This window comes from Molothrus aeneus, chromosome 7 (genome assembly GCF_037042795.1).
Source record: "Molothrus aeneus isolate 106 chromosome 7, BPBGC_Maene_1.0, whole genome shotgun sequence".
NCBI lineage: Eukaryota > Metazoa > Chordata > Aves > Passeriformes > Icteridae > Molothrus > Molothrus aeneus.
The window spans coordinates 17,148,256-17,210,000 of NC_089652.1; the positions used below are offsets into that span (position 1 = coordinate 17,148,256).

At 37.4% G+C, this 61,745-nt stretch overlaps 1 protein-coding gene across 3 annotated transcripts; it reads left to right on the forward strand.

Annotated features, from left to right (window-relative positions):
* Positions 1-6,400: 6,400 nt before the first annotated feature.
* On the forward strand, positions 6,401-60,736 carry LNPK (lunapark, ER junction formation factor). 3 transcript variants are annotated; one of them, XM_066553358.1, is made up of 14 exons: positions 6,401-6,492; positions 10,289-10,370; positions 11,611-11,655; positions 12,832-13,019; positions 16,322-16,380; positions 19,607-19,647; positions 25,739-25,819; positions 25,906-25,957; positions 32,997-33,215; positions 38,753-38,858; positions 39,564-39,634; positions 40,931-41,101; positions 48,489-48,748; positions 55,123-60,736. In XM_066553358.1, exons 2-13 carry the CDS (start codon positions 10,344-10,346, stop codon positions 48,683-48,685), a joined length of 1,257 nt encoding a protein of 418 aa, XP_066409455.1. In that variant the 5' UTR covers positions 6,401-6,492; positions 10,289-10,343; the 3' UTR covers positions 48,686-48,748; positions 55,123-60,736. The 3 variants fall into 3 exon arrangements, with proteins under 3 accessions (XP_066409455.1, XP_066409458.1, XP_066409456.1); XM_066553361.1 differs by having other exon boundaries at positions 11,614-11,655; XM_066553359.1 differs by lacking the exon at positions 55,123-60,736 and having other exon boundaries at positions 48,489-49,449.
* Positions 60,737-61,745: the final 1,009 nt, after the last annotated feature.

A 61,745-nucleotide genomic window follows, 5' to 3' on the forward strand; every position in this document is an offset into this window, starting at 1 on the left:
ACTGTGATTTTATTTCTTTTATAATCTCTGTAGAGCTTGCCATTACTTTTACATGTCTGTGTCTGGCATTATGCACCTTTGAAATTGTGCCAGAAATATTTATTGTCCTATTTCTGGCATTCTGGGACTCTTGGTTCCGTTTGGTTTCCAACCAGAACAAGGCTTATTAGCAGATCCAGTTCTTCATACTTTACTGAAAACAATTTTATATGTAAATTTAATACTTCATTAAAGTAAGCTCTTGTAACAATCAGGAGTATGTATGAAATGCATTCAATGTAGGTAATGTTCTATCTACCATTTGAGCAGTTATCAAAAGCAAAATATATGTACTAATTAGAACTTTCCTTCTCATTGCCTGTCTCCTCCAGCTTGACTAATAAGAAAGCATTAAAATGCAGTCAGGTTGAGCAGAAATGGGACACCCTCCTGCACTTGTCTGTGCTCTGCACACACAGGCAGTGCCTGGAAGGAAGGCTTGCTGCAGTAACAACAGCACATTCTCATTCACCCCTTGAATCACACTCACTTGGTTCCAAATTCCATTATTCTTAATCAAGTAAAAATCCTGCTAAGGTCAACAGAAGTTTCATTCAAATTACTTCATAATTTGGCCCTCATTTTGTTGGGGTAGTTTCAACTTTGTCCAGTAGGCACAACCATATTAAAAAGGCTTTTAGAAAGTATTCTTTATTCCATTTAGCTTCAAGGAAATAGCTGTTAATAAAATTTAAGGATGTACTTACGTGTTTATTAAATGGGAGGAATCTTGTTGGATCAGAACTCTAATCTGCTGAAAGAGCAAACTTCTCCAGGAAGCAAAAATGTAACTGACTTAGGTATTATACAGCTCAAATACTTTTAGTGAGAATAATCACACTTTTATTTGGAGACTAGGTAATTTTTTTTTTTACAGAACATTGAGTTATTGTTTATATAGTCATTTTTATAACTATAAATATAAATTACTCATTATAGCCATTAAGGGTCAGAAGCTTGAAATCATGCCTATCACAGAAGGGGATAGTTATATATACATGTATATATAACAACTGCTTCTAAAATTTCATACATGATCTGAAGCATGACATCTCAAACAGAGGCAAAACCATCTTTCTGCTTCTCTTATGACAATTTCACACTAGGCTTCTTCTTTTTAAGATCATGAGATCTTAATGGCAGAACATATTCATCTCAGTATTTTATGAGAAATCACTTGCCTTATTCCTTGTGCCACAAAAATAATCCAAAGTTTAACCATGTTCCTAAACATATTGTCAGAGATGTATAGTCCTCAAATTAAGAAGAGCCTCTCATTTCTACTTCATACTTGACTGCCTTCCAAGTATATAACAGGTGTAAGACCAGTTATATACCAGTTATCAACCAAGAGGTGTAAGACACAAAATATAATTAATTATTTAAATCCTTTTAAATGTTTACATTTGTGACAGAGAAATAATCAGTAAAATAACCATAGAAATAATAACTAACAATTGTAATAATAACGAACTACATAGTTATTAAATGTTATGTAACAATACCAACAGTAACAACAACAGTAACAGTTGCCATGACAATAACAAAAGTAGTAGTAGTAATAGCAATTTTATTAACCAAGAGCAGAGATCTTAATCACAACAAGAATACTTTATGGAGTGGAAAAGTTGATCTTGGCTTTTTCTGATGACTGTATGCAACTGCTAGGAGATTTTTATATGAGCCTTTCACTTGATATTACACCTTTTGACCTGATGGATTATATACTTCTTTTTGAGGTAATAATTTTCTGGCAAGAGTCACAAGCAAAGGACTTAAGGAAAGTAATGGAGCATCCAAATGCCTTACGTGATGAAATACCAAAAGGCTCAGGGAACTGGAGGCAACTGTAAGAATACAGACATCCGAGTACTCCAAATACTACAGTTGGATCAGAACATCAAAAGAAGCATATGCTATTACATATGAGAAATTAAATCAAAACTTGGATATCTTTCCCAGTACCATTGTTGTAGAACATATTTTTAAAGCACATCTTGTCAAAATATGTCACTGAAGTCACCCCACCTTAGGAGTGCCACCTTTTTTGTATGCTCTGAAATTATTTGAATGTCAAAAATGAAGCACAATGTATTTGGTTCATCCAATTTTAACCTTTCTTGCAGCTACCAATTTATATTGGCCTTCAGGCCTCAACTCCTTCCAGCTCAGCAATTCTTTCTCCTAGGGCTCTATCTGTAATATAAGCAATTTTCTCTCACTCTTTTCACAGTCCCAGTCCTAACTGGAACGTGTAACAAAACAAGACAAGAAAATAGTTTGGAGTCATCATAATCAGTCACATCACTTAAGAGCTAATTAGAGGCTTTTTTTACTACAGATATGCCCACACGAAATTAATGAATTGCATACGTATTTCCTTGCATTGATAAAAAATAATTTCTTCCTATATTGCTTTTCCAAATATATTATAAATAAAATATACATAAACATAATTACATTTTCCCCAAAGCTGAATTACATAGAGCATTCAAAAATGTGTGTCAGTTACTATGTGTGTGTCATTTATGAAATACCAGCAAGCACCCCTTCTGTTCAAGATGCAGAGGAAACAGATCAAGAATGGTGGTCTCCATTGTTGACCACATTAAATTTTGGTGCCCACTAACACCAGTGGCTGTGGTACCTCCCACTGAGGATGGCATGTCAGGATGCTGCAGCCACCCAAACCCGGCACCACCTTTATTCCACCAGTGGTGGCAGAGTGGCTTTGCAGGTGGAGAGCAGAGTTGAGGAGAGCCTGGATTATGTCCCTAACAGCCTGGGCTTGTGTCCCTAACAGCTGGGGCTTGCTTTAATCACAGAGGTGCCCACTGGGCAGGCTGCACCTCAGGCCTGGAGTGAAGGTGTTCCCTTGAGGAGTCGCCTGTGGTGCACAGCAGTGAGCCCAGAATGGCCAAGGCACTCCAGGTAACTGGGTACCCCAGTTTCAGCCTGAGCAATGCAATGTACAGCAGCACCTAATTCCCAAAAACTGGGATGTGAAAGAAATGGTGAGATGGCACAGAGTACAGCCACAGTGTGGGTAGTGAAGCTTGTGATCTTTAGGCTGTATACATACCATCTGCTGCAATCCACTTGCAATGTAAACAAAGGTTCTGTTTCCCCATCTAAAATTCCCCAGCATCCACATGGCCTCACCAGCCAGAGAAGACCAAAAGGGTCTGTTTTAAATTAAAAACCTCAAGTAAACACAATTTGGCAACACTAAGTTCCTCTTAACCAGATAGTATTTTCCAAATGATGTACAGACCCATACACTTATTTAGAAAAATAAATTGGACTACTAGGCTACATATATTGATAAAATATAGGAATGTTACAAATGTTACCATGGGAAAACTCTTCTCAATAGCTGTGTTGGGGTGAGAGACCAAAACATTTTAAACTAAGCTTATTGTTTGATTTTTAAAATAAGTTGATTGTTCGCTGTTCTGCATATAGAGGGACTGAAAGTGCTAAATGCTGCCTATGATGCTGGGGAAAATTCTGAAGATGTACTCTGCTGCTAAAGTGGTTATACAAAGTCAGGTTAAACACTAATCCCACTGATAATGAAGGATTTTGAAGGGAGTCTATTTAAGAGTTTTAAATACTCTGTAGGGGGCAGTTTTGAACCAGATTAATGAAAATTTTAAGCTGGCTGATTCAAAATTATGTTTTTATACTCAGTTTTATTATCCTCAGCAGCTATATGGGCATAATTTCTTTTTTTTTAGGTAGATTTTGGTGCTTAAGCAAACAGAGAGCTGCATGCTATTGTATAACATCACCCAGCTGAGAGCCTTATCTGTATGTTAGGTTCAGTAATGGTGGCTAACAATGCTTTTTTTAAACTACCAGTTACAGAGATCCATAACTGAATAGCAATGATTAGAACTTCATGGCAGAGGCCTGCCTGAAAGCCAGCTCTGAAGAAGGCCCCAAGGACAGGAGTAGAGTTTGCAATCTCCTTTACAATTCTGGTTCAGCCTTGAACTAGGAATCAATTTTGTTGTGACTTGAAAGTATTTATGATATTTCTGGAAAAAAGAAGAAAGCAAAAAAAAATGCAGCAGATTCTTGGAGACACTAGTATTGTCTGCAGCATTTCCAAATGCCTTTAAACATAATATCTTCATTATTTGCATTTATTTTAAGTGGATATGATGCTAGACCATGGAAAAATAGGTTAGCACACTTCAATGTGTTAGCTTAAAATTAAGATTTAAATCAGCATCTCTCCAGCAACATATCACTTTGAAGAATCAAAGTCAGAAGTGGACTATTGATCTGAAACAAAAAAGAAAGATATCCTCTCAGCAAAGTGATAGTCATTGTTACAAGGATTTAAATAGAAGTGGCTCTAGAGTGCAACCTGAAGAGTAGGAGAGGCTCAGTCATTGAGTCTTTTTTCCACTGGAAAGGAAGGAACAGTCCAGGCCTCAATGAGAAAAATGAAGTTGTATATGTAGGTGAGCTCTGTAATCAATAGCAGAGTATTTCCAGTAGAGTCATTGGCTCCCCATTGATCCCCACTATTTTGATTTACTTGAGTGAAGTGTCTTGAAGCCAATTCTAAACCATGATTCACAGCCAAAGTTGTTACTTATCTGATACTGTAATCATGTGAGCAGCAAGATTCACACTGAACACTGGTGGGAATTAAAGGGATCACCTTGGCAATGTCCAGACTAGGAATGAATGCTTGCAGATGATCAGACTCAGCAGCTCTACCACTTAAAGCTTGAAGCTGATTGTGTTGCCGGACAGCTGGTGGGATATCTTTTCTGTCCTTTCCTGGCCTAAAAGTTTTTCCTATTCTTTTTAGTTCATGTACAGGCTGGGATGAAGCAATTTTCTTCACAGTAGCCCATATTTTGCTGTGTTTTGTATTCTGTGACTAGAAGAGCACAGCAATATTTTGGCCTTGGCTGAACAGGACTTGCACAGCATTGTGCCTTTACCTTTTCTCATTCTCTGCTCCCTTAGAGAGTAGGCTGGGAGTAGGCAACAATTTTGGGAGGGGAAACAGCCAGGACAGCACACCCAAACTTGCCAAGAGGATATTCCATACCACAGAATATCATTCTCAGCAATAAAACTGGGATTGCAGAATAAGAAGGTGGGAGGGGGGTTTGTCTTCCAGATTCATCAATTGCTGGAAGACTTGCTGGGCATCAGTCTGCTTGTGGGGGGTGGTTAGTTATTTCCCTTGCATCACTTTTTCTCCCCTTTCATTCACTTACTAAAAATTACTTTCATTCACTTTCCTTTAACCCAACCCATGAGCTGTCTGACTTTTCCCAGTCATCTTCCAGAGGGGGAAGGAGTATGAGGTTTACCTCCTGACCAGGGTCAACCTACCAGAGCTGGGAAAACCCCAACATTTATAGGCTGTATTATGATGCACTGTTACAATACAAGAATTTCAACAATGCAGAGTCAGCTGAAGATATACAGCTTTTGCATAGGAGTTTTTACTACAAAGCACTTTGGAAGGACTTTCTTTCACATTTATGTGCATGCACCTGTGTTAGTGTAGTGGTAAAACTTCTGAAGAGGGCATGTCAGAAACACAGTGCAAACAGAGCAAGTATTTATTCACTGTTCCTGTGTCCTGTCGGCATGAAGCAAGGGATGGGCGCCAGCGATATAAGAAAGCTGATGGAAGTACAGCACCAAGGGAGAGGAGATTGTGATTACAGTAATGGGATTTAAAGACATTCAGAGTTCAGCTTTTCTCCCAAGACACATGCCGACTGGAAGAAAGGGCTCGTTGAGAGCAGCCCTGTGCTGTGACCCTCAGGGACTCTGCCCGCAGAGCACACCCGCAGCACGGTGGCTCTTTGTCAGCACTGCCTCCTTGGCTGAGCACCGGCGTCGGGAGGCCTGCAAACCTCCACATGACAGCTTGGCCCTCACACTCCTCCGGTTTTGCCTTAAAACACCTTTATTTTCTGTAACAGAGATCAGCGAGAGCCGCAGGAAGACGGTGAGCGCCTTCCGACACCGCCCGCCTGAACTTGGCTGGGCAGAGCCGCCCGGGACACCGCCCGGGACACCGCCCGGGCCGGGCCACGAAGCGCGGCAGGAGCGGCGCATCGTCATGTCACGGCCCGGTCGGGTACCATCCGGTACGGTCCGGAGCGGCACGGCCGGGTAAAATACGGCACTGTACGGCCGGGTAAAATACGGCACTGTACGGCCGGGTCCGGTACTGTACGGAACGGAGCGGGAAGCGGAGCGCAGGAGCACCGCCCAGCAGCGCCGCCCGCCCCGAGCGCGGCCCGGCCCGGCCCGGCCCCGCCCCGCTCCAGCGCGCCCCGCGGCAGCGAGGCGCTGATTGGCTGCCGCGGCCGCGCGGGGCCTGGTGGGAGCAGCGCCCGGGCGCCGCGCTCCTCCTGCGGCGGCGTTGGTGGCGGGCGGGATGCGCGGCCCGGCCCGCGGCAGGTACGCGATGGCGGGGGCTGCGCGGCCCGGCCCCGAGCGGCTCCGCGGTGGGACAGGGGCGCGGGGTGGTGGGTGAGGGGCGCCCGGCGCTCCCCATAGGAGAGCTCAGGTACCGGCCCCGGGGCACGAAGCGGAGCAGGGCGGCAGGTGCCCCTTCCCTCTCTCCCTCTCGCTCCGGGCAGCGGGGCGGGGCGGGCCGCGGTGCAGCCTCGGAGGGGGAAGCCCCTTGGCTGCGGGAAGGGCGGCGGGCGCCTGGGCGGAAGCGGGGAGCCGTGCGGCTGTGGCGGGCCGGGGAGCCGGGGGCTCCGCTGACCTCTGGCAGCGGCCTCCGGGGAGCCGGGGGCTCCGCTGACCTCTGGCAGCGGCCTCCCGGCCCGCCGGGCCCGCGCCGGCCGCCCCTCGCGCAGCCCGCTGGGGTTGGGTTTCAAAAAAGAGCGCCCGACCCACCCACTTCTCGCTCCGGCGCTGTGCAGTCTGTGTGGGAGCTAATTTGCGTTTTTAATTAAGGCTCTGCAAAGGATAGGACTTTTGGGGGATGCTTCCAGACGGAAACAGCCGAAAATGAAGTTTGAATGGAAAAAAGTTTAGTATTTTGTTGTAACTGAGGCGTTCTAGGACAGGCTAGCAGTAGGTGGTGGGTGATGCTCCTGGTTTGGTTTTGCTTGTTTCCTTGTCCGCGGCGCTCAGCTGGAGAAACTTTTTATGGTCCCAGTGGAAGTTTCTGAGGTCAGTAAATTTTGAGCAAACTGTGAGCAGAACTAGAGATTCAATTTAAATTATAGAATTTGTTTTCTTTGTGGTGGTAAATATCTACAAAAACTTACAGAAATTGGAATGATTAAGTCTGCACAAAATACCTATTTGAAAAGCATTGCCCATTCCTTAAGGGGAGAGGTCTGTATGACTATGCAAGGCCTTGATTACAAATTTCCAACTTCCTTTTTTTTCTTGTAGTATGTCTTCTCTTGATGTTATTCAGTCTTGAATTTTAGCATGTCAGTTATTAAAATTTACTTGGGAGACCGAGTTTTTGGAGAACTTTTAACCTGTAAAACATTAACAAGCCTGAAGAAATTTGAGACTGACTTGATAAAAGTGTAATGAGATCATGAAGCTATTTTCTCCACCTGGGTGGATGGGCGTGGATGTCTTAGTGGATTTTTGCCTCATTCAAAGGAGAAGCTTTTTCTGCTCTGGTCTCTTAGTCTGGCACTTCTGCTTTTTAATAAATAACTTAAATGTTTTGGGAGTAGAGGACCTGCTATAAATATTTTTTGAGAGAGTCAGGTAATAAAATTGATAGTAGTGTTTTTTTAAGCTTCTCTGTTCAGTGTTTTTAATGCTTCTTTTGTCAGTTTTAAGCCTAGGACATGTTGCAGTTATCTTACTTGTGTATTGCATCAGTGATAAAGTGTGTGGAAATAAGTCCAACTACTCTACTGCTTAGTCAGTGAAATGCACAGCTCTGTGCTACAGTGCAGTCTTCAGAAGGGAAAAGTCTTATGCAATAATTTGTTGTTTGGAGCATGGGAAGGAAGTAACTTGTAGATGATCTCTTGCCATGAAGAGTAGGATAGATATTAGTGGTAGTGGAGTGGCAGGTGAGGAGGAATGAGGAGAGCTTGAAGCAATCAAAGACAAATTGAAGACAATTAGTGTTGTCATGTCAGGAAGAAGAGAGGGGAAGAAGGAAAACATCTGAGGCACTCCATAGTAATCATAGAAAATTTTCCACCTCCTCACTGAGGATTCAGTGACTAAACTGTAAATGTGAATCTTGTGGCCCTAATCTCTAATACCTCTTTGGGGAAGGATTTTGGTAGTATTGCAGGCTTGCAGAGCAGCATCTGTGAAGCCTGTCATCATCACAGCTCCTGTCAAATCAGATGCATAGTGACACTTGTCGAACCTGTTTCTCTTCCAAGCTTACCAGATATTTAAAAAAGCCTTCTGTAGCAATAGCACTGTGAATGTGTTACTGCTATAAGTCAGAGTCACCAGTAGCCCGTGGATAATTTGTTCCCAAAAGATCCTCTAACACTTCCAGTGGAGAGGTTCTCAAACTATGTTTTGAAGGAAAATGGCACACACGAAGGCCATGTGAGCATCTCTGTGTCTCTCTGTGTCCACAACTGAGAGCCACCATTGCTCCTAAGGGCAGTGGCAATGCTAGGGAAACAAGCTAGATTTGGGAGCTTTGTGCTGGCTTTACAGGCTTCTCAATTGGCTATTTGACACAGTATCTTCATTGCAAAACAATGTAAAAGCTATCTGTGTCTGTAGAAATATCTGGGAAGAAAGTGTAGGCTCAGATCTACTGCAATACCCATCATGCAAAGGGTCTGCAGTGTCTGCAGTCACGGTTGTGTAAAATTCTTGGTGCTAGATTGTGTGTTTAAAAAAAAAAAAGGACTGCTGTTTTACTGAGATGAGTTGCTGCAGTAGTGATTATTTTGAGAATTTGTTAAGAGTCCAAGGGGTAATTGCTTTTTCTATATCTCAGCCTTTGGTGCTACTCATTTGGCAGCAGCAGAGCTAATTTGCCCATCTGTTCTAGCTTCATTCTCGTGGCATTTCTGATACGGATTTCCTTATCTTTAAGGGTTGGTTTCTGAAACTAGTAGGGCCTATAGTTCTGAAGTCCTTGGCTTTCTTGGAAGGTGGGGAGGTTACCAGACTACAGCAGTGTTTATGCTAGTGAGCAGTGCATATCCTGTACATATTAAATTGCTCTAGAGGCCTCAGACAATTTGAGAACAAATTTGGATTGAAATGTATCTTTCCATTTTTGACCAAAGGAAACTTAATAAGCGAGATAATGATCACTTATATTTCTGTCTAGCTAGATCACTGCTTTGTTTTAATAAGTGTTAGTGTTTCACTCCAGAATGAAAAAGGTTCGAGTCCTGGTTGGGATTGAGCATTAGTTTACTGTCAGGGTTGTTTTGAACTGGTTACTTTTTTGTTAAATAGGTAAAAACCTTGTATATTAAATGGATGGAGAGAAAGTCTGCCATCCTAAGGTTCAATTGATTCAACTATCTTTGAATGGGAAGTTGCTACAATTTTGTTTCTGGAGCTTAGACCCAGATCATCAAATTAGTGTTGTTCATTGGTTCCAGGCTTGTGTAGGGTGAGGTGAGCCTCTCTTGCCCCTTTGGAATTGTTTTAGAGTCATTTGATGTGCTGATGACTGGGTTGTGAGTTGTGCAGGGAAGACCTGTCAATGTAGTGCTTTAGTACAGCAAATGAAATCTTTGAAACTGGTTCTTTGAACTTAAAACTGAGCACACAGCATATTCTTGTTGGTGAGGGCATGAAAAAGAAATAGATTTATTTGAGAAATTTTCTCATGAACAGGATGAGATGTTAACAGGGTGTTAATGTTGAATGCCTAGAGTTGCAACTAAAAAGGAATACTGAGTTGTGTTTAGGGGCAGCAGAGGAAATAACTGGAAATCAGTATCTTAAAATAATTGTGCTCAATACTAAGTTTTTAAAATTGTTTTTCTGTTGGAGTATTTTGGTGGCTCTTTTTGCGGTTCATTTGTGCCTGTATTTTTGAGAACTAGTTAAGTATTTCCAAAATAAAAATAACTTTGGCCACATCTGAGCTGATCAACTGACTTACAGGGTGGCTTGTGAATCAGAAAACTGAATGTAAAGATAGCACATAGGTAGATAGCTAGACAATGGCTTTAGACAATATTTTGATTTCTTAAAATGTTGGAATGAATTTGAGAATCTTTGATTATGTTGCTAGATTACTCCTAAGTGCTTAATGCTTTATTTCTAGCTGTGAATTCTTGTAGAAGATTGATAGCTCTGCCAACATTGGTCCACAATAGAAGATGGGTGGATTAATTTCAAGATGGAGGGTAAGTAACATTGTGTAACAATGTAATAACCTTTAGTCCAGAAGATGGGAGTATCTAGGACATGTTGACTATTAATGCTGAATGCTAGTGCTGAACTTTTCCTGTATGTCATTAAAAGTCCAGTAGTGAGAGATATCATGACCAAAAGTATTTTTTACTAAATCACTTAAGCTGTGAAACTCTGCTGTTGTCCTTCATTTCCTTTGCAGTACCAGTCTGGCACTGGCTTGATTAACTTAAAAAAATACAGTTTTAACTCTTTCTGTAAATCTAAATACTTTTGTTGTGCATCATTGGGATAGAAACTGCAGCATCTGTGACTTGACAGGTTGGTGACCTAGATAAAAATGGGTATGTGCAGAAACATTTCTGGCTGTTTTAACAAATGGTTTGGTAGTGGCTTACTCCTGTACAAGTCTGTCTTCCTATCTGCTTTTATTGGTTGTTGAGTGGTGTACTGATTTTATGAGGAAGAAGAGGCATGAGGTTTTTGACTACTCTCCTGGCAGGTGTGAGTTGCTTGAGTCTAGGTTTTCCTTTGCTTATTAGCAACTGACAGCAGTCTTCCCTACAAAACTCCATTAAAGGTGAAACTTCAGGTGGAGTGTCAGTTTTGTGTAATAGAAACTTACTTTCAGGGTGATGCAATGTGAGCTATGGCTTTTCAATTTGTAGTGTGAAGGGTGGAGAAAGATTGTGGCTTGATAATTCTCAGAAATTAGGAAAGATTCCTAGAAGGTGGATTTCCAGGTGCTCCTATAGGGAATTTTACTGGTGATGACAGCCCTTATTTGCAGGTGCTTTTGATTTATTTACACCATGTGTCCTTATATGGAATGAATAGTAGTAAAAAGCTGGAGTACTCAGATTAGGGCTTCCTCTCTATATTCTCTGTGTTTTGCCTATTTCTGCCACTCATCAATTCTGTTCTTGTTTTGCTTTCCACCTACACATTCATTATTGCTGTAGAAGCATTATAGATTTTCATTTTTTGTGATGTAGGAGAGGAGCTTTCAGGTTAGAGTAATGCCAACTGTAAAAGAGTGATTTTCTATTTGTCCTTTCTATTTGTCACACTAAAGTAGGAAAACTTCTTACCTTTATATAAAGTAGATAATTTATGAATTTATTAATGTATTATGAGTACGTCTTTTTGTTAGGAAACTGTTAATGTACAGTAATCCACAAAATACTGAGTTTTTTGAAGTGAGATTAATATCTTTGTTCTTTCCCTTGTAAGCAGGCAAAGCCTTCCACTGTAGAAGTATTAGAGAAAATAGATAAGGTATGTGTTTGCTTTTTAGTGTTTTGTTTGATTTTTTTTTTTGTTTAGAAATATGTGTCCTTTTTGCTGGCCATGTATTTCTCTCACATTAGGTAAAATGCTCTCAAGAAATTTTAAATTATTTTGGTAATTATTCCAGTAGTAGAGATTCTGCACATCAGAGAAATTGTTATAATTTTTCCCGTTAGTGTTTACTCATTTAAAAAATACCAATACTGTATAATAGATAGTGAGAAGCTGCAGGGCAAGTATTTATTTAGAGAGCCTGAAATGGGAATGAATATGAAGCTGCCTTGATTACACAATTCAGTTATAACTAATTGTAAAAGTCCCATGTAAAGGAAAATGTCACTAATGCCAAGTTCCATTCATCGGGTTGATGAGAAAAGCTTCAATGTATGGTTTTATGTATAGCAGTTGCAACGGTAGTGGTAGTAAGGTCAGGGGCAGAATAACTGGATAGGTTGTTCAGTAATCAATTGTGATTTTTCACCAGCATTTGTGACAGATGTCTGTACTCTGTGGGGAAATTAACTGTTTTGAAATATACTGTTGATATTTTTGTTTTCCTTTTAATGAAGCTGTGAGTACTTCTGTTGTCACTTGAAATACAGTCAGAATGGTTAACATAGCAGAGCATTGCTCCATCACTTATTAATATACCATCATACAGATGTTCATGATTTCACTCTTTATGTGAGGAAAGTACTGAAAGGAAAACAAGTAGAATGGTGGAGAGGTTGCAGCAATTTGCCATGTTAGTAGAAAAGTGTCAGAGACATTTAACATTCCACAGGTACCTGATGAAAGCTTTAGAATGCTGAGTATGTTTAGTAGTGACTTATGTGATAGTAAAGACTGCCATGCATAAGATACTGGTATTTTTCACTTCTCCCAAATATACTAATGCATTACAAATGTGAAAAAGTGCTGATTTTTAACTTTTCTTAGCAATTGCTAGTAAGGTGCAAGTGGCCCATATCATAGCCTTATTATTATGGAGTATTTATGCTATGAAAGTTATCTATGGGCAAATATTGTAATTTATCAAAGAGCTGCTTGACTTTTCTAATCAAGTATCAGACTGATAGGGCTGATTTTAGCAAACATTTAAAGGCAGCTTAGTAAAACCTCTTACTAATTGCACTAATAAGGCTGAACCCTGTTTATTTGCAGGAAATACAGACATTAGAAGAATTTAGAGAAAAAAATCAGAGGCTACAGAAACTATGGGTTGGAAGGCTTCTTCTCTACTCTTCAGTTCTTTACCTTATTACTTGCTTAATTGTGTATTTGTGGTGTCTTCCTGATGAATGGACAGCAAGGCTGACAATGACACTTCCATTTTTTGCATTTCCATTGATGTAAGTAAATATGCCTTTTTTGTTTTCTAACTGCTGTCTCTTTGATAAAAGGAGATGGAAAATACATCTCAGCAGGGGTTTGGGTTTGCTTTGACAATCCTTGAGATGTCATAACTTGCTGAATTTTTTCTTCTAAAATAGATTCAAGTAGGTAGGCAGACACTTTCTTTGAGGGGAATGTCTGTCATGGGTCTGGGTTAGTATAGAACTAGGTCTTATCATCAAAAGATAATAGCATCTAAAGTTACTTGGCTTATCAAAATTATGCTGGGGCTAGAGAGCTGTGTCTGAACAGCTGTAAGGTAATGTAGTATATGCACAAGGGTTTTATTTTTACTCTGTTTCTTGGGTTTTATTTTTATTGCGATCTGAGAAGTAACATTACTATACAGAAATAACCAAAGGTATGTCATCTACATGTAAAATGTAGTGTATAAACCTGGGAAAAATACAAGAATGAATGGAGAAACTTACTTTATGTGTTAGGTGACTTTTAACACAGAATGGACTTGAAAAGTTGTCAACCTAAGTGTGTTGAAAACTACTTTTACATAATTAGCTGTTTTTCTGGAAAATCACTGACTGTTTTCTTCAACAAGAAAATATACAGACGTCATTGTATGTGAACTGGAGAAAGTATTGCTACATATTTGTTCCACTGAGCTGATTGGCTGCTTCTCCTGATGAGTGGCTTTTGTTGTCTAAGAAATCCACTTTTCTAAAAGTAACAAAAAGGGCTCCCACCTCACTGAAACAGCTGCTTTGGAGCCTCCCCTTCCTCCAGACCATCAGGGAGGTGAGAGCAGCCTACTGAGCATCTTCCCTAACGATGGGGAGCACAGTGCATTTACTAATTTGCTGAAATGGTCATAAGTACTTCCATTTTTACAGCACCTTTGTATGAAGGCTTGGTTTGTACATGCCCTAGCTTTAGACTTGAGAGGCAAAGTCAGAGTAAATATTTGAGACTTTGCAAGTTTGATGAGCATAATGTAACACATGGAAAACCCCCAAGGTAAAAATGGTGTTTGTATGTCTTACTGCATTATTTGTAATATACTGTTATATTGCTGTTGTGTACTCCTGTGGAGAAAATACATGGGCTGCAGGATCTTGACTGGAAAGGATTAATATAGAAATTAGAGCTCAAATTAATCTTTGGCAGCAATATGAATTAATTTTGTTCTTAAGGACAAGCATTTTTAAGTCTTTGTTGTTAGTGTGTGAGGCTTGTTCATGCTGATAGGAAAGGCTTGTAAAAGAGGAAGTATTACCAGCCCCCTTTCACATAGGTGTGTTAGAATTATTGTAGAAATGAAAGCTTTTATTATTGAAGATGATGGCTTCTTGTGCTGTGGTTTGAATTTACATGTTGGACTTTTATTCTATAGTTTGTCCAGTTCTGCTTATTTTTCTCAAGATGGCTCTCTGTAAAATTCTGATTTAGATGTCAGCTTACTAGCACTTAGAATCAGTCTTTTGTTCTCTTATGACTTGCAACTGTTTATCAGATTTTTTTTTTTCCCTTAAGCTATTCCCCTTCAGCTTTTTTTGGCAGATATGAATGGCAAGCAGCTGCCAGCTTGTCTTTGTTCTCGGTCAAGAGGTGACTCCATGCTGAATGCCTGGTGCCACCCAGTAATAGCTCTAGAGATTTTTCAGACCTAATCAAACTGGAGTATGTCTGCCTTTTCCAGCTTGCAGTCAGTCACCAACTTATTTCTGCCTTAGGTCAGTCCCTCAGGGTCTCAGCGAGTTACTGATGTTGGCAGAGCAAGTTAAGTTTTAGGAATAGAACTTCATTAATTTTAAATGTGTACTGAAAATACCCAAAAAGTTGAAGAAATACATTAGCATTTTAGAAGGGTGCTCTTCTTGAACTGATTTTTATTTGAATTAGTTTTAATTTGCATGTTCTGATTTTCAAAGAAATATATTTTCTTTTTTTGTAAAATTGGCTGAAATGATCTGCTATTAAACTCAGATATCGGATTTTTTACAGAGAAAATGCTTTTTTATTTCATGATGTGTCGCTTACTTCATATTTAGAATACAGCTTTAGGTAGAAGACTGTTAAGCATACATTTAAAAAGAAATAATGCTTTTGCCCTTGTAACAAGGTATTTAAGGCAATTTAAATCCTCTAAACATTTATTTCTTCTGGTACTTTAGAAAGACACATTTTGTGTTGTGTAAGTGGATAAATCCACCTGTATCATTAGATCAGTTATTATAGCACACTTTTGAACATGGAGTACTTAAACTTCTTTGTTTCTCTTACCTTGGATAGGCTGCTCTCAGATTCCAGGTGCCTCATCCAACTTGCCTGACTTGGGCTGTGTTGTTAATACTTGAAGACGTTTGTAACTGGGCAACTATTGGATAAATACAGAAGATGTTATGAATTAAGTCATTATGAAAACTCTTAAAGCCTTTTGCCTGCTTTCTTATCATACTTTTAGCTAGATAACTTTTCTAGGCTTTAAGATTGTTGTTTTTTTCTTGTTTTTTCTTAAATTGAACATTGCTAATTTAGGCTCTATTATGTAATTGTCATTAGGAGGGTTTTGGATGCTTGGAGTGGCTTGGTGTATGAGGTTTGCCACTTGGCTTAGACTGAATAACTTACCAGGAAAAGTGTCAGCTTAATATTAGAAGCAATTCTAAGCTTTTAAACAAATGAAGTCCTGATTGCAAAGAGACCTTTCAAATGTAAAATGGTCATAGATCAGTTTAACTTCATCTTGACATAAACTGCTCCAGCTAAGTCAGCTGAAACCCTACAGAAACTGAGTAGACTGGGGTTTCTCTAATATCACCAAGACTCAGGTCAGTTAATTCTGCTTGGGAGAGCATTTGTACAATAGCTCTATCACATGGTTTTCATTGGTATTAGAATTCTTCTCACAAATCTCTTGGGCCTTAATTTTGGGTCTGAACTGGTAAGTTTCTTTTTTTGGATAAAATACATTATTAATCTATCAAATAAGAAGTGATGACTAAGTAATTTTCAGCTGAACATTTTTTAGCAAGTGATGATATTGCTGCTGCTGCCTTAGTATTTCTGCCTTAAGTAACAGTTAATTTCAATTGAAAAGATGCTTTTATTTAGAGCAATATTGATAGCTTGTTGACAAGGTGCTAATTTATTTTTTACTTTTTTATATGAATAGTGTTTGAAGGTTTCTGTCTGTTGTATTTGTGAAATAAATCTCATCTGCTAAATGTTGTTTGCTAAATGACTTCAGAAATGGTTACTGTAATATATTTTAATTAATATAATTCTTTTTTTTTTCCTAAAGAATCTGGTGTATAAGAACTCTGCTCATTTTTTTCTTTTCCAAACGGACAGAAAGAAATAGTAAGTACTTTTTTCTTGTGTTTTATTTATTTATTTTTAAATATGCAGCTAGTTGAGGCTGATGCTTGCTTGATGTGATGATGTAAATGCTTTTGATAATTTGGCTTCCAGGAGGACAAGAGTAGCCTTTTAGTTGATACTGAAATTAGTAGTATTAGCTAAACTTTTTTCTACCACATAGTTCATGAAAGAGCAGGAAGCAAACTGCTTAATCTTTCACTTCACTTATAAAATGGTGCTAACTTTCTCCTGTCTTTGCATGTGTCAAATGTGTAATGGAATAAAATATGATGTAAAAGTAGGATCAAGGGGAAAGGAGTATAAACAGCAGTAGTAGTAGTTCCCTTGATACTTGCATCTCACAAGTATTCCAGCAGTCATCTGTTATCCTTATGCAAAAGGGAAGAGATTTATAGCAGATGAGTCTAATTTATTTGTCAGGATATCTTTTTCTCCCAAGTTCTCCAAAGCATACTTATGTTTTCCTGAGTGGGGAAGGTATAAGTGGGTGTTTTTCTGCTTTTTTGAGAGCTAAGGAAAATTGGAAGTCGTGTAACAAAACCGAGAAGTAATGGAGGTTTTCAAATATATATAAAAAGTTGTTAAATTTTGCATTAGAATGAATCTGCATGCTATTTAAAAACAGCATCTGTGGCACTTGTCTGCAGTAGTTAGAATTCATTTGAGACTTTCCTTGAAAGCAGTCCAGCCTGTAACAATATCTCATGGTGATGTGAGCAATAATACAGGCAAACCTCAGTGTTGCACTGTGTTTTATGACTTGCAGAGCAGCATGATGTATTTAATTTGTGACAGCTTACAAGTTAAACATCACTTTTAGAATTTTTCTTAAACCGAATGTTTGCATTTGATATGCAAGCGCAGAACATACATTTTTATGTAGAAATAAAATTGTCTGTATATTCTGTGGTGCTGTGTGATTCATTTCTAAGGTGAAATGAATGATTTGCATTTCATGGCTGAATAAGAAAAAAATATATTTTTCTACTTTGCTTAAATGTCTTTGTTGCTGTTTTGAGCATACAGGCAAGTCTGGTGCTTTTGTTGAACCTGTGTTTAAAGGGTTTAGTAGATGATAGAACATGCCAAAAGGGATTATTCCTGTGTGGTTCCAGAGACTGGATGAAAATGAAGTGTTTTACCTCAGAGATAAAAGTCCTATATTTGAAAAGAAAAATCGAATGTAGGATTGAAGCAGTAAAGCAGGAGAAAGCATAGCTGAGAGAGCATACTATCAACCAAGTTGTTCAAAACCAAATTTTTATTCTGCGATAAGTTAGTATAACATACTGAGACACTGGAGGTGGTTATTTGATACAATAAAGCTCTGTGCTGGATAATCAGTATACACCAGATTTGGGAATGATGCTGTGAATGAAGAAATTTTGTAGCTAGACTCCAGGGAAAGTGATGCAGAGAGACGATGGAGTTTCAGTTTTTAGGACTGGTCAGGCAAACAACTGTTAAAGATTTAGGCTGATCTGTCCCAAAGCTGGAGAAAATAAATGAGGTATATTGCAGGTTTTCACTTCTCTAGTATGAATTATTTTTTTTCCTGTAGGTTTAATTAAGATGAGATAGGTTGGTTTCTTGAGAGTGCTTTGCAGTAATTGCCATTTGGCCGTGTTTAAGGGGCAGGTGTTTCTTGAGGTTCTTCTTGAATACAGGAGGTGAAGTGATCAGAAAGAAACACCCACACTTGAAACTGATGGCATTGCTTTGTGGAAGGCTGTGCTTGAAGATGTTCTAGGCATTTCTGTACCAAAAGCACTTGCAGTTTCTTGAGTAACCATTGATAGCTGGCTGTACTCTGCTGCTTATTTGGTTTCATGATACCACACTGCATTGCAATACATTATTTTTTAAGCTAATAATCTGTGTGGGGCAACATGTGAGGTTGTGTTCTATTACAAATGTAACATTTGGTGAAAAGAGGTACCTTAGTAATTTGCAGATGCACACTTTCTGGAATTGTCCATCTTCTGTGGTCCATCCCAGGATTAAATATTGTCTTTTTCCATGTCCTATAAACAAATGGGGATGGTTATAGTTACCCTTTTATTGTATAAATAATAACCTTTCAAATATGTGCATGCCAGTTTTAGTATTTTGCACATTTAATGAAGAGGTATATTTGATCAAAATGGATTTCTACATTCTGGAAAAGTTCAAGTAATTATTTTTTTCCCTTAATTTTAAGTTACAGTATTCCTGAAGTAACTTTGAATGGTATGGAATGAGTATTTATAAATAGTAAAAATATAAAAAAAAGTGTGTTTAGTTTGGTTGGGTTTGTGTCTTGTAGTTTTGTGAACCTTTTTCTGTCTTTAAAAATGGGTAAGAATAGGTATATTTTTACAGCAAGCTGCCAGTGTTCAGTAGAGCTGAGAAAGGGTAAAAAGTTGTACAGTTTATTGTTAAAATCTCTTGCTGTGAACAGAGGTAGTAGGCAGCTAATTTGTTGAGAGAGTATCTTCTGCATTAGGTGATGGTTTATTACAGTGAGTTTTCTGTGAGTGTCAAGCTCCAAACATTGACTTTCAGGAAAATCCCACATGGATTTGGCCTTTCTTCTTTCTCTTCCTCTTATAGAGGTTAGCTGTTGTGCCTACCTGTTTCAGCAGTCTCTTAACATTTAGTAGAAAAATGACCTTCTGGTAGCTGTTCTTACAAAACTAGGGCTTTGCTGTAGTCTGAGAATATAGAAAGGAAGAAATAGATTGAGCTTTGACGCTTGGAATTGACCTGGCATTTGAAACTAGCATGTGTTAAGAGGTTTATGTGAAATACTGAAGCCAGTAAATCTGGTACTCAGATATGCTAATTCTTAGACCTCAAGCTTTTCTCTGTGTTTTGAGTCATGAGATTAAATGTATTTGGTCCATTGTTGTACCAGTTTTAATGTAGGTCAAAGCAGGGCACTGGCTAGAATTGGTTTGCTTAATGAGGAAATGGTACATAAAATTTTTTAATAGTTATAACTGTAAAGTGATAACAGTGGGCTATAATTTATAAGCAGTTTCAGCATTTTAAGTGATTTATTTTCACATAAGAACTCTAGTTATTTTGTACCAAGTTTACTGATGTTCAGAGTTGGTACTGGTCAATGCATAATTTTTCCTGATATCTCAAGGTGAAATCAATGTTTGGAGTGTGCTGAAATTAATTTATATTTGAAAACTAATGTATAATGTCTTTCTTTTAGATGATGCACTGGAAGATTTAAAATCCCAAAAGAAAAAAATAGTAAGTAAAACTCCAAGAAAAAATGGCTACTCTGGTTCACTACAAATGGTGTATGCCAGATATTTGCACCAAACTTGATCAACAGTTAATCTCAGTAAGAAAAATTTAGGATGGACAAGATTGCAAGTCTTGGATGACTTGCCCTCTTTGTGAAATTTGTGGCACTGAAAGCTGTTTCCTCTCTGTTTATTGCTCCATAAGGAAGCTTGTTGAGAGAGGAAGTTGTTTTCTTACATGTTTGGCTTCACCTGCCTTGGAAGGCAAAACTTCAAAACAGCCACAACCCAAACACTCTCTGCTCCCCAACCCTACCTTGCCAAAGCAATTCCTCCTCCCTCCAGAAATGCCAAAAATTCTATTATGAGGCTTTGTTATTAATGAGTTTCCCAAAGTGTTCACCTCATACCTTCTGGATTTTGCCATGGTAGCTAAATTAATAAAAAAACCAGAACAAAGGTACCAAAAATGAGTTGGGTGAGTCTGGTATTATGTAATGATCTATGTTTTATCACTTTTAAAATGTAGATGTAAAAAAGATAACCTGTAACCTAATTATGACATTAACCTTTGGTAAAGAGGATTTGCTGATATTTAAATGGAAGTGTTCTTTGCTTGTAGTGGTGCTACAAAGGGGTTTGAGAGACTTAAATTTTCTAGGGAGGAAAGACATGGGCATGACAACAATGTTAAGTTTATGAAAACTGCTTAACTGAAATCTGTTTATATTCCCAATTAACATAGTCATTTGGTAGCCTTAAAGGAAAAGTTCTTGAAGCAGAAAAACCACAGTGGAGAACAAAAGAGTTTTTGGCATCTTAAATGTAAAGTCTTCATTTCAGTTTAAGTTTAGTTTTTTGTAATCGTGAAAATCTTTTTTTATAGAACAACTAGTAATACTGAATGTTTATGTGTGAGAAGCAATTAGGACAAAAGCCATTGAATAAAAGATTAGTCAGGAAAAACCTAAATGTATATTTTGCATGTGCAAAACCTCGAAACAACATACTGTAGAAGAACCAGGATGAAACACTGCACAATACAAAAATGAAACAACTGCATAAATACTTCACAGACAAGAAGGAAATTGTAGTGTAACCATGGAGAATTTAAGTCTGGAAGTATAAATTGGCATGAGTATATATGCAAGTCAAGCTTTAATCATTAAAGACAAACTTCTAAATAGGATGAGTGAATCTGAGTTCTGGGAAGTCCAATAATGTGTAAGTCAGCTATTTTTTAGAGTCTGTGATTATCACATGATCTTGTGGGTGCCTTGCTCCTAGCAAGGAACCAGAAACAGAGGACTTCTGCAGCCTCTTGAATCAGTACAGTGTTGGTATTTTTTACTCAGAAGGTGGACTCAGGAGCTTCATCATAATTTAAGATATTCAATTAAGCATTAAAATTAGATAATTATACATGAAATAGAACATGTTGAAATGAGCTGGAAGGGGATGCACGTAAGAAGACAGAATATAATTAGTGTTTTAGATAAAAACACTGAATCAATTGCATTCTGTAAAATTTCATTTTGGTAATACTCAGATTTTATTTTGTTTTGTTTGATTAACTTTCTTAGGAGTGTCTTTGGCTAATTTTTACTAAAACAAAAATCAAGTGAAATAATGGGGAGAGAGAGGATTCTTTTTTCTTGTTGAATTATGTTTTGTTGGTGAGTTTGCAAATAGGATTAGTTACTAAGAAATTTACATTGTGGTTCTCAAAGTATTTAGGATAAGTAAATTATGTGTTTCCTGTTTATTTCTAATGCAAATTGTTGTCTAGGCACTGAGCCTGCTGCAACATCTGTGCTTTTTCACTTTGTTGCAGCTTAGCTACCTAATTGCTGGATAAATCTTACATTGAAGACAATTGTCCTTTTGAAAAATGTTACAGTAGACTTGTGTTTTACAGTTATGTGGCCCACCTTTTCCCTGCAGATATTACTTGTGTGCTGAAAGGAGATAAGGTGGTTACAGGGCTTACCTGTAAATGGTGTAAGCTCCTTATCTGCTATAATGCCCTGGTGTATTTGCAGGGACTGCTCAGTAGAAATTAATTTCTGTCTAACTTATCTTCTGGCTTTGGTGACATAGTCATATGTATTCTCATGTGGGTAAAATACTTGATAAATACAGATACTTCATCTGGAAATTGCCATTAGTATTGTCTATCCTGTACTTTGACTCAAAGTTTGTGTAATACTTACTTCTCACAGAACTGACTATGCTGTTTTTTTCCTAGTGAATACTTTAAAGCTTGTTCAGTTATTAACTTGGGGTAGGGATGAAGTTAATCAGCTGTAATTAAGGCACTACTTCAAGATACAACTTTGTTTCCCTCCTTGATCATAAGGAGGGATGCTGTGGTTGTGTTCGTGACTGTTTGGCTGTGATTTTGGCCTCAGAGTTTCTCAGTTAATGAGGATGTCAGCCCTTAAGCCTGAGCATGGGTAGATGAGCAAGTTCAGAGGGTTAAGCATATTAAAGCAAGGGCACAGGACATGTATTAAGCTGATATAACTGGGAATTAGTGGGGAGTTTACCTGGAACAGCAGTCTTAAAGATGGGATAATTCTTAGCCCGAGGACAAAGTTGTGAAGCTAGTATAATAATTTCCATGCTAATTTTAGAATTAAACTTTGCTGAAGCTTGCTCAGCTACTCTGAATACTAGGCTAAGTGTAATATTAGACTTTGACAGACTTCCAAGCCATTTCAGGTAAGAGTTTAGAAATTGCATCTGTTAATCTAGGAAAAAATACCCAGCTATTCTGATTTCAAGGGTGTCTTGGAGTTATGTTAGTAATGGGAAGAATTGCAGCATATAAGTTCTGTTACTCAGATTAATTACTCTTTAATCAACTTTGTCTTCAGCCTTCTAGGTGTAGACAACCATTGATATTTTGATAACTTTAGTATGTGATAAAAGCTCTGCTAGGAGTTGGTTCTTGTATAAGCCCAGTTTTGTCTAACTGGTAAATTCTCGAGTACGGAAAATATGCAACTGGAAACTCAAAATACAGTTTAAAATCGTGTTTACTGACAAAGGGGTCAGTTACCATGGTGGTTTTAATGTTGGCATGGATCTGTTCAGAGAATATTTAATTACTGTGACTTAAATGATTACTGTGACTTTAATGAAACTTTTGCTACATGTACTGGTATATTTTAAATGGTAGACTGAATGATTTTCATGGCTTTGTGTGAATATTAAGAAAGACCTTTTCGTAGTTGGAGGTAAATAATTCTCAATTTATGAACTCACATAGTAATATGGTGAATAAGAGTGGTTAGTGCTAGTACTCAAGTCTTTGGTTACTTCTTGCCTTTACAAGAAGCTAAAAATACGTTACTCATACTATTCAATTTAAGCAGCTGATGTCATTCCCACAGGAATTCTGTTTGGTTGCCTGTTGGGAATGAGTTCATCCATACAATTGTTCATAGGAAGAGAACGTGGTACCATGCTTCTTTAGTAATATCTGATTAATTCCATGAAAAAATCATGCTTAGGCTGTTACTATCTTTCTTAGAGAGTTCACTCGTGATTTGAGTTGCTCAGCATTATAATTTCATTGATAAGGATAGACTATGAGTTAGCCCTTGGCAGAAAGTAGAAAATGATTTTGTAGGAGAAGTTTTGGATCACAGAGAAGACTTTATTATGGAAAAAGAGTAAGGTGTTGAGCAATTTGCTGTGTTAGTGCTCGGCATCAAGTTAACCATTCCAAGATTATGCTTCAGGATGGTGAATGTTCCAGAAGTCAGTGTCTTGGTTTGTGTTCTTAAATGAGCTTCCTGTGTTGGCACAAAAGCCAGTTTTTTCTGCTATGCAAGCACAGAAGTAGTATTTAAATTTTACACAAGCTCTTACTTTCTTCTGGTACTTACACTGATTTGCTCACAGTAAGAAAACTTGGTCCTTTTTGATTCTTTATTTGGTATTGTCAGCCAAATTTCAATTTACTTTAGAAAAGTATACTCTATAAGTGAAAGCATGAGAAATGTGAATATGCCTGTAGAAATCCTGACAATTTCTATATATTTTCAATAAATTTGTAAAGAGTCAGTTATGATACTGAATTCTTGTTCAAATTTAGCTTTACTAGAATTTTAAAGCTATATATGAATTTCAAAATATGAAGAGTAACTAGTTGAATTATCCAAAAACAATGTAATGTGGGGGATAACTTCAACATCTGAATCTTGTGGTGAGAATTGAATTGTGTTTCAAAATAATGTTACTATTTTTGCAAAACTTATGTATCCACAAATAGCTACTATACTATCTAATACTCCTGTGGCAAGAAGTGCTTTAGATAAAGAAAGTGTCAAGTGATGGTGGAGCATTCTCCTTTTTCTCTCCCCTAAAGGTCACTTTGTCCTGCAGAAAGTTATTACTCATTTTTCTTTTTGGCTATACAGAGAATAGCATACATTTTATGTTCATTGATGTGAGGTGAATTGGGTTTTTAAAATTTTGATTTGGCAGACAAATACTAGCACTGACTGTTAAAGCTTCCCCATTTTGCAGCTTCACCTCACTAGCCTTACCCCTTTGTATAAAAGTCTGTCTTACAGTTTTTACTTCTATAAGCAATAAATACTTTGTTTTTCCTATTAGGTCATTAATTCTGCTCTTATTGCACTGTGTGGCATTTGTTTTACGAAGTTAGTGGGTTAACTCCAAAGTGCTGCTGAAATACAAGTCTAGGAAATTGATTTTCACTTCCTTCTTCACTCCCTTTTGTTTCAACAGAGCTTAATTAACAGCCTGGATAGTATTCCTTGCCTCAAACTTCAAGAAATGTGTGGAGGAGTGAGTGTTAAATGAATACACAGTAGCCATTAAATGGAGTGAATTTTTATTTAGCTTCTCAGGTCTATTTGTAATCCTGAGGTCTGTCTAAATGCAAAACTCCTGCACAGTCTGTGTATGCACAATGGCTGAAACTTTTAGTTTCTCACTAGCTAAATAATGGCATAAAATTCATGTTAACCTGCACAATTTGTTATTTTAGCAGTGATAAATGAGTTTGAGAGAATTTAATTTTTTGACCACTGACCTTTTCAGTTTTGCAGTTTATGCCAACAGCAAACTTCAGAACAAATAAAGTCTCCACTTTTAGCTGAACATGGCCATTAGTCAGCATATCTAGGAAGAAAGGTCTGCTTAAGATACTGTAAAATGTATTATAATTTCTATCCATGTTAGGTATTTGTCATAACTTCAGCTATCTCAGTTTCATAGTTAAGCTGCTTCTGATGTTGGCTGTTAACCACTAAAATGATACTTTACTAGTGATTACTTTTTTTAATTAAGCCCATGTATTAGCTATAAAGCCACTTGAGTGCATTGTAAATAAAACGCTGTAATAATGAAGTGCTTTAATTGCATTCCCTAAAGTATGCATAGTTCTCAGTAAATTTTTTTATTTAAATTCTTAACGTGTTCCTTTTTTCTGAAAAGCAGTTTGAATTGCTGTAAAGATGTAGATGCAGCCTTTAAAGTCATTTGAGCAAATTCCATGGCTGTTCTCTAGTTAGTGAGTTTTCACAGCATTTGCAGCAAGCTAATTGCTTCTGCTAATAAATAATCTAAAATCGATGCTGACAGCAGTTAATTGGCACAGGGACTTTATTCTGTAAAGCACTTGGCTAACGACCTTCCTTAAATTAATAGCATTAAGTGCTATGAGGAAATAAATCTAAGGAATTGCCTGTCATTTGCTTGTCATGTCTAATAACTTCCAATAATGATGGCTGATAGATTTTTGCACATTCCATTATTGAAGTTGGTGCTTGTAATTATTCTCCTCATTATATGTAAACAATTAGCAATATTTGGTGTTTCCTTGCAATAAAGCTGTTAAGTACAAGTAGTCCATTAGAGTTTGGAAACTATTTTTGAAAGCAGAATTTATTTTCCATTGAATACAGCAAATCCTCAGGTATCTGAAAATGCTACTGGTTCATGGATGAGCTTTGCCTTTTGGTAACATTGATTAGATGCTTGTAAATGGGAGGTTATGGTGGGGGGAAATACTTTGAAAAATTATCTATTGATGTGTGGAACCTTTCTGGTTTTAGCTTGAGGAAGTAATGGAAAAGGAAACCTACAAGAATGCCAAACTAATCCTTGAAAGGTTTGATCCAGAATCAAGTGCAAAGGTGAGTCTTGTTATTGATACTGATGTAATATGAAAGGTACTGTGGAGCTGAGCATTCAGATAATGTTATTTATCATTAATTGGCAGGAGACTGAACTACCATCTGCTGCAACATCTGCAACCCCAAGACCTGGACAAGGTAATAGCCCTGTAAAATGGGTGCTCTTTAGCATAGATACTCATCTTTCACAGCAATTTCTAGTCTAGAAGTCTGTCTATGATAAAATTTGTAGATCAATTGACCTTTATTTAGGGTTAATAGACTGTTCATTAGGCTATGCCCATTACTGTTCTGTATTTTTCAGGCAAGGGATCTATTACTAAAGCCTGATGTTCTAGACAGCAGGATGTTTAATGCTGCTTGATGTTAAAGCTAAGAGAAAATTAACTTCTTGTGGCATACTTGCAACTTTTCTAGAATACTAAGGTGTGTTCAACTCCTATGTAATGTTCATTGACTTAGCTTTTCAATTGTGTTTCTATTTATGGCTAGTTAGACCTTTCCTGATGCAGTGCTTAAGCTACATCTATTTGGTTGCCAGAGAGGAATAAGAAGCTGGTGCATAATTCAACTACTTTCTGGTTGCAAAGAATGGACAGTTCTTTGCTTGTTTACATTGTTCCATTTAAAGGTGCCATTGAATAAAATAAAATAGAAAAACTTGAATGTGTTTCAAGGAAGCCTTGTTTCTAGGTTGCCCACACAAGTTTGTCACACATAGTAGAATGCTTACATTAAAAATGTGGTATTTTTGCAAACATTTATGCAGACAGACAACTGTTAATTTTTGTTAAGGTTGAGTGTAGTATGCTGTAGTTAAACTGAAAATGCTTGTATGAGCACAGTATAAGGGCTGCCTGGTACTCTAATATTGAGGATTGTACTCACGCTTTAAGACCAATCTTTGTCATTAACTTGCTGTTATAACCTGAAAGGGCTGATGCTCAAAATAAACTGCAGAATGTGATATGCATAGTTTTTCATAAAATACAGATTGCTTTAGAATTTAGTATTAGAATTGTCAACTTTGTGTTTAACTCTTGTGGGTTACCAAAATTCTATTTTTCCCATTTTTCACTCAAAGTACTTGTTTGGTTCAGTGCAGAGCACCTGGATTTACCAACAAAGGTGTTTATAAGCTGCATCATCAAATCCTCTGTTTTGTTCTTCTTGCTTAGCTTCAAATTGCCATGAAAATATTTTAAAACTATCCTTACTTGTTGACATTGACAGTGAACAGCTGCAGTGCAGTACCTCAATAGTGAAGCTTTAATCTCTTCTGTTGTCTTAGACACAACAGTTTTTTTCAAGTTTGCTCAAGTTACCTGTCTTTCCCATGCTCCATTTCTGCAGCATTCATAGTTTTGTTCAGGCTGAAGGGCCATTCTGACACCCTGTTCCTTTCTCTCCCTTGATACAGCTCGTGGGTGGTTGCCAAGAGTTTTCTACTATACCTGTAATGTGTAGATAGTCTGTTTTTGGCTCTTTTTAAATTCTGTAAAAATTCATCCTTCTTGAGCTATGTTAGAAATCACTCCAGTAGTCCAGTAGTAGAGTGACAGATCTGTTTGCAGAATGCAAGTAACATTGACCAGGGGATGAAACTGCCTGGAAATGCGTTTCTATATAGAAATCTACAGATAATTAGCTGTAAATTAAACAGTGATCAGTCTTTAGTCACTCTGGCTTTATGAAGAGATAGCAGCACCAGTTTTGAAACTCCTTAGGAGGTACATGACTGATCTCTTCCCCTCTACCCAGGCTGTGTAAAGAGCAGTGGTGAGAAGTGAGTTGGTCAGTGTCTGTTAATTAGTCTTGTGCATGTTTGGCTTTCCAAAGTGTAGTGCCCCTGCTTTTGATCCAGTCAGACAAAAGCAGATCAGCTGGATCCAGCCTATACTGTGTTGTGTTGATTGTGTCTTGACTGTTAATAAAGGGCTGGGAGGGAGAGGTTCTGGGAGAATTAGGGTTGTTTCTGAGAGCCAGTCACTGTAGACTGTGGTCTAGGTCAATAGGTGTGGTATGAACAGATATGTGAAAAACAGTTGTGCCTGAGGAGTTTGCCCGCACTATCTGTGCTTAGAACTTTTTATTTAGAGCTAGCTCTAAATTAGTCTCATGGGCTTGGTGGAAGAAATCTTTTAGTACAGTTTCATTTGCAAAGAGTGCTCTCTGGGACTGTCATGGTATGAACCAATAACCTCTAAGTGGGGACACAACTGAGAAAATGTACAATTCTCTTTCAAACAGATTGAACTTTTTGGGGTGCATGGACATTCTTGCTTGATCCTGAATAGAAGTGTAGTTTAACTTTGAAAGGATTTTGGAAAATAAATTTTGTAAATTGTCATGGCTTATGGTTGGATTTTATGATCTTAAAGGTCTTTTCCAACCTAAGTGATTCTATGAGTCAATGTAAATTTGTTCATATGCAGCACAATTTTATTTTAATTTGTCTGATCTGTTCTCTAACACATTGAATTTGGAATTGGTGCAGCTTTTTATCCCCATTTAAATAGTTAGTCAGACTATTGTAGTTTGGAGGTGTGTTATAGTTCAAGAGGGACAAGCTGTGCTTGCCTTTGGCTTGTGAAATTATGGAGACTTAATTTCCAAATAAAGTTTACTTACCAGATAATTCTTCTTATATGCAGTAATTATTTCAGTTTTTAGCTATCAAAAAAACCTACTAGCTTATTGCTGTTCACACTAAATATCTGCCAAAAATGAATATTAGTTTCTGTTCTGTGCTGTATATAACTTACTGTAACTAGATGACACCTTTATGTGGTTGTGGCATAATTTGGTGTATGTAGTACGTGGTAGAATTAGAGTGGTTTGGAATAATAAAATACCTGTTAGTAAGTTAATATTAAAGCTTCTCTGATCTTCTCTTTGCATGCTTTGGACACAAGCTAGCCAAGCAGCAGAGCTCATTTTCTTGAGCTCTGTAATAGAGTCTTTTTGAAAAGATGATAAACAGTAACTGATACATAATCAAGTTGGACAATGTTGTATATGAGGCAGCTGATGAAAGGTTAGTTTGTTTGTATGGTTTTTACTTACTGGTTGAAATGAGTAAGCTTGCACATCATACTAATTGGTCCAAAGGTTTAACCAGTGTTGCATAATAGTTGATTCTCCAGAAAACAGCTGGTAGCAGCCCAATTTTCCTGTGTGTTTAGCTCTTCTTGCAGTTTCTGTGATTTTGACATGCACTGCTGAAATAAGTAATGGTATTTTAACAGATTATTTTGGTTGATCTTGTGTTTGGTATAAAAAACATCACAAAATCCAGAAGGAAAGGAATTTGAAAATTTAAATGCAATTGTATCTGTTCAGTAATGTTTTTTGAGGGGTACAGTTAATGAATATATAGTTTAGTACTTTGGCCATAGAGAAAAATAGGGTAAGTATATATTTTCAGTGAAATATTTATCAGCAATATGCTGTTGTTGGTACCTGCTCTTTTCATTTTAATATGACTGTTAGCAGGGGTGTATTGTAAATGAGATCACTCTGTGACCTGAATTAAAAATAATGCAATAAAAGATGGTTGCAGGCTGTGGGGTGGATATAGGCATGAAGAGGAATGAAGAAAATGCTTGGCTGGTCTTCAGTACTAAAGCCAACAAGTTATGTAAACTGTATATTGACCTGCAGTGTAGTGTAGCTCTATGAAAATAATGTATTATTCTCTACAAAAATCAGTGTTTTGAAGGGAGGAAAAAATAAAATAGTTATGCTTGTAAACATGAAACATGTCACTGCCTCACCACTGCAGTAGTGTAATAGTGTTTAAGAGCTCATACTGAATCATGAGTTGAGTAGATACCTCTTAAGTAATGTGTCTGCTTATGTCTGAAGTGTCCAATGCTGGTAACTGCAGAATTGGAAATGTAGTGTGTTTGGAGAATAACAGTTCTATTTTTAAGCTGTTCATCTGTCTTCATGCCACTGACTTTTGGATACACAAATATCATTACTGAAGAAAATCCTTGGAAAATGTCAAAACTTCATTAAAACTACATCAGCAGTAGCTGTAAATTGTGTTAGTGTTGAGGTCAGTGAACATGTTTCTTAGCTAAGTTGTGCAACTTGGAATTATGGAAATCTGGAACTTTGCAGAAGGCTCATTTTTAATACCTTGCATGTTAAGGCAATTTGAGAAGTATATAGATCATATTCAGTAACTTCAGAAGAATATTAGGGCTGTTATTATGGACGTGCAGAGCAGGAATTAGGGAAGTTCATGGGTAAAGGGTCTGTATGTGATACTAAAATGATGAGACAGGGCTGTACTCTCCTTGTCCATGACAATGCATTTATGGAGCCTGGGGATGGTATAAGGAATGTAAGCATCAGAAATTCAGGTTTGTGTGTTGTCACTGAATGACATCTACAGCCAATCTATGAAAGGCAGTACTGGAATGAATGGGCTGTTGGTTGTGCCAAGAAGAGCATTTCTCACTTTCTCATAATGCAGATTCTGGTGACTTCTCTTGGGGAGCAGCAGAGGGTTGGCAAGTTCTCTTAAGTATGAATCACAGAATAAAATGAAAGCCAAGTGAACTTCTAAGTGAAGGGGGAAAAAGGCATTGTAAATAACCCAATATTTTGTGGAAACTAGCAATGAGTCTTGCATTCTTAACTCTGTAATGAAACTAAAACTACTGAAGCATATCTCTCTAATACTTACTGTAAAGTACTGGTTCAGCATCTTTATAGGAACAAAAATATGGGGAAAGAGTCATTAAAGTAGCAGTATCTTTTTAATTGAAAGTAGTTTAAAGAAGGCTTGCCAAAAATGACCCTTCAGAAGGAACAGGCAAAAGGGGCAAAGCTCTTGCAGGTGGCATGGAAATTGCTTAGAAATAATGTATTATGGGCTCAGAATAAATGTGAATATAGCCATGACCTATTGAAACAGACTCAGTACTCTTAAACAATTAATATGCTTAAACCACATGATCTAGAAAGACAGCCTCCAAAATGTAAAAGTAACATCCATATGTAGAATTTACAGTAATGGTCTTGGACATTTTTCTATGTGAAACAATAATAAAGAGGGTTTTATAATGAAAAAAGAATGGACTAAGATATCTTTACAGATGTTTAAAATGGTCTTGGAACAAGTGGAATTAGGCTTTATATTTATCACTTATTTTTTGTACATATGTGGACCTGAGAAGACTTGAGAAATCACATACCTTTTAGCTTAAATTTTGAAACTAACACATGACTGGAAACTATAATGCAAACTTGGGTTTTAATAATGGGTTTTGGTCAATATTTTGTATTTGGAGATGGGCCATGGCTGTTGGTCAGATGGCATAGAGAGAATGCAGTTATCCTAGTGTAGTAAAACTTGAAAGGTTACTGCTTATGGCTCTCACAAAAAGATCTTGAAGACATGTGAATGGGGAGGTTCATCATAAATGAATTCTTACTTCATATAAAACTCTCAGTACAGGAGCAGTTTTCAAACCAGAAGCAAGTCACTAAGGAAGTGCTGATGGAATTTTTGCAGCTACCTTACCAATTAATCCCAGTTGCCAGATTCTGAACAGCTGAAATAGTGAGGGGGCAAACATACTTGTTAAAATCAAGTTAAAATCCAGAACCTTCAGACTCATTGACTGATGTAATTTGGCCGATGAAGTGGTGTGAAGTAATGCAGCCATGCACATGATGTGGCAGGGGAGAAGTAGGGCTTTGTTCTGCCTTGTAGGAAACTTAACTAGATGGATTTTAAGTATATTTAAGATTTTAAGTTTAAGTTTTAAACTTGTAGTTTTTAAAGTAGTGATTCCAAAGAATTTTTAATTCTTTCTTCTGTTGTGTATTAATCCTCTTTATATGTAGAGATAAGTAGGCAAGAGGATAACCTATGTATGTAGCAATTTCCATGGCACTGGATTGGCTGTATTCTCACAGAACTGTTACATTTGACCTAGTCCTTCAGTGATAGCAGCTCTTTCTTAGCAGGTGCCAGCTAACTTAGCATGCTCACCTCCTCCAGCCACAGCAGGAGCGTAGCCTGCTGGTATTGTATTTTGGGGACAGGGATCGTGCCTTTAGACTCAGCACACCCATCTTCCAGTGGCTGGTTGCCAGTGGACCTGTAAACTTGCCTGCTAAGCATTTAAACTCTTCCAGCCTGACACAAAGTCAGCAGATAAAATCTCTCTAATCTTGAGACTCGTGGAAGTGATTTTAAAGTCCAAATTCCATTTGTTGTGGAAGAAGACATGCAAGCTGATTCAAATTGACATGGTGCTATACACTAACTCTGTAGGGTATTACAGCCTTAGCTGTGGGTGTTATTGGGGTGTCCTGGTAGAGACTAAGCTGCTACTTGTCAACCATGTAAATAACAGCAGATCTAAAGCAATGGTTACATTTCTGTTTGATTGGTTGCAATAGTGTGTGAACCTCAGGCTTGCATGACTATTGCAGCATTCAAACCATGGTATGTTACTCTGGTGATATTTGGCTTCATGTAAGAACAACTGAGGAAATATATTAAGTTTTTCATGATTGTGATTTAATAGTAGTGGTGTGAGAAGAGGTAAAAGCAGGGTCATATTCTGGCAGAGCCCATTCTTGCTTTATGAGAATCCATGCAGCTGGTTTGATAATGGAGTTGCTGAAACAGGTCAGTGAAACTGTATCACCTGAATGAAGCATTTCCTTTTCTTCTGGTTTTAGAATTGTTTCCTTTATCCAATCTGATTTTTTTTTTTTCATAACTCTGGGCATGTAACCTGAGCATATCAGATAGTGAATGAATAGTTTTGGTCCCATAGAAAGCTAAATACTTGAAAGCATTTTTAAGCCACGGAGTAAAAAGTGGTCAATTCTATACATTGTGGTTTGAGTCTAGCTGTTTCTATGTCCAATGTTCCATCTTAGCAGATACTTTGTGATTCTGTTCTCTAATTTCTTCTAGAAGAATTTTGCCTGAAGTATTTAACAGTTATGATATTTGAAATATAATATTCTATCTGGTATTTACTTCTATGAGCTGAATGCTCAGCTGATGATGTTTAGTTTTAGACCTTCCTGGTTTTGTTTGATTTGGTAATTTGCTAATTGGTATAACAATATTAATGCACTTTTACTAATATCTTGCTTATGCTAGATATTAAATTCATTATGTACATATTCTTGTCAGAAATTCGTCAGAGGACTGCAGCTCAAAGAAATGCTTCTACACCCCCACCTGCAACTCCTAAACAAGGCTCTCCAAAGTCCCCTGTTCCAGCATCTCCTAACCTGCAAAGAGAGAGTGCGGCTCTGAGCGGGCTCCCAGAAAGAGCTGCTGCGCCATCCTTGCAATCCAATGTTTTACCACGGCGCCCTGGATCCCCTGCTACTTCAGTGCCTGGAATGGGTAAACACAGCACTTAATGTTATTTACAGTTTATATTGTTTTCTCTGGTTACCAATAAAAGAGGCCATTTTCAGACAGTATGGAAATGGCATTTCATTTGGAAATAGCAGAGCAGTTATCTGATTAAGCAGGAGTTCCATATTCAATTAGCCATAACTCTTTACAGCTGGCACCTTTTGATGCTGAAACCTATTGCCTGAGCTCATTTAACTGTTATGGCTTCTTTGTTTAAATGGCAATAAAACTTTGCAGTATTCTGTAGTCAACAATATAGCATACCTTTTTATGTTCTTAGTTTAGAAGAGCTCTATGCTTATATAAATCAGGTGCAGAGGAGAACACTTTCAGAATACATTCATGCTTCTCACTAAACCCTGCACATATTTTTTTTAACATGGATCTTGACATTTATTTAAATTTTTACTCTAGAAGGTATAGTCATGCAGCCTATACTCCTAGATTAAAGTGTGGAATACAAAATACAACAGAAAAGTCGTCTGTGTTGTAGCTGAATACTAAAAGGCATTGTTATTTTAGTACAAGACTCCAAGGTTTAGCAACAGGTTGAAATCTGGTAGGAATGAGTAGTCCTTAAAATTTGGTTTCATAGTCTGAAAATGTTTTTCCCTTGATTTCCTATTTGGTGTTCAGTTGGGATGGACTTTTAATAAATAGAATATGAACTAAATTGCATTGGAAGGATTGCAAAATTTGAGAGTTTGGGTGGGCAGCACCGTTCTCATTTTCCTTGTGGGTGGTAAAGCTGTGTGTGGGTTTGTGCCAGGCCTTTCATTCTGTGTGGGATGTTTGACAAGTTGGATCACAAGGCAAGAAAGGAGATGAAATGCTGTCTTGAAAATAGAAGGGGCACTACTTGCCAAGAATCTCATGAGCACCAGTTTAACGTGGAGTAGTTCTTTGCTGTATGTACAGGGATCAAGAATTTATTTCTCTGCCCTGTGTTCCTGATTTTTACTTGAAACTACTTAAGTCTTACTGTTGTCCTTCCTTACTAACTTCCATGATACAATCAAAAAGTAGAGCTGTAGATAATATATTGACACCTGCTCTCTAAGCTCCTGGGAAGCTGAATGTTAAAATGCCTTTTCCTGTTGTTTAGTGTAGTGGAATAAAGTTGTCATGGAAAGTTGTGATCTCCCTTCTCTGTAGATTCCATTCAGCCTTATTTGATGTTATTAATTCTTTACCTGTGTTATGAAGCTGCTAAATTTGTTTTTATCCCTGAAGTGAACTGTAAAGGCAAGTTATTAGTAAGTCTTGATTATCTTGAAGTACCAGAAATTAGCTTCTTGCACCAGGAAATTGGTCATTTGGTTGCAAATCACATTTACTGATATCTGATTACCAAAAATTCCATAATGAGTTTAAAATTGCATGCTCCTTTTTAAGGAAGCTGGCTGTAGAATAAAGTATTAGCTGTATAATAGCTTTATTCTTAGGGGAAGTTGAATGTTGAATAAGCTGGATGAAATTCAGCCTTCACTGCATAAATGTTTTAGAGGAAGAAGGAAAGTAAAGTAACTCACTTGTTTGAAAGGACAGTTGCCAATATTTGTGATTTAAAATTTTTAATGTAGTGTTTGTGATAATGCCTTACAGGCACTTTTTCCCCACTAAATATCTGGAATTTTGACCTAACATGTTACCTTGCCATAGATAACAATAGGAGACACTGCAATTGTCAGTTAATATAGAAGCTCTCTCTTTCTTGAATTTCCCCAAACCTTCGAGGCATATAAAATCTCAGTAATGTAACTGTAGTGAAAAGTTCATAAATTCAGTATCTATAAGAATAAAATGGCATCTGAGTTTATGCTTGGCCTGCAACAAATATGAATAGCCTTAATTATCTCTATTTTACAGAAGATTAATAATTAATTTTCGTTATACTATATTTTGTAGGGGAGAATCAATTTAACATGTATTACCACAGAGCTCCCATATGTTTGAAAATTAATAACCAGCAGGTAGTTGAGAGTTTGCCAAGCTTTGCAAAAGTGACCAGTCTTTCTACAATGATTGCTTTTGATGTTTGTATTAATTACTGGTGTCCATAACAGCATGAGAACCAAGATGGTTGGTTTGAGTTATTAGTAGGCAGGTAATTGAAGTTGTTGATGGAATGTGTTGTGATGTTTCATTCTACTTCATTTTATTTTTGCTTTGGTTATTGACTTTTAGAAATTTCATATATTGGTGATTTACAAGTTATATGACAACTTGGTCTTCTAAATAAAGGCCTGAGTTAACATTTGAGTATAAACCAGGTATTCACAAAATTATTCTAGGGCTTTAATTTTATTGCAGATTGTATCAGCCTTTTTTGATGGAAGTATTGGGTCTTTCAGGTTTTTGTAAAGCTCTAGGAAATGAATTTTGCCTGACCTCTACTTTGGACAGCTTTAGCAGAGTACAGTTTATATTGCACTGAATTTATTCCATCTTGCTGCTGTGACTGTGTTCTTGGTCTAAGTTCCTACTTGTGGACAGAATACAGGGATAACTTGGAAATGCATTCACTGATTCTTATCTCCTGAATTAATTTTTCTTTTTTGTGAAATAAGGCTGATTTTAAAAACATTTGTGTTGAGTATGGAATTTTTTTGTACTTAAGTGATTGGTTGTAAATTGCAGTATTTTTTGAATGAGTTTTCTTGTTCTCCTAAAGATTAGGACAGTCTGTTTAGGTCAAATATCCAATATTGACAAGATGTGTCTTGAAAGATGAGCTGTTAGAAATAGTACAGCCTTAATGTCAAGATTATTCTTGTTCTATGTGTAGCACTACAAGAGGGTATTGCTGATAATAGTTGATTCCTACAATGTTTAACGTTTGCCATAGAGGATGGAAGTCAGCTGTATGTGGCATTGAGCGTGAGGTTTACCACAAAGTAGTACATTCTGCCCTTAGTTACTTTTTCCTTTGTTGCTTCTATCTGTGAGGATTAAAAAGGTGGGAGTCTAGAAATGGTAATTTGCTGGCAGTTACTTTTAGTGCTATTTAAACATGAAACCCATCTTGGATCAGGTTATTGAATAGTAAGACTTGCTGTGTTGTCTTTGCCTCCTGGTCTGGAGCTGAAGATTTACGAGGAGTGGCTGAGATACTTGATTTGTTCAGCCTGAAGAAGAGGAGAGGGGAGACCTCAATGTGATCTTCAACAGCCTCATGAGGGGAAGCGGGAGGGCAGGCACTGATCTATTCACTCTGGTGGCCAGTGACAGGGCCCAAAGAAATGGCACAAAGCTGAGCTGGGGAGGTTTAGGTTGGGTATCAGAAAAAGGTTTTTCACCCAGAGCCCTGGCACAGGCTCCCCATGGAAGTGGTCACAGCACCAAGCCTGACAGAGTTCAAGAAGAGTTTGGAGTGTGCTCTCAGGTACATGGTGTGATTTTTGGGGTGTCCTGTGCAGGTCCAGGAATTGGACTCAAAGATCGAGTCCAATTCCTACTCGGCATATTGTGCGAATTCCCTGCCTAGGCGGTACATGTTACTTCTATGGGTATGTTTATCTAGGTGCTGGAAGCTAGGACTGTGCATGTCCTGATCCTGTCCTTGGCTAAGTTGCCATAAGAAAATGAAATCTAAACAATCCTGAAAAGCTTGAAGTCAACTGTTTTTAACACAATATCTTTCAGTTAAATGTCCTTCTGAATTAATTCAAAATACTAACAAACTACACTCTCTTAGTTGTTCTTTCTTTGGATTTTTAAAAAATCCTATTTTGCATTTTTAGACAATCTGTTTTGTTTTGTATATTGAGACAGTGATTTTAGTTTGTGTTACCCTTTAGCTTCCTCTTTGTTTATTGGCATTATGGGGAATTATGTGAAACATACCTCAAGAAGAACACTGGAAACATACAACAAATTGAAAGAATTGTTGGCTGACTTCTGTAGTCAATAAAGGCTTTCTTTTAAGCCGTGATGTTTCTCTATATGTTTTTACTGGATGGAATGAGAATAGTTATAAGCCAGAACTCTTTTCAGAGAAAACAGTGGTTTCTTTTTGCACCTTCAGTATTTCATTTCTATGAATTTCATATACTTAGTTCATACAGGGCTTCAGGTTGCCATATGCTCATCTCAGTATGAAACCTGCTAATACTCACTGATTTCTTTTTTTTGTTTAACCTTCTTAGCTATCTGGAGCTTGCATAGGACTTTTGCATTTTTAAAAGTAATTTTGTCAATGGTTTAAACCAAGTCTTATTTGTAAGGTGTCACAATTTTGTATTGGAGTGCCTTGAAGCTGAACCATTTTGTCCCAGTTGGAGAGTTCTGAAAGACTGGTTCATTGTCCTACTCAAACATTGTTTAGTTAGTTTTGTGGACTTGGAATGTAATTCATAAAGGTCTTATGGGAATAGGTTTTAAGTGTTCCCCTCTCTTCCCCCAAGTGCTGCATTATCTTACACTCAGGACTGTTTGTTGAAAGTACTGTAAGGTAATACTTCCAGTGCTTAAATGTAAAATGTTTCCTCTCTATACTTGGTTACTTGGATGGTTGCATTGGAATGGCTCAGACTGGAGTTTCTTACATTAGGCCTAGCTTATTCTGTTTTAAGGCTGCAAGAGAAAGGAGGCGTAAGAACTCAAAGCTGTATAAATGGAAATTGGTAGTTTGCAGTGGTCTTACACAATGGACTAGATGTTTTAAAACTCTGTGGAAAGAGAAACTTGTGCTGGTGTTCTGGTTTAACTGCTGTATGGAGGGGTGGAAAAGAATCAACCATGGCTCTTACCTGCTCTTTAAGGGGTTTCATTTTGATAGTAGTTTGTTTAACACATGGGAGAAGTAGTATCTTTATGGTGGCCTTCTGGCTTCTTCGATTAAGCATAAATCTAAAAGCATCCAGCTTGTCATTAAATGTGGGATTACCAACATGACAAACAGCTGGACAGGTTTAATGTATAGACTCAATGCACACTGAGAGTATGCTCATGTGGTAATTACACAGAAACCAGGGGCTGTTTCTGTGGTGGCATCTTCATAAAATCTTAGAATGGTTTGGATTTTAAGAGATCTTAAAGATAAAGATAATCTCTTTGAAACCACCATGCCATGGACAAGGCACCTTCCAGCTCACTAGGTTGCCCTGATCTCTAGTTCTTCCACTGTTGCCATTGATTTTAGCAGATTTATTGATGTAAACTGCAAGGGTAGATTTGCAGAGTTGAATGTATATGAAGATAACTTAGTTAATTTGTTCTTTCTTAAAAAGCCTGTATTTGTTAACAATTGAATACTATTCAATTGTTTATTCATTCTTTAGAAATTATAAATTTAATTACATGTCCAAGGTATAAAAATGGAGCAATTTAATAAAATTATAAGCTAAAGGAGCATCAGAACAATTTTGAACTGTTGTGGGTTGAAGATTCTTACAGCTTTCCGAGTGGACTAAGAAATATATCCACATTCAGTAGATGTAATTATTTTGTTACACAGGCACAGTAAAATATAATACATATTTATACAGTGGAAAATAATTTTGATATAATTCATGTTCTAGGTCTTCATCCTCCAGGCCCTCCTTTGGCAAGACCTGTTCTTCCTCGGGAAAGAGGAGTTGTGGATAGAGTTATTGAATATTTGGTTGGTGATGGTCCTCAGAACAGGTAAATGTTCTTTAAGAAATACCTGAACACTTAGGGAAAAGAAAGCTTCTTAACCTTTTTGTTTAAGCCATGTCAGGGTTAAAAGAGTTGTAAATGAACTTGTCCAGAAGTTTCATAATTGAGAAATGGCTTTTTCTCAATGCTTCACTTGAAATATCTTTGTGGGGAAACTGGTAATATTTGGGTAAACCTGACCTCTGTTCTGAGTAATATTATCTCTGTGATACAAAGAAAGAGCTGTGCTCAAGTGGGTGAATGACTTATATTTTGAACTAAAAAAGCAGAAAACATTTGCCTCAGCACTTTAGTTTTATATCTGTTATAAATGTCTTTCAGGTTGCCTTCAGGACTGTCCAAACATATCAGAACTTACCATGTTTACTATGGTTACTTTTAATATTAACTGTATTCTAATGAAATAAAAGCTTAATTTGGATGTTATTTTCTGAAACTGAGGATACTAAAAATATGTTGAACTGTAGTTTAAAGTGTAGCTGAGGCTATTTCACTGTGGTTAAAGCAACTTCAAAAAGTATTATTTAATCTACAGATTTAGTTTGCTTTCAAGGTTAATAATTTCATTGTGGAAATCACCTTTTGGAAGGAAAGGTTTAAGGTATTAGTCAATATGTGAGGTAAAATACATCTCCCTTCAGTGTGCTATTACTTAAAGGTACGTTACTATATATTATTCATGTTTTCTAGGTATGCCCTTATATGTCAGCAATGTTTTTCTCACAATGGTATGGCTTTGAAGGAGGAGTTTGAATACATAGGTAAGAGCTAATCTTTTTTTAGACTGTATTACTTGGCTAATGTTTCATAACAAACGTGCATCATACTTCATTTTGGTTGCAGCTGAGTACTTAGCTGACACTGTGAAGTACCACTTCATGTGGGAACATTTTTTGGTAACTTATTACTCTGTTTTTTAAGATTTACTTCAAGACTTGGAGAAGTACTTTATTGCAACCTTCATGGATTTTATGTGTAGAAGACTATTCAGTAGAAATAAGCTTCCTCCCATACATCCCTGAACATTGCTACTGGCTATGAACGTTTTTCAGAAGGGTTTTATGTTGAGAAACTATCTGACATTAAAGTGTGCCTCTTTTACCAGAACTTAAACTAAATTTTCCTTTGGCAAGAAGATCCTGGGGACGTATTGGAAAAAGAGTGGGAACAAGCCCTAGGGCCCTACATGTGAATTTATGGCTGACAATAACTTAAGACAGACACAGCTCTTTATTGAACACAGATGTTGTATATTGCCTGCTTTCTACCACAAGTGTAAGCCTGATACTTAAGAAACTAAGGATTCTTAGATAAATCTTATATTTCATTTTGTTTTGTTTATTTTTATGAGTAAATATACTGCATTGTAACAATAAGCTAAATGTTTCCTATGAAACCAAAGATAAGTAGTCTATATGTTATCTTAGTTCTTATGAATTCACAACTCAACTGTACCAGAAACTGCCACTTTCCCCCCTTGTCTAGATGAGAGTGGGGAGGACAAAAAGAGTTATTTAAAGTATTAAATGGTACCCAGTACTTCTGCAAAACAAAACTACTTTTTCTTAAGCACCACTGGAACAGAATGCTCCTTAGAAAGCAGAGTGAGACACACCTTATGGAATTCCTAACACTTCCTAACATCAGAGTGTGAGGAAAGTGGTGTCTTAAGGGTAGGGGAAAAAATAATCTGCCAACTTAATTCTTTTGTAGGAAAGAATAGAACATGTGGCAGTAGTGGCACAGATGTGGCAACATCTGGCACTACTGGATTGCATTATTTTGTTTATTGTGGTCAAATCTTTCACAGTGTTGGGCAGTACTTAGTTCAGCAGAGCTGAAAGCAAGCAGGTTTCTAAAAACGAAATGTCTGCTGAATTTATAAAAGGACTTACACAGAACAACTTAGGTAAATTTGGTGGAGGTGCTGTCTGGTACTCACAGTTACTTAGTTAACTCTGATTTTAGTATTTTAAACCATCAGAATATAGTGTAGGAATAAAGGTGAAATGTGAAGTTAATTAGTGAGACTGCTTACTGGCTATGCTTTGTGGTAGCATTTAGATGTGCCTACTGCTTCTTCCTGAATCCTGCAAGAAAAACTCGACCTCAAGCTCCACGACTTCCAGACTTCAGTTTTGAAAAAAGGCAAACTACAGAATTGCGATCTGAAACTGAGCCTCTAGAACCTAGAGAGAGAAGGCCCCAGGAGACTCAACAGACAAAAGGTAAGTACTAATCTCATGAAGTCTGCTCTTTTTCAAAATGTCTAATGAAATTCACTGTCATCTAGCTCTCTGTTGAACTAAGTTTTCTGGTAAGAATGACAACAGCTGAAGTACTCAAACACTGCTCCAGCAGGGTTCCTGGTGAGGTGATCAGTGACCAAAGTCTGTCAGTGTTAAAGGCATTTGGTCAATGCCCTTAACATGCTTTAACTTTTGATCAACCCCCAGTTGGGTGGGCAATTGCTCTAGGTGATTGTTGTTGCTCCATTCTAATTGAAATAGTACAGTTTATTTTGACTTCATAACAAGTGCAGTTTGTATTTTTTTTTCAGTTCTTGTCTCTGCTTCTAGCTTAGGTGGTTGATACTAGTGTCTTCTTTCCTGTACCCTAAAATTTCTTCATATTTGTCATTATTTTGTGCAAATGATGGCATAACAAATTTTTTCACTCTAGTGTTACTGACAAATGGATAGAAAAGGCACTGTAAATTACAGAAATAGTTAAGGAGGGAGTATGTCCCAAAGTAGTTAACTTTCGCTGTGTTTGGCAGGTCATTTGATTGAGGTGTGTTGGAATTTCTGCCTTTGTTCCTTTTGCTCTTTTCCTCAGGGCAGGAAAATCTAGTAAAACTGCCTTGTTTAATTTCAGGTAGTTCAAAGACAAATTGTCAATTTTAATTTAACATAGTTCCTTTTGAGACATTTTATAGTCTACAGATACAGTAGGCATCTGGTGTACAGCCAACAGGAAGATGCAGTGTTTTAAAAGACTCCAGAAATCATAATTTCAGACCAGAGGATCTCCAGTTAGATGTGCTGTTGAGTGCTTGATGGGACTTTGTTAGTTTAAGCAGGGATCCTGGAGGAAAACTATCAGCTAGTGTGCAGCCCTGAGGTTCAGGCTGGAAATACACCAACTGTGGGAAACTGTCAGTGTAATAGAGTGCTTCTGCTTGATTATTTTTAACAGGGAGTACAAAATAACATTGGGTGTTACCTTCTGGCATGAGAAGGCTGCACAAAACCAGTAGGGAAGTCATATTTAATGGTGGCAGTCTCTGGGTATGGTCTCATGAGGGTGCATTGTAGTGAAAACTTGCTTTCTTTTCCTGTACCATAGTGTACTCTTACCTCAGTAAAAGTGCTGTTACTGGCTGAAAGTAAGCCTGAAATCGAATGGATGAAACTGAGACAATGAAAATATCTCATTTGCCCTTAAATCCTGGTGTTATTTTTTTAGCAAGGGGAGGGTAGCTTCTTGAGGGTAGCTTCTACTTTTGAACTTAGGAGATTGTTACAGAAAAAGGCATACTTTGTTACTGGGCTCTTTTTTTAAGTGTGCTTGTTTTCTTCTGTCTGACTCAAGTAGAGAGGTCCTTCAGGAGGGATATTCAACTCTTGGAGGCATGTGCCTCACAGGTTTTTGAATATTATCCATTACTGCAGGTTTTTAGAGAGAGATAAGGAGATGCGCTTGCTAATTAATCTGGTATTATCATTGAAAGAAATTATTATGAACCTATGCCTATAATAGGTCTGAGCTGCTGAGTCTGTCTACAGTTGTAAAAAATGTAAAATCTGAAAAATTACTGTGAGATTGCAATTAACCATTTCAGATGTAGGAATGAAAACTGTGAGATAAGTTGCTTTGTAGGGATGCAGAATTTTATCAAACATTTCAGCAGAAAAATAAGATGGATTTATTGCAGTAAATATGATTTTTACCAATTTACCTTTGACGATGAAAATTACTTGGTTTTTTTCTGATGTAGTCTTGTATTAATGTGCTGCTTTATTTAAAAACAGCAGGAAAAGAAACAGCTGTGAGCTTCATTGTCCAGTTGTCTTTTTCTGATAGGAAGTAGATGGTAAGATTTTGCTCAAGAAGCATAAGAAATAAGTAAGTGGTATACAGACTTTTGGTTTTCAGTGTTAAATAGCAGATATTTTGTGAATATTTATTCTCCAAGATGATACAAACCATTGTTTTGATAATTACTAAGCAGCCAGAAATAGAGTATATCTTAGTACTTTACATAGCTCTGAGAAATGTTGTGTTGATTTAGAGGAGGCCAGTGCCTGCCTGTGACTTATCACAAAGGAATCTCTTCTCAATGAGAAAATATTTTCACTAAATCACGTTTTCCACTGGAACTGTAATATGAAACATAACTGCTTACGTGCAGTTGGGGTTTATTAATAAATGAACACATTCCTTGATTCTAAGTTTTAAGGTATGAAGCTATCATTAAGGTACAGCTCTGGGGAAGGTTTTTGTTCACCACAGTAAAATAGCTGCTGTCATAACAAGAATAGAGGATATGTCTTCACTTACAGATGTAGACAAACATTAACATCAGGAAACCAACTTCACCACAATGCTGGCAACACAGGGGAGTACAACTCTTATCTGTAATTCATTTATGCCATAGCTGTGTAGCTCAAGGAAACGGCAAAATAATGTGATAAAGAAATGCTATAAATATTTTTTATCAGTCAGCTACTTTAGCTAATGGGTAGAGCATGAAGCTGAATCTTTTTTCCAGTTGTGTGCTCATGTAGTGACAGGCATGTTACATGCAACTCCTGTGGATAAGAGTTCTGAAGAATGCTTGTGGAGAGTGCCATTGGCACTGACCTTGGGAATTTTGTTTTAAACCTCTGGAAAATGGAGTCATCAGCTTGTCAGTCTGGTGCAGATTACTGGCACAAACATCATGCTTCCTTATTCAGCAGATTAATCTAGGAAATTTTAGTACCGGAGTGAAGCAATAAACTTCAGCTCTTTTCTTACCTTTCCCATAAATGGCTTGATTTTGATCCCCTCCTCCTCCCATCAAAAGCTAGTTGGTTCTCTTATGTACTTATCTTAAATGTATCAATGTTTGGATCATATTGAAAGAGCCAACAGGAAGCGCGTTTAGCCTCTGGGTTAATTTTGCCTCGCCTTTATATAATACTGTTATGCTGTTCTTGATTCAGGTTTAGCATTTCACAGTATTTTGAAACAAATTTATTTTCACAGTATTTTGAAAAAAAATTAACTGCATCAGTCTTTTGTGTTGAATGTCTGGTGCTGATATTTAGAGGTCTTCATTAGATGAAGATTTGAACTTCAGATTTCACCACAGTGGTGAAACACTTCGTGGACTACTTTATGTGACGTCTCTAGATTTGCATGGAATTCCTTGACCATCTTGCTCAAATATTTTTATGATTACTTAATACTGTCACTTGTAAGGATTCTTGGAATACAGCAACTGCTAGTATGTTTGAAAGGGTTTCCATTATAAAGGGAGGTGCAGAAACTTGGCTTGTTGAACTGAAGGGGTCACAGTAATCATCTCTGCCAGAAATAATGACATTTCAAGTGAGTGCTCATTGTGAGTTCTACCATAAATGGAGTTTGGCTTTGGGCAAGTGTTGCAGAAACCTTTTCTAGCAATAAAACTGGTGGAAGACAAAGGACTAATATGTCTAGAACTCGATTTCTCAAGCAGATTTAAGTCAGATCACCTTGACTTTAATAACTTGTAGACAAATTCTTTTGATTTAAAAATGTATTATGTTTCCAGTCAACCACAGTTCAGTTTTGCTGAACAACATAAGTTGCCTTTTTGGTAGGACATATTCTCTGACTTGTTTCAAAGGCTTCGCAATAGCTTTCTGTGACACCTAAGCCACTAACAGATTACTGTGAGACACGTGTTCTTTAAAGGCACTTCAGACATGTGGCACTATGTGAAAATCTATCTTAAAGGGGAGCTGTGGTAGTGAAGAATACTTGTCCCAAAGCTACTTGAAAGCACAAGCAGCTTTATTTTAGAGCTCTTACACTATTTTATGAATTTCCAGTTAATAGGCATTTTCTACTTAATTTAATAGTGAATGCAGTATTATGATTTTACTGGTTACTCAGTGAAATACTTTCTGCAACAAGAGCAAGGGTGGCTGACTTCTTACAGTGTGAAGTGCATATGCTTTCTAAGTACTAAGCACTAAACAGGAGTGTTGGGGGGAAAAGCTGCTGTAGCCAGGAGCAGGTTTTTAAGGTTGCATTGTTGCAGCTCTTAAATACGCAGCAAGTGTAGGGCTGTGTTTGCTGTTCAGATCATGTGGGTGAAGCTACATTCTTTGGTTAACCGATGAATTAAGTATTCCTCATCAAGAACACTTAAATTTTCTTTTGTCATCTTTTAAAGTTTATTGTCAGAACTTTCACTTGTTGGCTGCTGCTCTTACAAAGACTTTATTCATGCACTATTTAAGTCAGGTTGACTATAGGCAAGCTTTCCGGTAATTGGTGTGTTTAGAATGGAATCGCTATATATTTTTAATGAGGCTGATCATGTTTGTGGTTGGAGTTAGCATCACTTACTCTGAATGCCCTGGCTACTCATTTAGGGGACCTACTCTTTAGTTTCTTGTAACTTTCTCAGACTGCATTATAAGACCAAAATTTTCCATGCAAGTTTGTATTACGAGCGTTTCAAGAGTTTCAATTAGTTTGCCCAAGAACATAGTGAAGGGAAAACTCATAAAATACCTGACAATTTTTGTTCAAATAAGCAGTGTCTCCATACCTTTTAGTAGAATATAAAAATGAGAGCACTGTCCTGTTCTTTTGCATATAGTTAGAATATACATTTCTTCAGGTTTTCTCTTTTCCATTAGAAGCTTCTGCTGATGACTGTGATTGTCCCTGGGTTTTATATCAAAGATGTTATAAATGCTTGGCATCCTTCTGATCAGACTGAGCAAAACAGTTTCTTTACTTTCTTTGATTCAAGCCTGAAGACCAGCAATAAAAGAGTGTAACTCAAGTGTGGAGGGATTGGAGCAGGAAAATGCACAAACTTATTCATAGAATTCGAGGCTGAAGAAAAAATGCAGAGATGAGACAGAAAGAAAACTGACAGTTGGGAGATAAAGATTGAGTACAGACAGAGATGGGATCAAGATGGAAATTAAGGAGCAGGAGGAGAGAGTGGGATGGCTTGGAAAATAACTGGGAACATTAATTTGCTTGGGCAGAAATAGGAGGGTTGAAAAATTTTGTAACAAGAAGCCAGGGCAGGTGTTGAGCAGCCTGTGGTTGAGACAGCAGGGAAAGAATCAGGAGGTGGGTCAGCTACAGACTTGCTAAAATGAAAGATCCAGCCTGAGAAAATGATGGAGAAACTGGGCTGCTCTGAGCAGTCTGAAATGAAGCCTGGAACTTGCTAGGTAGAGGTATGTGTGGAAAGAGGGGTCTTCAGTTCTTGATGACAGATGGCTTTTGTACAAGGTCTGCTGGACAGGGGTGTACAACAGCTCTTCTACTCAGTCATGGGCCAAGAAGCCAGAGCAATGGTTCTAAAACTTTCAGCTCTGCTTGAATTCTGTATCAGCCTGAGGCAGTCTGATTACTTTCAGACTTTTACCCTACATGTTTTGATCAAGGTGAACATGTGGCATTTGACTGACCCTGTTTTCCTGAGAGGTTGGTATTGGGACCAGTGCTGCTTGTTATCTTTTTTGGGAACATGGACCGTGGGCTTGAGCACACTTCAGCAGGTTTGCTGATGATGCTGAGCTGTGTGGTGCAGGCAGGCATTCCATCCAAAAGGACCTTGAGAGGCTGGAGAGGTGGGACTGTGAATCTCATGAAGTTCAACAAGGCCATGTCTAAGGTCCTGCGTCTGGATCAAGGCAATCCCAAGCACAAGTACAGGCTGAGCAGAGAATGAATTGAGAGCAGCCCTGAGGAGAAGGATGTGGGGATGTTGGTTGGCAAGAATCTCAGCATGACCTGGCAATGTGTGATTGCAGCCCAGAGAGCCAACCATGTCCTGCCATTGTATTTGGCATCACTATGTTTAATTTTTTTCCCCTTTCTCTTCATTATTAGGCTGTTCTAATTTTAACCTAGGGGTTTAAGTTTTATTGTGATTCTTCTCCCCATCCCACCAGGGTGGCAGGAGGGTGGGTGGGGGGTAAGCAAGTGTCCAGTCTGCAACCCAGTTGCAGGCTGGGTTAAGCCACAAGAAGTCCCTGGCATGAGGACATTCTCCTTTTGGAGCAAGTCTGGAGGAGGGCCACAAACAGGGTCAGAGGGCTGGAGCACCTGTCCTGTGATGACAGGCTGAGAGGGTTGGAGCTGTACAGCCTGGAGAAGAGAAGGCTTTGGGGAGACCATAGAGTGCCTTCCAGGGTCTAGAGGGGCCTCAGGAAAGCTGGAGAGGGACATGGTCCAAGGGCATGTAGTGATAGGACAAGATAGAAGGGATAGCAACTGAAAGAGTAGGTTTAGATTAGGTATTGGGAAGGTATTTTTCACTGTGAAGAGGGATGAGACACTGTAACAGGCTGCCCAGAGAAGCTGTGGCTGCCCCATCCCTGGTGGAAGTTTTCAAGGCCCAGTTGGATGGGGCTTTGAGCAACTTGGTCTAGGGGAAGGTTAGAATTAGATTGATCTTTAAGGTTGCTGCTAACCCAAACCACTCTATGAAGTTAGAAACATTTGATAAGGCTAACGTTTTTCACCTGTAACTTTGCATCAATTTTGCACACTGTTCCCCTTCACAGTATGTGTTAGTACTGCATATTATTGAGTAATACTTAATAAATCAGCTGCCATCAACAATACCATTCTACAGTACTTTTGTGTCATTTAGTGCAAAACTTTGTTCAGGTTTTCAGTGCTTATGCTTACTTCAAAATATGACTCTTACTTCTCATATGCTACTGGAGTCCTGTTGTGAAGCTAGAATATACTTCTTTAGAGGCAGTACTTAAAATAAATGTTTTTGACCTTAAAAATATGCTGGTTATCAAAGAAACTCCCACCCTAGATGAAGAGTAAGTATACTCACCTCCTGTGCAACCATCCTACACCACCCCAGGGAAGACAGAATATGTAATAATTTTCATTGGCTGGTTTGATATATTTGGTGTTTTCCCCTGATTATCAGACTCCTTATGTTTAAAGTAGTTTCAATCAAGAAGAATGTTTTAGTTTGTGTACAGATTGAACCCTTATAAAAAAAAAGTTCAACAGTTGGTGAAACTGACATTGCCAAAGACAAAGAATTGCTATTGTGTTTTTAACATCTCACTTCAGTACACAAGTTTAGAAGGCTTTTGTTGAGGATGAACATATGCAAGTCATACATAGTATTTTCTTAGTGAGAGCTAAGCTCTTTTCCATAGTATTTTTTCCCTTAAATTTTAATTGTTTTACCTGTGACTGTCTTAGAAAAAATCAAAGTTTTTATGGGTTGAGAACATCATGCAGTTACTAGTCAAAACCTATGCACAATTGCAGAATGTTTCGTTTGCTTTTATAAGAATTTTAGCTGCCTCTTAATTTCTGCAAATGGCTATTTTGTCATTTTTCTTTTCACAGACTCTGAAGATGATGGGGCCCAGCTCGTCGAAACAAATGACACAGATGATAAAGCACCAAGTTCTGAGCATCTAAATGATAAGCTAGCTGAAGAAGTTGAAAAAGAAGAAGCAGAAAACATTTCAACACCCGAAGAGGCTGCTTCAGAGTCTGCTTCAGCTGAACAAAGTGAAGAATCTTTAATAAAAGCAGAATAAAATACTTCAAGTGCCTTCTGTAGCTAGTTTTTAGCTTTGTTCATGCCTGTTGTTACTATTCAGGTGAGCTTTTTTTAATGGTACAACTTAAAAATCTTGCTTGGGCTTAAACTGCCTCAACTGCCACAGTCTGTCAAAGCTATGTGTAGAAGTGGGTATTGTAAATTCAGCATGTCTCTTTAAGTTAACACATAGAATGTGTAGTTGGTTGAAGTCTAACAGTTGTAGCTCTTGTTCAGTTTGCATATTTAAAAACTTCAAAGTACAAGCTTTGCTAAGGGTGACTTACAATTTCACATCTCTTTAGCTGTCACACATTAAGAGCAATTACTGATGGCAATTGACCTAGTAGGTTTGGTCTAGTGAAATTAAGATGCTTTTTAATGCTGCCCTGTTCAAATGGATTGACTACACGTTTAATACACAGATGTTTACAAGCTACAGTGTCATCCGACATTTGACTTAAGCATATGGAAGTGTCAATGCAGTGGTGTTAATATTATTCATTGTCTAACTTCTTGACAGAATTCAGTTAAATGGCACTTGGATAAATGGCATCTCCTTTGGTGTTTGCGTTGCAGATGAACCAGAGGCACCTACATGCAAAACTGTTTTGTGTTTACATGAAATATGAGAAGTCTCTGCACTTGATTGTACTTGAATACAAAGCACTATTTATACCTGTACTATAATGATGAGATATAAGTGAATTTTGTGCCTTTGTGTATTTTGTTAAAGGAAAATAAAGACATCTAGCAGCAATACTTGCTTTGTGATTCCTAAAACTGAAGAGAATTCATGTTCTGCTGTATGCAGCTAATCTACAGTTACTTTGTGCAAGTTCAGAAGGAATGTGCCACCTTAAAAGGAGCATGTCTATTTGTAGCTAAGGTGGCTTTGATAGGATAGAAATAGATCCTCATGAGAAGGGGAAGTGCATGTGCATTTGCCAAAAGGCTTTTCTAACTGTACCTAAAGCTAGTTGATACTATTTAATGATACAATTGCAATGAATATTTGCTGCTGGATTACTGAAAATGTAATTTTTTAAAATTGCACTGCTTTTTAAGATAAGGACATTTGTTACACGTTTCCTGTTAAATGTAACAGCTGCGATCCTGGATTGGACTTTTCTGGTGTCTGTGAGGTACCTAAGTCAATCAGATTTTTTTAGAAATAAATGCTGAACATATGTGACTTGGTTGATTTAGTAATATTTTTGATAAAAGTTTTATTTTATACAGTGTTGTGTACCTCACTACAGGGAGAGGCAAATTTCAAAATAATTTTTAATCTAATGGTTTTTAAGCTGTAAAGATAATAAAACCCCTCAATCTTAGTAGTTTGAGAGTCCTCTACAAGAAAAGCATGTTTCTCAATGTGACCTTAGTATCCATGTCTTTATACAAGACATAATTATTACATGAACAACAGCAATTAATTTTCTTTCTCAACTGCATGCTTTATTTTCTGATTCTTTGGGGGTAGTTTAGAAGCTCAGCCTCGCATCAGTCAGAAACAAGTGTGGTCTGTGTTTAGATTAAGAAGGGATTTTTTTTCTGCTTCACTATATTAATTGCAATTAATATTTTATTTAGCAGTCTTAATAGACAGAATGTAGGCATGTGATTAAAGGAGTACTCATAGGTGTTTGTCTATATTTACATGAACAATTAGCAAATAGGCATTTTATGTGTGACTGTCTTAGTTGGGAATACAAAGAAAACAGTCTCTTTTCAGGACATGTCTTACAGTATGAGTAAAGTACAGGGTACAAAGTGATAGGGGAATTAATTTTTTAATACTTTGAGAGAAGATATTTTAGATTATAGAATTTATTTTAAATGGAAACAATTTTGCCTGAAAGGGGGCAAAGCTTACTTATTTTTTTGTAAGTTGCTAATCTCTACACTGCATTTTGTGCCTCGCTGATTTATCTGCTTAAAGGCTTATTTCTTTGGTGAGAAAACAAATCACAGACCATGTGAGTAATTCAGCACAGTAAATTGTTGGGTATACTTACATTATGAGTGCTAAAAAGAAGTAAAATTTGATATCCTGATCCATCATATGGGAAATGAAGGCATGAATTACTGTCAGTTCAGAACTTAAGGTTACTCTAGGCACAGATATTACTTCCTTTTAAAAATGTGCATCTGAAGTGTCTGGTCTTTTGTTGAGTAATTTCAGGTCTTTCCATGGCAAGCAGTGGCTGAGCTGTAATGCATGTAATATCTATAGAATTGACTGAGAAAACTTGATATTGGACCTACATATTAAAAATGTTTTAGCCTGGAACATGTATATTTTCCCATGTCCTGTTTTTGCCAAAGAAATGGACATTTTTAGGATTTTGGGAGTATGAACTATTCTGTGGAAAAAAAAAAAAGGTATTTGGAGGGGTTGGGGTGGGGAATTATTTCTCACAAAATTCTTAAATGTGACGTGAGAAACTTTCCACAGAAGTGATTGGTACTTTTTGTTTAATATATCACTGAATATATCAAATATATAAAGTAGAGACAGTCAACCTGATGTGAAAACATATACTTTTTAGAATGTGAAAAACCTGCTTTGTGACCTAAAAATAACTACAACCTTTGAGCACAGGAAGATTTAGTTCTAAGTGCATGATAGAATTGTCCTAAAAGACTCTCATACTTAAAAATAAATGTATGAGCAGTCATTTCCATTAACTGCTTCAGAAGGCTTGATGATTATGTAAAGGATGTCCTAGAATTTTGGTAGAGAAAAATCTATTTTTAACTTTCTAATTTTTCAGGGTTTTAAAGCAGCTCTAGTAAATGAGGGCGCACAGGGTTAATCTGTGGGTGAATTCAGGCTCATGATGATACATATGACCATTATGGACTGAGCTGTTCTCATTTTACAGTAAGCATTCACATGTTACTCCTGCCAAGTGTTGGTGCCCAGTCCTGATACGAACATGGGAAGAGGATTCTGTTTCTGCAGCAGTTGCTTCTTGGCTTCTGTGTACTGTAACTGTGGCAATAGTAAAAGGCACCTGTCCAAGAGGAATTGAATCCAAAAATACCTGTAAATGAACAGCACTAACCACACTTACTCCTACCTCCAAGATTTTTTTTGTGTTACAGAGATGACTATGTAGACAAAAAAAGTAGAGCAATTGTCATATTTAATCCAGTTGCAGTTTGACTCTTAAGAATGAGGAAATGGTAGAAAGTAGAGGGAAAAAAATTAAAGAAACGCTGTGGTTCCATATTTTGTTGTCTTCTGACATCTTGGCATGTGCTCAAACCTCAGTTTTTTCAGAAGTACTCAGATTTTTCACAGGACTAGGCTTCTACAATGTTATAGGAGCCCGCTTTCTTTCTGTGGCCAGGATGAAAAGCAAAATTGAGTGGGGTGGTGAAGTAATACTTAGCAAGCTTGTTGATGTAGTGTTTTTATTGACTCTGGAATATTATGAGTAACTGTAGAAATGTCCTTTATTCGCTTATAGTTTATAAACTGGGGAGGAGGTATCTTGGCTGTGTAAAAACTGTCACAAAAGACAAATGAGTGTTCTACTTCAAAATAAATTGAAATGAGGCAATCAGATTTACATTTTACTTTAGAAGTGAGTTAAAAAAGGCAATAGTATTTTGAATTCTAATACTTCTTCTAAAGGAGAACACAATTGATTTTCCTTGGACAATTTGAATTAAAACATTAGGTGGATTCTTGTTATGGTGATTTCTCAAGAAATCTGTTTAGCTTCCATGCAGGAAAGAGATGCTCCCAAGGAATGGAAAATGAAGGTAATGCAAAAGTTGATGGTTTAAAAATGGTCTAGAGATTATCAAAAGCAAGTGACTAGGGGTGGGTATGGTTGCCTTGAAGTTAAGAAGATTGAACCCCATGTGTTACATGAGTAGAAGCCAATGGAAGGACTTAAAGATGAGTGAAACAGTTGGGGGAAAGAAGGGATAGTGTTTTTTTTCTTTTAGAACCAAATCTTAATCAAGAGATAAGAAAGATGAGCTTGAAGAGATTTTTTTCAGAAAATGTGGTAGGATTTGGCTGTTACCACATGACAATACGTAACTCAGGTTACTATCATGTTCCTATGTCAGAAATAATAAGGATGGAATTGACAAGGAATCTTATTTAGAGAATTTTGTTTGCTTTTTAGAGTTAGTTCCAGAATAAGCATATGACAAAAACTTGGTAGAAAAAAGCTGTCTAGCTATTATGAGAGACTTACAAAGTTTTTTAACCTAAAGGCTGGGGAGAAACACTTCTTTGTTGGTATATGGTTCTGAACTTAGCAATGTTTGTGCACTTGTGGTTTTGTGGTGCTGGAGGAGTGAGAAGGCTTGGGGAAACTTTGATTATTCAGTAGGTAAGTCTGCTATTAAAAACTTAACAAAAATTAAAGACTTTTTAAGTCTAAACACATTCAGTACAGGAGTACTGGATGTCAAGGAAGTTTTAAATAAGCTACTTCTCCTTATTTATTCTGCTTCAGGAGTGAGGTTTTGTTAGGTATTCTACCATGAGGAAAACTGTTTATGGGGTAAGGGATGTCCTGTCTGTGAATGCTGCACTAGAACAATACCCTTGAAGATTCATTTTGTGGCTTTGGCAAATAATAATTTGACCAGTTCCCTGAGTGTTCTCAAGCAAAATCTTTAGGCCTTCATTTCCTTCCATGTCTTACAGACTGCTTTAGGCTTTTTTTTTTTTCCCAATCTCTCTTAAGAGGTTCTTTCCTGTCCAGTCATGTGGTTGAAAGTTAATGCCTCAGAAGTCAGCATCTCATGTTTCAGTTCCCTTTTAGAATTGGTAAAATGCAATCCTGTCCAGATTTCTGGTGTAGTGAGCCTCTGAAGGAGACTGTACAGAAAACATATCCTTAATACAGGCTAATTTAAAAAAAGGCTGCAGATACATCAAGTGCAGAGACATTAGGAGGAGAGTAAGTTTTCCAGGAATAAAGACTGGAAGTTTGAAAATTCCTAATAATTTGGGCAAATACCCTTGCAGGAAGGATTAGATTTAAAATGAGAGGGCAATAAAAGATTGCTCCATGACTAGTGGATTGTGTTTGATTGATGGCATGTGATTTCTTATACTTGCTTAAGAATGTATTTAATGGCAGTATATATGCCATATATATGGGTGATGGAGATTTTTGGTGGTTGTCAGAAAGTTTTGATTCACTGACAGGGAAATGTATGTGAAATGATTACTCGTATTTGGCAGTGCTCCTCTCTTCTATAGTGTGGTCTTTAGGTGGAATTCATATGTCTCAGGTTTGTGGAAGGTGTTGAAGGCAAGGAATTACAGCTGGTGGGGTTGACTGGCTCCAGATCCTGGTGTATAGTCATGCACCAATGTTTCTATCAGAGGACAGACTGTAAATTTCCATCAGAAATGTGTCCTAGTTGAGCTTGTCTGGTAGTCTGAAATTCAATGTACTTCCTGCTTTGAATTCTTGGCCTTTGTATGAGAAGAATGGCATCCTGAGTAGGTGGGAATTCTAGCCTTGGGTTTTTACTAGAGGTTTTTTTACACAACATTATCTAAATTGGATAAGCTCCAATGGTGTTTAACAATGGCTACTGCTACCCCCCAGCATTTAAAAAAATAAGAAATGGAGTTGTCCCTTAAGATTGCGAGTCTCAAGGAATTTGACTTCACCATTGCTTTTGATTTGTGGGCCTCTCTGGGGTCTTGTCAGGTCACATTCAATCTTTTCTCTGAAAGAATAATGATTCTGTGATTCTATGAAGAATAAGACCTAGAGAGGTATATGATAGGCAGGATAGTGAGAAGAGCTTTAAAATGAAATGTATTGATTATACAATAATTTGTTCCCAAACCATGGGGTTTTGAGATTAAAGCAAACACTTGAAAGATTCTCAGTAGATTATTTAACTTTGCAACAGTGAAAAATCTAAAGCACTGTATCATAATATAACTTTCAAGGTTGTGTAAAATCAATTTGATCATGACTTAAATTTTTGGGTAGAAGGGGATGTCGTGACCAAGTCTTGTAATACTGGTTATTTCTCACAGTAGTCACTGTGGGAATAAGCCTATTTCAGGACTGCCACTGTAGGTATCTAGCACTGTACTGCTAGGATTTTCAGTGGACAATTACTAATGTTTTTCAGGAGCACCTGAAAGCCTTCATAAGCCTTTGCCACTGTGAAATCATGTATTCTTCTTCTGTTGTGTGACAAAAGTAATTTGCAAAAGGGAGATTGCAACCGCCAGAGAAGAATACATTCAGCAAAATCCCAAGATAATCAGATATAGGAGAAAATAAGGGGTGCAGATACTGGAGAGCTGACAATTTTGGGTGTTCAATTTGTAAATTCAAAGTCATCTCTAAATTTGTAAACTTATATTGAAATAATCATTCTTTCTCTCTCTCTCTCTCCATTTTGCTGCCGCAATGAAAATAGAGAAGCTGGATTTGTAGAAAACTCAAGCAACAAAGACCTTCCAGCTCTTCTCAAGTGGTCTGCCCTCTAATTCCTTGCATCACTTCAAGGAGTTCTGCTCAGTTGATGAAACTTAATTTTTGACTTGTTCAGCACTCAAAAACATTTTACAAAACCACCAAGAAAATTCCTTTTCAAGAAAACTGTTTTGAATTATGTTTTAAAGGAAATGTGAAAGTTATTTCTTTAGGAATGTTTGTACTTGCATTTTTTGTATAGTGAGCTTTTATTTAAACAGGAGTACCTGTATATTTATAGATGCTCTCGTTGTAATAGCCTTGTTGCATTAGTAAAGGGTATGTTTGTTTATGTACTATAAATATTATCTTTAATCAGAAATATTATCTTTAATCATTCTAATCCTAGATGTAGCCTTGACTATACATCACCTGCAGTTGAAATTCCATTAAAATCGATGGCAAAAACAATAATTAGTGTGAATTCTTAGGCTCTAATACAGTTCCTGAAATGTCTGTCTTAGCTTTTCTGCTTGTAATTGAGAAAATATTTGAACTTGTGCTCCCCTTTTGAAATTTACTATTTTACCAAATGAAGCAAATTTTAAAGCATATGAAATGAAATTACATAGCTTGTTATTTGAATATATGCTGTCTTTGCTGTGTATCTAACTTCTTGAGGAAAAAGCTGATAATGAAAAAGCTATTTATTTGCCTGAGCTTAATCGATGATTTGAGGTGATAATTCTGTTTAATAGTTCCTTCTGTGCTGGCTGTACTTAATCAACTTGAGTTTTGTAGTTATCTGGGTGTTTTTGAGGACCTCATATGTTACCAAACAAGGATGAGGGAGCCCTTGCCTCTTTAATGCAGCCCCTGCCCCCCAGTTGGACTGGCATATGTAGGAGAAGAAAGTTGTTCAAGGTTGAGTAGTTTCTGATAGGACCCATTTGTCTGTGCTACAGCCAATTGTGAGAACTCCTGGCTCATGGCATGAGCAGCCAGCTCTCCACCCTCAAAGGTCAGCCTGGCACAGGACTGCAAAATTTTGCGTGTGCTGAAGTAGAGGCAGGAAAACCTGCCTTGACTCAGGATTGAAAATATGTGGCAGCTTCAGAGAGAATTGTGAAGTTGTGAAGGTGCTGACTTTGGCCCACGATTCCACAGATGTTTCAGGGTGGGTATTGCAGCTTTTACTGTATCTAATGGTGATTTATGTCCTTATTCCTCCATTATTGTCCACAATGTACTGCCCTGTGTCACAGGCCTGTATTACCTAGTTTTTTCATACTGTTTCGTTTTCATTAGCACAGCTGCTTTAGCTTGTGATCAGTGTACTGCACCTCATTGATAATCTAAGAGGGTATTAGAGGCACAGAAGTGACACGTAACCCTGTAAGTCTGGCTTGATTGACCCCTTCCAAAACATGGGTTCATTTTTTTTTTTTTTCAAATCCAAGTTAGCCTGCATCCATTTTCACACAGATTCCAGGCAGTTTAAAGGTTGGTCAGATTCGAATATTGCTCTTTCAAATTTGATAATGTATGAGTACAGAACTGTGACCTTTGATACGTAGTAATACATCAACATGACACGAGCAGTAAGTGCAGCAATTACCTTTACTACACTTCAGATTGTGTTTTAGTTCTCATCTTGCATGCAATTATTTCAGGAAAAAAGGAATGCCTTTAAGTTAAATATTTTTTGCAAATAGCATAAGTGCAAAAATTAATCTCTGGGGACTTTCTGATTTACAGGTAAATGTTTTCAAATGAATCTTGGCTTTTAAATTAACATTGTTTTAGTGGTAGAAAGAAGTCTGGTGCCATTGGCTTTTACAATACTTTTATTTTCTGAAAGAGTTTCTTTAAACATTTTTGTTGTGTTCTAATCTAATCTAAATTTCATATTCTAATTTATGGCCAAAGCCTGATCGTGCAGGCAGTTGACATGTCACTGTGTTCATGTTGCTCCCATGATAATACTCATGAGTTGGTTATGTGCATGGTAATAATGCAGGTTTACATGCTTTTAGGTGCCTTTCAGAACATCAGAGCATCTCAGATGTGCATCACATACTGATTTAAGAGGCTGTTTTTAGGTGCCCCAGCAATGTTTCATCTTTTTCCTGAGCAGATCAAAATGCATTTGGTTTATTTCCAGATGTTCTTTCTCACTTGTTGTTATAAATTATTTGGATAATGATAGTGCACAAGAACTACCTGGTAGTGCTATAAAAACACAAATCAGTACTCCTTGCCAAAGAGCATAAGGCCTTGAGAGGACTGATAGCAGTTGTGGTTTCTGTTCTGTGAGCTAAGAATCAGAATAAAATTACTGTGTCGTTCTGAGCAAGCAATTGAATAACCATTGGATGGTGACTCTGTCAGTGTTGTCTGTCACAACCTAAACTCAAAGGGATAATTTGAAGTAGGACTTCATGTTCTTGTAAAATACCTGTCTCCTCAGCAGCCAAGCACTGAGTGGTGTTGGTATGTCAAAGTTAGGCACTGAACTTTAATTCAGGACCTTGGGGAAGTGCTTATTTTGTTCTGTACTGAGGTGAAATCAACACCTTTTGGAATTGCATTCTTTAAACTGTCAAAAGTGTACACCCCTTGTCCCCAAAACCATTTGGTCATTCTGGGGCACAGGAGGCAGCTGAGCCCAGTGCTGATGTGGAATAGGGACTGAAAGCACCACTCCCTTCCCAACCTACCATGAGCAGAGGGTGCTTTTGCTAGGCTGGCTTTGTCTTTTAATTCCTGCCTGTGGGATTAAAAGCCTCACTTGCTGTACATGTGCACTTGTTAAAGATTGATAAAACTGAAAGCTTTTCTAATGCAATGGAAAGAAGGGTGTCTTTTTTTGCTCACTATTTTCTAGCAAGTAGCTATTGTGGTGTTGTTTGTCCCCAGGGAGTAAAATCAAAACAAATTTATTAGATCACCATATAACTTGCTCCTAAGCAAGCTCTTGACCATACAAATTGTTTTGCAAGGCCACAAGGAAGGTGCTACCTGGGGCCAATGTGCAATTGTGGTTTTGCTTTGTCTCTTGTTGCTTTTGCCCTGTGCCACTTAAGGGCACTTGGGCCCTTAATTCCTTTAAAATATGCAAAAAAGAAGAGTTGTTTTTTTACTGCCATTAAATTTTAAATGTTAACAGCCAGTAGTAACTTACATTGGGGAAAAAACCACCCAGTCTACTTTTCTGCAGTGTTTTCCATGAAAAAATGTAAATACTGTATATGTGGAAGTCTTGGGTCTATGCTGCTGACTTTCCAGGTGATGACAGCTCAGTGAGGAAGTTTGTTTTGCAGCTGGGGCTCCATGTTTGTAGAAAGTTCCTTAGGCTGAAAGGCTGCCCTTGTGCAGGTAGGTGACTCTGGGTAGAGAAGTGAATTTGTTACTTGACTACAAGTAATAAGGGGATAACAATGGCAACTACTCATTGCATGTCATTATTTGTTGATTGTTATTTGCTCATGCTGAGTTTATTATTTCTGGTAACAACTTTGGCTTCTTTAGTTTTCTATATTGTATACTATTAACCACTTTTTAAAAAAGAGCTGACAACACTGGTATTCCCCAACAGTAGGATCATTTTTATAGTATCTATAAAATATTTCCTTTCATATTTTAGAGAAGGGGGTGAAGGTAATATTTTTTCCATGATTCATACTATAGCAGTATGACTAGAAGTATTTATTTTTCAGAAATGCTAGGATTTTTGTTTGTTTCAGCTATTTGCCTAGATCTATGTGTTTTTTTGGCTTTTTAAAAAATGGTGAATGATAGCCTGGTTGCAGAATGTATTTTCTTTTTAAGGCTTATCTTAAAAGAAAAGACCTAGCAGGTTGCAATGGTAAAATCCTCCTGGAAGGAATTGGTTGAATTATTGAAGAAATGGTAGGCAGCTGAAATTATGGACACTTAATGGAAAGAACTTGGCTAAGACTGTGCACAACATCTTGTGAATACTCCTGATACATCATAATAAGGCATTATGTTTGTCTAGTCATGAAGTCTGATCTATTTGATTTTAAATCTCAGATTGTGAGATTAATCTCTGATTCTGAGTGAGTGTAATGATTCTGAGAGCTGGAATATTGTTTGCCATTGTGAACAGTACTGGAGGAGTATCAAAATATATAACGTAATAGATGCAATTTTGTTTGATTTTTTTTCCCTAGGCCAATTTAATTTTGATTTATTTGCCTCATTAACCCAGGAATTCAGAAAATTGAATGCTACCTGAGTGAGGTATTATTAACACTAGTGAAATATCTTCAAATTCACTTCATGCTTATAAATTAGTCTTTTGAAAGCATTTTAAAGGCATAATGATGCTGTAGTGAAAATGTACAGCATCATTTAAAAATTGCAAAATGCTTATTTGATTTCAGAAATAAGACTTGGTCACCTGACTTAAATATATACTGATCTATTATTTATGCTTTGAAAATAGAGCTGATAAAAAGCATAAGTGTTCTTGATATTATATTTTGTCATATCTAGCTAAAAAGATTGAAATCCAGAGAAACAATTTTCTGAAGATATGAAATAGTATGCCCTCCTGAACCCCTGGGGAAAATAGCCTCTCTGTTTGCTCAGAATACGAAGCAGTAAAACAGTATAAGTAAAACAGACAGCCCATGTCACATTCCTATTTGTACCGTCTGGAATGATGTTTTAAAAACATTTTCTAGTTATTTTTGATAAATAAATGGCACAAATAACATCTGCAAACCAACCCTGCTGATGTAAGATTTTTCAGATCAGATTTGTTTGTCAGTGAAAGTTCAGAAAATTGCCTTGCAGAACTTAAGTTGTATAACTCCCAAAAATATGCATACCAAATGTGTAAGGATATATTTTGTTGTCTTTTACCCTTCCTTGGAGAAACTAATGCTGATTCTCCATTATCTTTGCTTTTGGGCTTAGAAGGTAGCTTGATAAAAATACGGGATATCAAAAAGCTTAGCTGCTAAACACATGTTTATGAAGTGTTAAATAGCTGTAAGTTCATATTCATAGTGGAGCATCCAGCTGTGTATTTGGAATAGTATGTTGAGGTTAAATCTCTGAGATTTCCCCCTGAGCCAGTATTGCTGCACTGAAAACTTGGCTTAGTGCTTGTAAGATCCTTCCAGAGGTGCTGCTCCCACCTCTGCTCAGGGTGTGTCAAGGACAGATGTGTGTTGTCTGCTGTTGCTCTCTTCAGCTTCTGCCAAAGGCTGCTACGCTGGGGCTGAAGGGAGGGTCCTCCAAATATTGTGGCTTTCAGAAATTCACTCTTCAGTTCAAGGATGCTGCTGCCACTCTAATTTCCATCACTGGCATAATAGCTGAGATGGAAAAACATTCCTTGGGCAGCAGAATTGAGAAATCTGATGTCATGACTCTACCAATGCCTGGTTGCCCAGGACTGGCAAGGAAGGTGTGTCTGTACATCTGCCAGAACATGTGATATGTCCACAGATAAAAGATGCATGTATTTTTTCAATATGTATGTGTTTAATAGTGACCAAACCCCACCCCTACCCCTCCCTTTTTATTTTATTTTTTCAGTCTTTAAAAGATAATGATTTAATAAACTCTTCTCTCTGAGCTTATACTAGGCTGGAATATTACCTGTTATTTTAATACCTGAACAAATGATGGGGTTTACCAGATTACTAACATTTAATTGAGTGATTCTCCCTTCAATGAATGAAAAAAGGCCTGGGTAGGGAGTTTTTGTAAGGATCAGGGGTAGAATTCTAGAAAAGGTAATTTTTGTGTTCTGTTTGCATGTATTCACTATTGTATATAATCATAGTGGGGATAACTGGCATACTGAATAAGCTCAATGTTTGCTTCTCTACAGCAGGTATAAGAAGGAATGAACATGGTAATGCTAAGTTCTAAATCCAAGCACTTCTGATCCACCCAAGATTCATTTCATGTTTTTCTTTAGCAAAAGGCTCAAGTGCCTCAGATCATACAGGATACTTTGTCTACCAATATTTTTCATTTTTAATCACAAGGACAGTGTGTATCAGTCTAAAGGGAATCACCATGTCTTTATTGAACCTGACTTTGTTGCATCAATCACTTCCTCAGAAGTCTTATTCTAATGTGGTGTTTGTCCAAGTAATTATGAATTGAAATATTTTGTATAATTGATAAACAATTAATGGTTTCTGTAATGCCTGGTTGAAAATTCCTTAGCTGTGGGCAATGTGTGTCATTTTGCATGTGAGGTGGAAGGCCAGAATATGTTAGAGAGAAAAAACATTTTTCAGATGTTCACTTACTATCTTTTATGCTTAAAGTTTGCTAGGACTGCAAGTAAATGATTTAAAAATTATTATTTACTGGAGTTCTAAGGCATATTGCTAGAGAATGGGTCTGTTTTCACGGAATGAGAAAGTATTCTCAGCCAAGAAATCACAGGAAGCTCTGGGAAATGCAGTTACTGGAGAAAGAAGCTCTCATGTCAACAACTACATGATATTTGTGGTGGCTATTCTGGTATGAGAATGCTTAAGTTTCTTACTTATCTTGCAGTGGGAAAATGCAGGCCTTGGCTCTTGTTTTGCCCTCCACAGAGGAAATTATTTTTGTTGAGAACATTTAAAC

What these genes read in the sequence shown, in the direction of transcription:
- LNPK (XM_066553358.1), top strand. Translation starts at nt 10,344, where the DNA reads ATGGGTGGATTAATTTCAAGATGGAGG. An exon ending in CAAACGGACAGAAAGAAATA is followed by an intron (nt 16,381 to 19,606) that starts GTAAGTACTTTT and finishes TCTTTCTTTTAG; the next exon opens with ATGATGCACTGGAAGATTTA. An exon ending in GGAGGAGTTTGAATACATAG is followed by an intron (nt 39,635 to 40,930) that starts GTAAGAGCTAAT and finishes GCTTTGTGGTAG; the next exon opens with CATTTAGATGTGCCTACTGC.